Source organism: Pinus tabuliformis, chromosome 5_2 (assembly GCF_031772625.1).
Source record: "Pinus tabuliformis cultivar Carrire ecotype Pingquan chromosome 5_2, CPIR1, whole genome shotgun sequence".
Taxonomy (NCBI): Eukaryota; Viridiplantae; Streptophyta; class Pinopsida; order Pinales; family Pinaceae; genus Pinus; species Pinus tabuliformis.
The window spans coordinates 527,416,110-527,488,198 of record NC_142306.1 but is presented as its reverse complement, the minus strand read 5'-3'; the positions used below and the strand labels follow the sequence as shown (position 1 = coordinate 527,488,198).

General features: G+C 37.9%; 1 protein-coding gene and 1 long non-coding RNA gene across 2 annotated transcripts; one reads left to right on the top strand and one right to left on the bottom strand.

The window, feature by feature from the left end:
* Positions 1-15,828: 15,828 nt before the first annotated feature.
* On the top strand, positions 15,829-25,951 carry LOC149160040 (uncharacterized). Its single transcript, XM_089433625.1, has 2 exons — positions 15,829-16,577; positions 25,822-25,951. The coding sequence occupies exons 1-2, from the start codon at positions 15,933-15,935 to the stop codon at positions 25,897-25,899; spliced, it is 723 nt and encodes a 240-aa protein (XP_089289751.1). The 5' UTR covers positions 15,829-15,932; the 3' UTR covers positions 25,900-25,951.
* A 6,356-nt stretch (positions 25,952-32,307) lies between these two features.
* Positions 32,308-33,434, bottom strand: LOC149160039 (uncharacterized). The gene is made up of 3 exons (XR_016261189.1): positions 32,985-33,434; positions 32,802-32,887; positions 32,308-32,713 (listed from the first exon to the last, which is right to left on the bottom strand). It is a non-coding gene; the product is annotated as an uncharacterized LOC149160039 (long non-coding RNA).
* Between the last annotated feature and the right edge of the window lie 38,655 nt (positions 33,435-72,089).

Here is a 72,089-nt window from a genome sequence, read left to right as displayed (position 1 = left end):
GAACTTGTCAATTCATATGTGTGCGGTCCTATGCAAACAATATCACTTGAAGGACCATACTATTTCTTGATCTTTATTGATGACTGCACACAATAAAGATGGTTTTATTTTATGTGAAATAAAAAGTGATCCATTTCAATACTCTAAAGAATTTAAAATTATGGCCAACAAGCAAACATGTAAATGCATCAAGATCGTTCAATCAGATCAAGGGGGAGAATATACATAAGGTACAAGCACCAAGTATTGTAAAGACCATGGAATTGTGCAACATTATAAAATGCCACATGCTCCACAATAGAATGGATTAGCTAAGAGAAATAATGTCACCTTAGTTGAATGTGTATGAAGCATGATAAATGGTAAACGTATTACCAATGATTTTTGGACCAAAGTAGTTTTCTATTTATTTGAATAATCTATGTAACTAAAAATTTAGACCATAAAACTATTTTTGAATATATTTATGGCTATAAAATAGTAGTAATTTATTCAAGAATATTTAGAAAAAAATATTTTTCTCATGTTCCCAAATATTATACAAGAAAAAATGACGCAAAAGAAATAAAGTGCAACTTTTTTTGGTTAATTTCTAATCACAAAGCATATAAGATGTCTGATCCCTACACACATAATGTTTTGCAAGTAGAGATTTGTTTTTTCATGAGCATACAAATGCAGTTCATAAGATGGACAATTATGATGTGTGACATATTCCTTATGGTTATGATGATAATACAAAAGAAGTAGTACATGTTAAACATGAATGGAAATAGGAGAAATAATCTATCGAAATGGAAACATTAAGCAACCTAAGCACACAAGGAGGAGGTGGTAGCAATGATGTACTAAGGAGGTCATCACTTGGAACTCAAATACCTATAAAGTATAAATAATATGCTTTGATGAATGAGGTAATGAATTTCATAGAACCTTAGAATTATAAACAATCTAAAGAACATAAAAATGGAGATATACAATGAAGGAAGAATATGAGTCCATAATGAGAAATGATACATGGAAATTAACTAAATTTCCTAAAAATAAAGTTCTCATAGAATGCAAATGGTTGTTCAGACCCAAATTTCATGTTCATGGTAGTATAGATAAATACAAATTTATATTGGCTTCAAAAGGTTGTTCATAGAATAAGGTGATTAATTATGAAGAAACCTTCGCACCTGTAGCTAAGTTAGACACAATTATATTAATGATTTCATTAGCTACAAAATGTAATTGGAAAATACATCAATTACATGCTAAACCTTCTTTTTTGAATGGTTAATTGAATGAATAAGTGTATCTTGTTTATCTAGAAGGATTTGTAAAATATGGTCAAGAGAATCGTCTTCGTAAGAAATATTTATATGGACTAAAACATGCACCAAGATCATGGTACGTGAAAATTGACTCCTTCTTTCTTTAGAAATATTTAATGAAAACATTGATCCTAACATATATATCAGGTCAAACTAGTAGGGGCATGTTTCCTTTATTTCCTTTTATGTTGATGGTCACATTATAATACACAATGCATATGAGTAGACCAAAAAAATTGAAAGATAGATATAACAGGTTTATGATATGAAAGACATTGGTGAATTGCATTATTTCTTAGGCTTTAAAATATTGAGAAATGTTCATCAAACAATTATAACACAAAGGAAATGTACAAGGTATCTACTTAAAAGGTTCAGTATGAGTCAATACAAGGGAGTGTCAACTCCTTTAGAAAATAATGTTAAACTATATAGTGATGATGAGAGAAAAGAGATGAGAGAAAAGAGGTGAATGGTATACTATAAATAAAATAAAAAATAAAAAATTATGATAAGAAATATATCTATGAATTTCACATGACACCAATACCCCTTCTTTAGTATAGATAAATAATCTATTTAGAATTAGTATTGTGCATAACTTCAAAAGTTGAAGTTCAATTAAAAACAATAGTGTATTAATCGACAATAATACTAGATCGCAAAAGGACACAGAAATAATAAAAAACATTTTATATGGAAATGCATATTACTCGTCCAAGAAAATTGGATCCGATCATTTCATCAAAAGCCATGATCTGCTACTTTTACCTCCATATGATACACGATTTATACTTATCACATCAAGCATAAGCATGTGTGTTGTTTTTTTAATGTTTTGGCTATGAACATAAATAACACATAATTGAATGGGCCATTTTCAAGCATAAACATGTGTGTTGTTTTTTTAAATGTTTTGGCTATAAACATAAATAATACATAATTGAATGGGCCATTTTAAGTGTTTTACACATTGAAGTTGTCCATATATCGACATTCATATTTATAATACAATATGTTCGTTCCAAATTCAAAGAATTAATTACAATCTTATATTTTAAAATTATTAATATAACATCATTTTTGTTCTATTTTTTAAAAGTTTAAAATTTATAAAAAAATTATTTATTTGAGCCAATGCCATTGGCAAGAAAATTCGAGTTGTTATTTGATAAATAATGGTGACTATGTGCATGCCCTGAAAATCATTGTTTATCCCATTAGCTATACCATTCCATCACTTATCCTCTTAGCTATGTCGCCCTAGGCTGTGGTTAGCCATTTTGGATTGTCCCCTCTATGTCGTAGCATTCATTTTCATGCTTTCTGTTTAATGAATGTTATAGGTTTAGGTGCGCGTTACCCTATTGTTTATGTCCAACTTGGGTTATCACTCATACAAGGATTTATGCCGAGACTCACGTTAAGTGTGTTTTTATCTCCATAAGTTAGTTGTGCTATCAAAGTTAATTGTGATTCCTCGTGGAGGGCATGCAATTAGTGGTATAGAACATCACTACTCTGATAATTGTTCTCTCTCTATGTGAGGGCAATGGTGTTAGAGCCTTCTATCTGGGTTTTGTTGTAATTTTTTGAGTATGGAACATTTGAGAATGCATATTAGCAAAGGGGAAGGGATTCATGGTCCTTAGAGTTATAGTAGAGACCATAAATGAGCTCAGGGAGTTGTTCATAGCTACAATGAAATGGTCCCTCTAGATACCGAGAATGAAATCTAGAACTTGGATTTTTGTGTTGTTAAGGAAAGAGATGTCTTCTAATATTTTGAGATCATCAAAGATGTAGCCACTTGAATTCATGACCAGAGGTACTTCTGGGGATGAAGTAGGCACTATTTTGGAGCACTCAAACTTTATTGGAAAATGAAGACTCTGTTGGATGGGATTTTAATGGATAAGCGGGTTGAGTGATAAAATATGTTTGTTTGCGTGGAGGATGTTAATACATACCAGCATAACAAAAATTGCAGCCTAGACAAAATTGAAGATATGATGACCATATTGAACTCCATTTCTTGTGTAAACTAGATTCACCTGATCCTCAAGGATCAAGTGCTCGGGATACTATTATAGTTACCTCTCCAGATACCTAAGTTGACATGATTATATTTAGTTTTTTCTTTCATAGTTCATGCATAAATTGTTTGATCATGTTTTTTTTAATGTAAGCTTAGTATATCCCTTTTTCTATTAATATTTCATGAAAATAAGTTTTATTTCAACAAGACTGTAGGTGGCCAAAACCTACCCTCAAGAAACCAGGTCTATTGGCCACTTGTCTGCGTCAAACGCTGTCCAAAATTTGAAAAGAGTTTTTCTTACCATCCATGCTACATTGGAGACTTTATCATCTATATAATTATTTCTAAAAAAGTTAATGCCAACCATCATCATGACAAAAATAAACTTGCTCGGCTACTTCATTCATCTGATGAATCAACTCGGGCTGGGTCGTTCAGACATGAACCCGAAAATTCACTTTTCATCATATTCTAGAGGCTTTGTTTGATCCTATTTAGACTGAGGTTGTTGTAGTACAACTGCATTTGGACAGATTGTATCTCCCTCTGTGGGTCCTTCATACTTGGCTCTGCTAGTTTATCCCCCTTCGGGTCTTCTCTTTCCTTATAGGTTGTCATAGCATAGGATAGGATGCTTTTCATGACCCAATAATGTTGGTTGGTCTGGTGAAACAAAGTTTGGAGACCTCTAGTATTACTTGGATCTTTGACAATTGTTTCCCGTTCGTATGCCTGGATCTCTTGATTTTTGATGCTTGTGTTTACTTCTCTTCCCCATTCAGAGATAATGGCTTTCACCTCAACCGGGGTTCCTACATAGTATGACGATTGTTTCCCAATCCTCTGCCTGGATATATTGATTTTCAATGTTTGTGTTTAGTTCTCTTTCCCATTTGGAGATAATGACTTTTACCTCAGTCGAGGTTCTTGTGTAGAATGCATGGATAAGGCTCTGCATACTCTCCTTTCCTATTTTCCTGCCTCTTTTGCTCGGTCCTTTCCGTATAATTGGTTCTAGTCCTTTCATATTTTTTCTGTCTTTCCTAGTCTTCTGTTTCCTTTCCTTCTCGGTTGGTTGCATTCCTTCACCATCCAATTCTTCTTTCTTCTTTTTAGTTTCCTATCAAAAAGGCTCGTTGGGATCAGGGCTTGGTGCTCACTAGTGTGGTTCAAGTGCCAAGTCATCAGAGTCCTTTGCACTCTATTTTTTAAGCTACCTATAACAGAAACGAGAAATAAAGCATTATAAGTCGTCATCAAATTTACCATAGTGAATTACTAATATTTTATGCTTTGTAAGTTGATCTTGTAATTGACATCATTATTTATGTTCTTTTTTGGATACTGGGCCTGAGAAATTGCCTTGATCCTTTCAGGATTCCCCACATACTTCCCCCAATCTGGATGAGACTTCCTAGGAGCAAACTCTTTCATCCACTCTGTGCCCTAAAGATTGTGATGTCCCCCATCTACACCGAGGTTCCCCACTCTCCCCTCAAATATTTGAAGGATAGTAACAACAAAATCTTCGTATGTGCTTCCCATGAGAAATTGAATAGCCCCTCTATCTGGCTTTGACAAGATTTCCCTGCACCTCCAACCTACTATTATCCCGACCTTGCCACCCAGTTTCTGAGGTTTCTTTATTCCATGGGTTTTTCCACCCCAGAGGGCGAGATGATGCTTCTCATTTTCCCACTAGACTACAATCATAATCCCGGTCGACAAAAGTACTAGCCTTTTCCATTGGGTCCCCTAAATGGAGCTAAGAAATAGCCCAATTTGGGTGTTTTCCCTTCCCCGATTTCAGTCCCAATTACTGCACCTTCTTTTGCCTACCTTTTCCAGGTCAAGGATTGACTCTATATTTAGGAAATGAGTTCTTTCTCTATCCACATACCCATCGTTAATAGCTTAAAGAAAATTTTCCTACAAACGCAGTTGAAACCACTTAGGATGACCCTACTAGCATCAATTCAACTCAGGCTTCTTCTTATGCTCAAGAACCTATCTACCCTGAGAATAAAATTAGGAGTCCCAATGCCCCTTCCCTGGATGGCGAACCAGTCAATCCCACCCCAGATTGATAGGTCAATTACCCAAGAATACCAGGAGGCCTCAAAATTTAAATCCATTGGGGACACCATTAAAATTAACCAATGTTCTTCTTCTAGATTCATTTCAGTGCCTCTTTCTAAATGAATTCTTTGCAGGATCCAATTCATGTTTTCCAAACCAACATAAGTGAATGTTGAGAGCACATACCAGGTTTTACAATCAAAATTTGAAGGTTGCTTGATGTACTCCAACCCGAGGCTCTTACCACCTTTAGTTGCACATCACAACTTTTCTTTCTGCATGTGAATGCTTCTCATCCTTTCCTTCTTTCCATTTTGTTTTCTTATCGACCTGCCCTGCAAGCCTTCAGAGAAATCTGCCATGTGAGTTGTTCCGTTGTCCTCTGCCATTCCTCTCGCGTGAGGGTCTCGAGATGGGGTTCCACTAACCTTCCCATAAATGTCGATCATTAATCCTTGCCTACCCTCAGCTTCTCTTGCCGCGAGTTATCTTATTTTTCCTCGCCACTTGTCAATTTCCATGCCAACTGTCCTTGCCTTTGTCCCTCTACCTACCATTCCATCTAGCCATCTGCTCTTGCCTCTGCTCACCTTAATGATTGTCCCTTCCTTATATTTCCCATTGCTCCACTTTTATTTTCTAGCTCCTGTGGCCCCTTGCCAGCCTCCCCTCCCCCTGCTCATCGTGCCATCTAGCTAGCTTCTCTGTCCTCGACCCACCATGACTTCTGACGATCCCCTCTCCCCTCTAATATGTAAGGTCCGTTGCACCCTGATCAGGGGTTTTCTAGTTTTTTCTTATCTATTCTCATGATTTCCTCTAGATTTCTCATGATTCCCATTTGACTTAACTCGTCATCCCTTATATCAAGGTTGTTGCCTCCCTGTCCACACCCTTAGTTGGCTAAGTCATCTGATGCCATGTTCCCCGATCTACGAACATGCATAAGGACAATGTAGTCTATCCTTTGTATTGGATTTTCTATTTCCTGGACCAACCATGCCATCCTCCTACTTTGGCTTATTTTATCACATCTGGTTCCTTGTTGGAGTTTCTTTACCATTTCTATTGCCAATTTCGAGTCTCCTTCCACCTATATTCTCTGAAACCTTTCTCTCCTTGTGATTTCTAGCCCCTCCTTCAACACATAGAGCTCAACTTCATTGTTTCTCATTATACCACAATCCATGGCATACAGGCATATAGTATTGCCTTGGAAATCTTGGAACACACCTCTGAAGCTTGTCGCCCCCTGGTTCCCTTTTGCTGCTTTGTCAAAATTTAGTTTCATGAAATATTCCCGGGGGAACACGAAGATGTCTGGGGATTTTCCATGAGGAGGTTTCTGTTTCCATGCGTTATTATTCAGTATGCTGGGATTTATGCTTAATATTGCTAGTATACAACCTTCCTGAGGGTTGGTTTGATAATCATCTGGGTACCAGTTCTCTGCTAAGACATTTCTATGATATTATGGATTGTCATTCCCCATAATTCTACTGTTGTTCTCTTTTCCCCTTCGAAAATTATTCTATTTCTTTCCTTCCACACCACCCAGAGTAGGAATCCAAGGGATATCAGCGAGGATCGATTTAGAATGGGATTCTATTCAGGCTTCCTTCTACATTTTTCCATTGATAATTTCATGCTGCTTTGATCCCTGTCACTGAGGCAGAATAGCTGCTCATGATATTAGCATAGAAGCTTATTGTAGTTGCAGGCATTTAGTAGATGTTCCATTGATTCTAATTTTCCTTCACATGTACAACAGGTTGATGGTCCATGCATCCCCTTTATCTGTAGTTGGTCCCATGTGAGTACTCTACCATGCCGAACTATGCACATAAAGAAGGTTATTTTCGAGCAGATTTTGTCCTCCAGATCCGATCCCATATGGGTGGCCCTTATTTTTGACGGTATACTTCTTGCGGATGTATGCTTCTTTGATGGTGAACATCCCTTTTATTCTGTATCTCATTCTTATTATATCCAGTCCTTCTGATATTACTATTTTTCGAGACTCCATCTCCTTATTATAGGTTTCCCACTCAATAGATTCTGCAGCATCCAACGAGTCTTGTTTTTGCTTCCATCTTCTCCAATGTTCACCTATGTTCGATACCTAATAATTTTTCACCATCTGATTTGTAGAGTTATTGGTAAATTGGCATATTTCCGCCAGGTCTAGCCTACTATGTAATTTCTCTCTCTACTGCCACACCTCATTCCAGAATCTGGCTTTGTCTCCTCCCCTTATTTCCTAGAAACTATAAGTTCTTATTAGTTCTCTATTTTTTGATGCTAGATTCCATATGGTCGGCCCCTTTATGTTTTCCTAGACTCTTATCCTTCCTTCTGCCAATCATGGCATTCCATATTTTCTCCCCCATATTTATTTTTGTTGGTATGTTCCTCCTTGAATCCATCTCCACCATAGCATGGCCCCCATGATTTTAGGTACCTATACTACTACTGTAACCCCTTATTTTTATTAGTACAACCCCATTATTATATTGTTGTGCCCATGCAGTCCCTATATTGCTATTATTGCGTTCGATTGAAACCAACTATTTTTATTATCGTGCCCTTACATTATTATTGTTATGTAGGCTCTGATTATATTATGACCCCTTAGACTCCTCTATATAGAAAGGAGGTCTTATCATTTGTATCATCCAAGAATTATTCATTTGTGTAATGTAAAGGAAGTTGCCCCTAGAAGAGGCTAAATTATAAGGTGTTTATCTTTCTTTTTCTATGTTTTTGTGAGCTGGTTTGATAACATTTGGTATCAAAGCTTTGGATTCTAGGGTTTTGCTGCTCCAAAGAGGTCATCATGGAATTTTCGTTATAACTTTGCTTATACGATGTTTCAGAAGAGAAAAAAAATACATTTGACATGAAATCATGGTGAAACTTGGGTGTGAATTTTAGAGCCTATATCACTATTTTTTCGGAGCTATGATCTGAGGAAATTAGGGTTTTTGGAAGCTCCAGAATTTCATCTAAAACAAGTCATCGTGGAATTTGCGCTATAACGTTTTCCCTACAAAGTTTTAGAAGCTAAAAGAAAAACGTATTTGAGAAGAAATTGGTCTGAACCTTGGGTCTGAATTTCAGATCTTAGCTCGTTATATTTTTGGATATATGATCTGAGGAAGTTAGGGTGTTTGGAGACTCTCGAATAACATCCAAAATAGGTGACCTTGGGAAAATTGTCATAACTTTCTCTCTGAGCATCAGATTGAAATTTCGAAAGAGTTACAGAAATAGGATGGACTTTGTTTTATTTTCATATAATTTTTAGAACCTAAGCTTGAAATAGTGACATGTGGAACTTCGTACAAGTTCACTTTACTGAACTAGTTTATAATTAGGTCATCACGGGAGATTGGGAATAAATATTTCTTCGAGAATCCAATTGCGATCATACTTGCAGAGTTAGAAAGAGGACCCAGAGTGCTATTACAGGCCAAAACTTTAGAACCTAAAGAGCTAAAATTACAAAGTTATAGTTGTTTCAAGTTCGAGCTCCTAAAATCAAGAGAAAGCAAGATGAGGAAGTTTCATGGCAAGGATCCATTAAATTGGATAGTACAGATGGAAAAATATTTTGATCTACATGGTGTACCACTATTACAAAAGGTATGTATTACATCTAATTATTTAAAACCAAATCAATTTTTATGGTATAAAGGGCTTTCTTCTCATAAACCACTTGTCACATGGTTAATTTTCATGGAGGAAATGATAGCACATTATGATAATACCAAGAGAAACACCTTCTTTAGCCAATTTATAAATCTCAAACAAAAGGGTTCAATGGAAGAGCACATTGAGGACTTTCAAAAATTAAATATAAGGGTAAATCATATTCTAGAGAAGCAAAGGATTGATGTCTTCATAGGTTCTTTAAAGGATAACAATCAACATGGGGTTCGTCTTTGGGAACCTAATTCATTGGAGAAGGCATTCAGATTGGCAAGAAAAATTGAAAGCGAAATTATGGAAACAAGGAATCCCTCCACTCACCACTATAATTATGGAAGTGTTTTTTCTCCTAGCCTTCCACAACCTACAAGGTTTACACCACAACAATTGGAAGAAAAAAGAGAAAAAGGGCCTCGTTACAATTGTGATATCAAATACACTAAAGTTCATAAGTGTTCTGAGAAGAAATTATTTTACATAGATTATGAAGAGGAGGAAGAAAAGGATCATGAAACATCAAAAGAAGAGGGTATACATCGGGAACCAACCCTAGAGAAAGAACAAATGAATCCGACCATATCTTGTATTGCAATGGCAGGGATTACCACTCAAATTCTCAAGGTAGAACGACATATCAAGAAGAAGAAGGTTCAAGTAGTGAAATATCATGAAGAAAAGTATCAAGAAACATCAAAGGAAAATAATACTCACTAGGAACCAACCCCAGAGAAAGAAGAAATGAATCTGACCATATCTTGTAGTGCATTGGTTGGAATTACCACTCCTCAAACTATAAATATAGAAGGACATATCATGAAGAAAAATGTAATAGTGTTGATTGATTCAAGTAGTACCCATAATTTTATTCATTTTAAGGTAGCCAAGGAATTAAATTTCTTCCTATATCCAGCACCAGAGTGTCAAGTGACGTTTGTAAGTGGAGGAACCATAAATTTCTCTGGAAGGTGCCATAATATCAAGCTATCCATGGGAGAATATGTATTGAATAGCCCAGTGCTTTCTAATCCAATGGGTGGTACGGATGTTGTACTAGGAGTTCAATGGCTACAATCCTTGGGTACAATAGCTTTTAATTTTGAAGAACTTTTCATGAAATTTTCTTCGGAAGTAAGGGAAGTTGAATTAAGGGGTATCACAGGGAAACTAGGAAAGATAATCAACTCTGACGGAATGACAAAGCTTCTAAAGAAATAACAACGAGGCATAATTGCACAATTATGTTCACTAATGGTTCCCACATCAAAATCATCTATTTCTCCAGATATCCAAAAAGTCTTAGGCAATTATTCCAAGGTATTTGAGACTCGCAAAAGTCTCCCGCATATTCGTGATCATGACAATGCTATTCATTTGGTTCCAAGAAGTGTTCCTCCAAACATTAGGCTTTATAGATATCCTTATGCCCAAAGGAGTGAAATTGAACATATGGTTGCAGAAATGGTAGAGGTTGGTATAATTATCCAAGCATTCACAGAACCGAGAATTTCAGAGCATCTCATCAAGTGGAAGAACTTACCTGCTGAAGATTCCACATGGAAGGATGATAATTTTATACAGAAGCATCAAGAACTACCCAAAAGTTAAGGACAACACATTTTGAAGGAGAGGGGCATGTTAGGTCCCTATACTACTAGTGTAACCCGTTATTGTTATTATTACGACCCCCTTATTATATTGTTGTGCCCATGTAGTCTGCATATTGTTATTATTGTGCCTCATAGAAGCCTAGTATTGTTATTATTGTGCCCTTACATTATTATTGTTATGTAGGCTGTGATTATATTATGACCCCTTAGACTCCTATATATAGAAAGGAGGTCTTTTCATTTGTATCATCCAAGAATTGTTCATTTGTTTAATGTAAAGGAGGTTGCCCCTCGAAGAGGCTGAATTCTAAGGCGTTTATCTTTCTTTTCTATTTATTTCCATAGTTATGTTCCTCCCTGAATCCATCTCCACCATAGCTTGGCCCCCATGACCTGATTTAGAATATAGGGCTCTCTAAGGCCCAACCCTCCTTCTTTGATCAGTTTTCTAAGCTAATGCCAAGATAACAGTGCCCATTTTTTTCTATGTTTGGCCCCTGCCACAGGAATTTCTTAAAGATGTCAATTATCCCTTGGCACACTATTTTAGGGTCAACTTGACTAGGTAATTGGTATATCAAGATTGACTGGAGCACTTATTTCAACAATATTACTCAACTTGCCATGTTCAGAGCTCTGAAGGTCTAACTATGTAGTCTCCCTGGGATTTTTGCCAAAGAGTCTTCCAGTTTTCCACTCTGATTGGGTGAAGACTTAGCAGGATCCCTAAGTATTTCGATGGTATATTACCTATGCGGAATCCCATGATTCTTGCTAGAAAATGTTGGGATTGGGTTGTTGTATTGAAAAAGAAGATGTCTGAATTGAAGATTTCCATGAGGGCTCTGGCTTCCTTGAGGGTTGCTTGCACAAACATCATTATGTCATCGATGAACTGTTGATGTGTTAATGACAAATCATTACCCCACATTCCAAGACCTGTAAATTGATCGCCTTGCACTTTTTCTTTTACATATCTTCCTAGTCCTTTTGTAGCCAATATGAACAAGAACGGGGACATTGGATCACCTTGTATTAGGCCCCTTTTTGCGTTAAGAGCCTCCATCGCGGCTCCATTGAGAAGCATTGAGAACACCAGGTTTGAGATCATCGAATAGATCCAGTTTATCCATCTAGGATCAAAGGAAAATGCTTTTAGGATTCCTTGTAGGTAATTCCAGCTCAGTCGATCATAAGATTTCGGTAGATCTAGTTTTATCATCATTCCTTTAGCTTTTTGACATTTCAGGGAATGGATCGCCTCTTGAGCTGTAACTATTCCATCCACCTTTTGCCTCCCTTTGAGAAAGTCGGTCTGCTCTTGAGAGATTAATCCAGGTAGGATAGGTTTGAGGTGGTTTACCATTACTGTGGCCATAATTTTATATATTTCATTATAGAGAGCTATTGGTATGAATCCTTGAGGGTCTTCTGAGTGGTCTGTTTTGGGGATAAGAGCTAGGAAGATGGAGTTCAGGCCAGATGCATTCTTTTATTGCGTTGTGACTCCTCCACTACTGCCATGATGTCTTCACGTATAATCGACCAAGTTGCCTGAAAGAACTCTGTTGTAAACCCATCGAGGACCGAATATTTGTTCTTTGCTAGGCCTTTGATAACATCTTCCACATCAGACTTAGTGATTTCCCTTAGTAAGGCTAGGTTTTGATCCCTACTCACTAATTGGGGAATATTCCAAGTTATTCTATTTATATTCTCTACCCTGTCTATATTAGGTTTTGTCACAAATGTTGGAAGTGTTGGATCAACATGTTCTCCATATCTTCCATTTGAGTGAGGTGGTTTCCTTCTTGTTGCACTGGTGAGAAGATCCTATTATGGTGACAAAGTTTACTCATTGCTTTATGAAAAAATCTATTGTTTCTTTCCCCCTCCCTCATGCATTGAATTCTTGATTTATGTTTCCACAAGATCTCTTACTGTTGCCTCCTTTCCTTCAATCTATTTAGCAATTGTACTTCTTCATCCACTAGGTTTTTAATTCTTCCATCATTTATTATCTGTTGTTGCACCTTCCTCATCTTTGCCTGTAGTAGTTCCTATTCCCGTTGGATATTACCAAACTCTTCCTTGTTCCATTTTTTTTATTTTGTATTTGAGTTCTTTATGACGGATTTGGAATGTATGCATTAGGTTTCTTCCTTCTTTCTCATTTTCTTTCCACCATTTCTTAAGTTTTCCAAGGAAAGTTGGATCTGCTAACCAAAATACTTCAAACCTGAAGGGTCTCTACATTTGCCCTTGTTTCATATCCACTTGCAGTCTAATCGGTCAATGATCCAAGCCCATGCATGGCAAGGTGGATGCCTCGTAGTAGACATCTCTGCTAATTAAGTTTTGAGTTCCCAAGAATCTATCTAGGTGAGATGTTATTTGCCTATTTCCTCCTCTTCTATTGTTCCACATGTACATTCTATTGATTGTTGGGATATGAACCAGATGTAGCTCTTTTTGGATATCCCTAAATTGTTCCATTTCAGCTTCCTCCCTTCTAATCCCTCCTATTTTCTCCTCCAAAGACGTTATCAGAGTAAATTCCCCTGAAATCAACCAAAGCTTTTCATCATGCGTTTGGTTTAGGGTCCTTATGTTTTTTATGAAATTTTCCTTTTCTATTGGAATATGTGGTCCATAGACTACTGAGAGCATGAACCATTCTTTTGTCCCTATGTTTCGTAACCGAGCTGTGAGGATTCGCTGCATCCCTATCCAATAATTTGTTTTTACCTCAGTTGGGTTCAGATTATTACTATGGCTCCTACACTTCCTTTCACATCCATTGCTACTACCTCATACCTTGGTTTCATCTTCCTTAGTATCTCTTCTAGTTTTTCTCGGAGAAGCATTATTTGAGGCTTTTCTTTTTTCAATCGATGCATTAAATATCTATGTTTTCTCCAGCTGTTTAGTCCTCTTATGTTCCAAGATATTACTATCATTGGGTAACTTTGTTAAGATGTGTTTGGTCATATTAAAAATGTGGATACTTCTTAAATTTTGGACTAATTACTCCATTAGTAAATAGTCAAAAACATTTGATTTCCCAAATTAAAACCATCTACTTAATAATGTATGACTTAATTAAAATATATATATATATATATATATATATATATATATATAATTTGCATAAAAATAATACAACTTAAACTTTAAAAGAAAGGATAAAAACACACCCACAAATTTCTAATGATACCCATGACAATAACCTCACCCGTTTAGAATGAGTATCATGCATATCCAATTTTATACTTCAAAAGTTTAATTTCATGGCAAAATGAGTAATGTGTCAATCAAAAATGACTAATCTAATGCACAACAACCAACAAATAATAAACACATTTTAAATGAGATAGATATATATAATATATAATTTGCATAAAAATAATCCAGCGTAAACTTTCAAAAAAAAGGGGAAAACACACCCACGAATTTGTCGTGATACCCATGGCAATAACCTCACCTATTTAGAATGAGTATCATTCATATCCAATATTATACTTCAAAAGTTTAATTTCATGAAAAAATGAGTAATGTGTCAATAAAAAATGAATAATCTAACGCAAAACAACAAACAAATAATAAAACCCATTTCAAATGCGTACAGATAAGATTGGATTCGCTCTTTTTATCAAAAGACCTCACGTGTTTCCTTTATCTTCATATGGTACACGATTTATGCGTATTAACTTAAACATAATAATGTGTGTTGCTTTTGAAATATTTTGGTTATGCGCATAAATAATGTACCAATGAATGGGTCCCGGTAAGTGTTTTACACATTGACGATGTCCATATATTGACATTGATATTAACCATATAAGATGCTCATTCTACATTAAAAAAATTAATTAGAATATTGAGATAGATATTAACCATATAAGATGCTCATTCTATATTCAAAGAATTAATTAGAATGTTAGGTCTATAAAATATTAATATAATATAATTTTTTTCTCGATTAGAAAGAATTTTATATTTTAAAAATATTAATATAATATAATTTTTATCGCATTTTTTAATTTTAACAAGGTTGTATAGTTAAGGTTTTTTGACCTTTAGTTTAATAAAATTATAAATCAGTTATATGAATATTTATTTAATCTTTTTTTATTATTTTTTAATATAATTAATTTTTTTGGTAGATAAAGGTTAGTTTTAATATATATATATATAAATATAAAATTGACATTGAAAAGAATAACAAGAAGTCAATAACTATTTATTTAATATTGAATGATGACATTTTTTTTATATAATACATATTATTTTATAGTACACATGTCATATCATTAGAGTATAGTTGATATAATGAGAGTTGTACACATGTTATTTTTATATTTTTTTTCAAATTTATATTTTTTAAATTTAAAAATGAAATCCATAAAAATTGTCTATTCAATACTTTACACCAATGAGAAAATTGAATTTTTGAATTTAATTACAAATTATTTGTGCTTATAGTACATAGTAATTAATATATAATATTATTTTTCAAATTATTTATATTTATTATATATAGTAATTAGTGATATAATACATGGTAATTAATAATAAAATACACAAAAGTTAATTCTTGCCATCATTACACAATGAAAAAAAAATTAACTTTAAATAGATTTTATTTTTTTAATAAAAAAAACCTAATAACAAGTAAATAAAAAACTGAATACTTTATATATCGCCAACAACATATATCATAATTTTTAAAATTAAATATTGTAATCGTATTACTTATATAATCTACCTTACTAATGACGACACCTTTACATTATTCGTCTAAAATAATATGATCGCTAAAAGTTTAAATTATTAACTAGGGTTAGGGTTAATACATGTGCATGTGCATGAATGTTATTCATTATGCGGCGAAGCATTGAACACATTTGATCGTCTGTTCCTTTTGCGGGTTAGCATTGAACACGTTCGTTCGTCTGTTCCTTTTGCGGCTTACCACAGTTACAGAGAAACAGTACACTGCTTACCAACAGTGATTCCACTTTACCTTTCGTCAAATCTGGATGGAAAGAGCCCGCCTTTAGAAGCGAGACACCTACCTGGATTAGAGAGTTAAGATTCGAAATTTCAATTTGGTTTTTGGTCCTCAATTGGCCCTCACTCTTTATTTTTCAAGCACCGGGGCGGAGAGAGCAAATGGAGGATTTGCTGAGAACCCATCCATATAAATATTCATACGAGCTGTATCCGTCTTCGTCTTCTCCCACAGCAGCGTGTTTTCTATATTATGATGGTTATATTGATACAGCAGCGTGTTTTCCATATCATGATGGTTATATTGATACTAATGAAAGCAATCAAATCCAAACCCCGACCAAATCAATGAAGTTTGTGGAGACCAGACTTTGTAATGCTTATGATACCGTTGCAGCAGTAATATTTGATAACCTCTCCACCAACAGGCCACATGGTGACGGCCTGCTCGGAACAACTTCTTTAGGGCCTCTGGTGCAGCTTGATGAGACTGTTGCCGACGCTTCATCACAGGCGGGCATGCAATGTTGCCAGAAATTTGGAGCCAGGATCAGCGACCCATTTCAAACCCTAACCTGTAGCTCGCCGGTATGTTTTTTGCTGAGTTACACAAACCCTCTTTTCCCACTGACGCGGAGCCGTCGAGGAAAGAGGGCGGCTGCAAGAAGAGGAGGTCATGACAATGAGGCCAACAAGGACTGTATTGAGAATGCTCATCTTCACAAACTGGTGGAGAGGCAGAGGCGGAGTAGGATGAAAGCGCTTTCTTCAACACTATTATCAATACTCCGTGATGAATATCGCAAGGTTAGGTTTTGTAATGTCCCCAGAAAAACTTTGTATATTTTATTTACTGCTGTAAAAAAACAAGTTGAACAATATTTTTATTTTCTGTTTATTGAAATAATATTATTAATTTTCTAAAGATTAGGAAATGATTGAGGAGTAAGAAATTTTATAAATTCTCATGAAAGAAGTGGAAAAGACAGTGGCTTAAAAAACCCTAACTACCTCCTCTAACTGCAAAATGCTCCAGAGAAAAGGAATGTAGGGGGGAAAAACCGTGCTGAAAGGTGAGATAGTAAGGGAAGGGCATGCTAAGTCTGGTGAGGACTAGAGAGAGTGTGCACGAAGTGCGAAACTTGCAATAGACTGTGGTCTCGCAAACAAGCTTGGGGGGAGACTTGGTCACGAAGACGAGTCTCATGGTCGGCACGAAGACATGCAAAAAATAAAAGGTGACAGGGTTCTAAGAACCCTTTGCTTAGGAAATATAGGTATGCAGAAGCTATGGCAAATTCATTATGTAAAGAACTTATGTGTTTGCTAAAACTGAGAATGTTGTAGAGAAAGCAGACTTCCATTTTATAAATTAATTGGTATAAATGGTAGTAGAGTTATGTGAGTTGTTATTTTGTGTAAATGGAAAACCTTTGCACAGAAAGACTTTACCTTCTAAACCTGTTAAAAATTGTACAACGTAAATAATCCTCTTCGTCTGAACCATATCTCAGTAGAGAAGGATTAACCAAACCAACAAGCTAGCTGTGACCTGATGATCCAAATGAAATAATAGTGTTTGTGCATAGAAAAACCATAAGGAAGTTTCCTATGCTTATATGTTGCATAAACATACTTAACTTAAGAGTTTCATGGAAATGGATCAAGCATAAAAACAACTTAATAGTATTATGTGTGGAAGCAAACCTTCTAAAACAACCAGAGCATTCTAAGATAACCTGAGCATAAACTAAGTGACTGAGAACCACCTAATTAACTTAAGAAAAATCTGTAGAAAAGAGTGTTGTTAAACTAGGAGACCATGTAAAGTTGAGACCCTGTGTGGAATGCAGCCACATAAAAATCGGAAAATTATCTAAGATAATGCAGGAAAACGTTATCTCGGTGAACTGTAATAGTGCATGACTCTATAACCGCCAAGGTGGTATTATAGAGCTTCTTGGAGAAATAACCCCTTAAATAGAAAAGGAATAACCCTAGATAGAAACATAAAGATAACATTACTACACTTATGCCTAGAACTCGGAGGTTCCAAAATCATGGTCATTACATAATTGACTTGTTATTTTAATTCTTTACTGCTACATGATAATAAAACAATTCATTCAACCTAAAACCAAAAATAGGGTTGCCAAAACGAAGATTGTCATGCACATTGAAATAAAAATCAATGGAATCACAACAACTTTTCCCATGAGGTATAGTATAAACATATGAAAATAAAAGTCTCATTATGAGATAGAAATAGTTTGAGTGCTTTAAAACAATTTTCCATAAAGTGAGTTCAAACACAAGAAGTATAGCTGTACCATAAACATAATGTAACGGACAACTGGAGACATATCACAAGGTAGGTCGAACGTGCAGACATATTACAATTAAACTGAAAGCCGCAGTGTTGCCAACATAATAACAACCAAAGACTCCTCCTTTACAAAGGAACTGGGCATAATCTAAATGATTTGATACAGGGTCAAGGCCTTGCTCGCCTTGGACTGTCTGAGCTAACATCAGTTACAACTACGCTAATTGATAAAATAAACCCTCCACCAGGTGACAAGAAAGCCGGTAGGAAGCTCCAACAAATGAATTTGCATGCAGTCCCACGTTTGAGATAAGAAATTTATTCCTAGAATGATAAAAGAACAAAACTGCGACTCAAACTTGAGAACCCTTATCTTCACCTAATAAGATAGCCAAAGATACTAAGGACTTACTATGGAAAATGTCGAACACTGAGCCAGTGATGGTGCCATTCCAACTTCATAGCAGATAGCGTTTGGTGGGTTCATCACCACCCAACCTGCAAAGGGTTTCGAGAAATAGCATTAGGAAACCCAGAGAGGAACAAATATAGAAAATTAACAAAGCGAGAAAGCTATAGAGCAATCTTCTCACACCTGGTAATGGGAAGAAATTGATGAAAACCGTAGGCAAAAACCCCTTGTCCGCCATTGCAATATGTTGTGTGCACCATGCACAAAAACCATCTGACCAACTACCCACAAGTGGAACAGGGAAGCCGAGAAGAGCACCAAGGCGTAAGGTAGAAACTGAACACCAAAACCCTGCTTGGGAGCCTGAAAAGCCACCCAAATGGCCTTCAGTCGTGCGATCAGCAACCCATGACTACCACAATTGATTGAGATGGAGAATCTCGAGGTAAATTGACTTAGCTGCACTGTCATTTAATCGCACACTGCAGAGTGTTTAATTATCAAAGGACTGGTGGGTGGTAAGCTCGATGCATGAGCTGATTTGTCCCATTGTTGTGAGAGCAAAACTTATTAGGATTGTAGTGAATTGACAGAGTTCATAAATTTCAACCTTATCAGTACAATCGTAAAACTTGACTGATATGGAATAAACCTTGTTTATGTAAATCTGGAATATGGATAAGGTTAATGATATGTATTTATCATGGACGAATAATGGTACAATTAAATAATAAAAAAAAAAAATTGTTATCTTTTATTTTTATTGCAAATGGAGTTGTGGCATGTGGTATGAGAGCCCAGGTTTACAAAGCTAGGGCCTTTGGAAAATGTGGTCAAATCATTATTATGTCCTAATGTTTCTTTATTAATGTTAACTCACTGATGTGTAGAGAACAGGAAATAACAGGTTGTGAAACGAACGACGAGTGTTCCAAATAAAAAAATGGCTAGCCCAGAAGCTGTTGCATTCCCTAGAAATAATCCTGAACTATGGATACAATTAGGAGAAGAGGCACGCAATACTAATCATACCATAATAGAGACAGTTCAGGAACTAAAGAATGAGATAGCCTGCCTGTGGGAGGACAATTCAAGGCTAATGATGGAACTGGAGAGGATTTTGAAAAGCTTGTCTGATATATAGAATCGGCGCCAACTGATTCGTAGCCCTGAGCAGGGCTGAATGTCAAAGGAACAGGGCTCCAATACAGAACTTGAAGGAACAGGAGAAGGGGAAGAACATCAGGAAGAGAAGTCAGACAATGCTTCAGAGCACCCCACATCAAAAAGGCAGCAAGTGGAATTAAAAGGGGAATTTTAGAGAATTAAACTGCCACTCTTCGATGGAGAGCTGGAAGAAGCAGCCGAAGCCTGGTTAATTAACATGAATAAATACTTTCAATTATATGAGTATGATCACAATCTAAAGGCTCGACTGGCTATCTTTCAACTGCAAGGGAAGGCCACTTTATGGTGGGAAGAGGTCAAGATTGTACGCGGGGTAAGTGAACAAAATATAACTTGGGAGAAGTTCCAAATTTTTTTCAAGGAAAGATATATAACAGAATGATTTTACGATGAGAAAGCAAAGGAATTCCACGATCTGCGGCTTGGACAGCAAACCATGGATGAGTTCATCACTCGTTTTACCCCTTTTCTTCGATATGTACCTTACATACATGAGGAAAAGGCCAAGGTACGGTGTTTTGTTATTAGTTTACCTATGGTAATGAGGGAGAGAATTGAATTCGATAACCCAAAAACAATGGACGAGGTTATACAAAAAGCTAGGATATTCTATCAGCAAAGCAAGCAGAAGGGTGAAATACCAGGTAGAAAATGGACTGATAAGAAAAATAATAGAATTGCTATGGGAAATAAAGGAAATCAGAGCAGTGCTGGTAAAGGATTTTCCAAGGGACAAAACAACAGAAACCAGCCGAAAACCCACTCAGAATTAAGCCACCATCTGAAACAAAATTCAACGAGTAATCTGGTAGATTTGATAAGCAAGGAACAACAAGACCACTAGTACAATGCCAGGAATGTGGGGTGCCACACTATGTTAAAAATTGTCCTCATCGTAAAGGCATCGAACATGTTTTACAAATCCATGAGGCTTCAACAGTAGGCGATGTGGCCCAGAGCATTCCAAAAATTAATGCTGCTCTCGATGATCATCAGGCAGATTATCAACCAACTATGGTGGAGTTTGAAGGTAAGATTTTTAATCGTACCATATCTATTTTAATTGATCTTGGTGCTACCTTAAGTTATGTTACTCCTAAGGTTATGGAGCATTGTAAATTATAGTCTATTAAATTTGAAAACTCTTGGCTAGTACAATTGGCAACAGGGGCAAAGAGACGGGTGTTGGCCAAGGTCAATAAATGCCCTTTGGAAATAGCAGGTCAACCTTTAGTGGTAGACCTAAACATACTTCCCCTTGGATCCTATGATGTGTTGATAGGTATGGACTGGTTGGAGAAATGGTGGTCCATCATAAATTGTAAAACAAAAAGTATATGCTACAAGGATAATCGAGGAGAAATGCAAGAGATGCAAGGCATTCCGAGGCCCGTGCAAGTATGACTAATAACCACTTCCCAGCTGGCCAAATGTATCAGGAAAGGGTGTCAAATATATTATATTCAAGTTGGGTATGCCAACTCAAAGGACAAGAAATCCACCTAGGATAGTATTCCTGTAGTTCAAGAATATGAAGATGTGTTTTTGGAAGAGATACCCGAGCTGCACCTAAGAGAGATATAGATTTCGCTATCGATTTGATGCGAGGAGCAGATCCAGTGTCCCGAGCTCCATATCGTATGAGCATACCCGAACTTACAGAGTTAAAAATGCAATTGCAGGAATTGTTGGATAAAAATTACATCCACCCCAGTGTGTCGCCTTAGGGAGCCCCCATGCTATTTGTCAAAAATAAGGATGGTACCCTTCGTATGTGCATGGACTATCACTAGTTGAATAAGTTAACAGTTAAGAACAAGTACCCTTTATCCCGAATTGACGAATTATTTGATCAGGTAAAAGGGGCAACTGTTTTTTCAAAGATTGATCTACGATCGGGATATCACCAGATCAAAATCATAGAGGAGGATATAGCCAAAGCTGCTTTTATAACTCACTATGGTCACTGTGAGTTCATGGTATTACCCTTTGGGTTAACCAATTCCCCTGCGACCATTATGTGCTTGATGAATAACATATTTCATCGGTACTTGGATAAGTTCATATTAATATTTATTGATGATATACTGATATATTCTCGGAATTTGGAGGGGCACAAGGAACATCTTAGACTTGTATTGCAAACCCTCCAAGAACATCAACTGTATGCCAAGTATAGCAAGTGTGATTTCTTTAAGGAACAAATTCAGTACTTGGGACATATAATTACAAAGGATGCAATAGCGGTGGATCCCAAGACGATTAGGACCATAATGGAATGGCCAGTACCAAAGGATGTAGCGGATATTAGATCTTTTATGGGGTTAGCTGGTTACTACAGATGGTTTGTGGAAGGATTCTCTAGAGTGGCCTACCCTATCACCTCTTTACAGAAGAAGGGAAAGACTTTTAAATGGACCGTAGAATGCCAAAAAAGTTTCGAACAGCTCAAGCATCTGCTCACCACAACACCTATATTGAGCATAGCAAATCTAGCTAAGGACTACGTGGTGTGTACAGATGCAAGTAAGGAAGGGGTAGGAGGGGTATTGATGCAAGAAGGTAAGGTTATCACCTATGAGTCTAGGAAATTAAAGGAACATGAGCAAAAATATTCTGCATATGATTTGGAGCTGGCAGCTGTTATTCACACCTTAAAGATGTGGCATCACTACCTAATGGGAAGAAAAATTCTATTAATAATAGACCATCATAGCTTGACTAACTATTACAGTTAGCTTACATTAAATGCCAGACAGGCATGGTGGGTAGATTTCCTAAATAGATTTAATTTTGAAATTAAGCATCTGAAAGGGAAACAAAACTAGGTAGCGGATGCTTTAAGTCATAAGGTGCATTGTCTTTATGAAATTGCTTGTAGCGGGGTGCAAACTACCTTTGATGAAATGATTAAAAGGGCAGCAGAATAGGATTTAAAATATCAGCAAATAAAATAGCAAATGCAGAATCCAACCAGCAAAGAAAATTAGCAAGGATATACTATGAGTGTTGATGGCATGTTGAAATATAAAAATAGGCTGTATGTGCCCAACAAAAAGGAAATTAAAAACCTGATTTTAGATGAATTTCACAAGAGACCTTATGCTGGACACCCAGGATATCAAAAGTTGATTACCGCACTCCAGAAGGAGTACGATTAACTGGGTATGAAGAAATACGCAACAGAATATTTGACATGTTGTCAAGAATGTCAACTAATTAAAGTGGAACATCATCACCCTGCTAGATTACTGCATCCACTACCAATTCTGGACTGGAAATGGGAAACCATTTCTATGGCGTTTATAACAAGATTGCCCAAGTCAAAAAGAAACAACGACTACATCATGGTGGTAGTCAAAAAATTAAGCAAGTCAACTCATTTTATACCAGTCCAATCCACTTACAAGGTAGTTCATATTGCCCATATCTTTATGGAAAACATCTTCATGTTGCATGGGCTGCCAAAAACTATAATTTCTGACCGTGATGTGAAATTAACCTCAAGCTTTTAGAGAACTCTATTTGAAGGGTTAGGGACGCAATTAAGCTTCAATACGGCCTATCATCCTAAAAAAAATGGTCAAACTAAATGCGTGAATCAGGTAGTAGAGGACATGCTAAGGTCCTGTGTAATGCATCAACCTTCTAAATGGGAGGACTACCTGCACTTGGTCGAATTTGCGTACAACAATGGATATCATACTTCTTTGTAGATGAGCCCTTTTGAAGTTTTGTAAGGCAGAAAATTCCACACACCCTCTAGCTGGGGGGGACCGGCTAACAAGTTAATGCTGGGGCCCGAAATGTTAAAAGAGATGGAAGAAATGGTCAAGAAGGTACGATCCAACTTGAAGGCAGCCCAAGATAGGAAAAAGAATTTCACCGACAAGAAGAAAAGTTTTAAGGAGTATCAAGTGGGAGATCATGTGTCTATGAGAATTCGAGCAAAAAGAAGTACGTTGCAATGGAGTGGGGGTACCAAGTTGGCAGCTCGGTTTTGTGGACCTTTTCAAATTTTAGCACGGGTTGGGCCAGTGGCATACCAGCTCACCCTACCGAGCCACATTCGGGTCCACAATGTCTTCCATGTGTCAGTACTAAAGAGATACGTTTATGATCCTAAGCACATAGTCAGTTGGAAAGATATGCACGTAAAGAAAAATCCTGAGTAGATCAATTAAATTGTGATGATAAAGGCAAAACTGACTTTAAATTCTGTTGTTTCAGGTCGAATCGGAAGGAGAATTCTTGGTCGAGCCGTTGAGTATACTCGACCGGAGAGAAGTAACGCTGCGGAACTGAGCCATCAACCAGGTTAAAGTGCAATGGCAGCACATTGGACCGGATGAGGCCACCTGGGAGGATGAATAACTTTTGAAAGTAGCATATCCATAGCTATTTGAGGTTGAAAAATATGGGGCCAATGTTTGCTTTCAGGGAGGAAGATGTAATGTCCCTAGAAAAACTATAAATATTTTATTTACTGTCGTAAAAAAAAACAAGTTGAACAATATTGTTATTTTCTGTTTATTGAAATAATATTATTAATTTTCTAAAGATTAGGAAATGATTGAAGAGTAATAGATTTTGTAACTTCTCATGAAAGAAGTGGAAAAGAAAGTTGCGTAAAAAACCCTAACTACCTCCCCTAACTGGAAAATGCTCCAGAGAAAAGCAGTGTAGGGGAGGAAAAACTATGCTAAAAGGTCAGACGGTAAGGTAGGGGCATGCTAAGTCTAGTGAGGACCAGACAGCGTGGGAATGAAGTACGAAACTTGCAGTAGATTGTGGTCTCACAAACAAACTTGGGGGGAGACTTGGTCGCAAAGATGAGTCTCATGGTCAGGAGGAAGACAAGAAAAAAATAGAAGGTGATAGAGTTCTGAAAACCCTTTGCTCAGGAAATACAGGTATGGAGAACCTATGAGAAATTCATTATGTAAAGAACTTTTGTGTTTTCGAACACTGAAAATGTTGTAGAGGAAGCGGACTTCCATTTTATAAATTAATTAGTATGACCGGTAGTATAGTTATGTGTGTTATTTTATGTAAATGGAAAACCTTTGTATAGAAGGACTTTGCCATTGGAACCTGTTAAAAATTGTACAACATAAATAATCTTGTTCAAGTGAGCCATATCTCGGTAGTGAAGGATTAGCCAGACCAACAGGCTAGCTATGATCTGATGACCCAAATGAAAAAATAATGTTTGTGCATATAGAAAAACCATAAGGAAATTTCATGTGCTTATATGTTGCATACACATACTTAACTTAAGAGTTCCATGGAAATGGATCAAGTATAAAAACAACTTAAGAGTGTTCTGTGTGGAAGCAAACCTACTAAAACAACGAGAGTGTTAAGATTAGGTATGTTCTACGCTAGAGCAATTTATTTAAATTTTCACAGTTAGCAATCACATCACCAATACAATAAACTGCAGATAGAACATAAACATAAAATCGCAGAAGACAAGCCAAGGCAAGAGGACACAAGATATGGTGTGAGCCAGGGACAAACCCCACAATGTGTGGGGAAACCCTTTGATCAAATCTTCTTTTATCTTCAAAGTTCAGGATAGAAAGAGAGAGAGAGTACATTTATAATAGAAGTCAATACGTTGACTTTTGATATCGCATGAGATTAGTTGAAGACATATTGCTTAAACTGATTCTCTTAAGTGTCTCCTTCACCTATCTTAGTGCAGCATCTCGTCCATTTGTTGCACCTAGCCATGTGACACCATGCTGTATCATGCTACATCACGCTGCCCATATCATTGTGCTGCCCATCATGCTGCTGCCCATGCTCCATGTATCATTGTGCTGCCCATCCACAATATCTCATAAATCATGTTGCTACCCAAGACTGCGTTATATATATGTGTCCAGATCACACAACGCTCTTATCTCTATGCCACAGAAGTTTATATATCTAGGCAATCACTTTATGAACACTATATATAATCCCTAATGATCCATTATCTGTCTATATACAGCTGTTGTCCAATAGCATATATATATGCATTCCAATATCTGTCTGCATACAACTGCGTTCATATATGATTGCGTTCCAATAGCATCATGACTGCATTTCTGAACATCGTATATATATACCTGTAGGTTGCTATGTTGCTACGTGCCATGCTGCGTTCCATTGACAGTGAATATATTTCTTATGAACAACGTATATATATATAGCATGTATAACATGAACAACGTTGAATGACGTTCCAGTCATCACGTTGACTGTCCATGAACAACGAGTAATCCATGTGACAACGGATACAGGGTTATGGCATGATTAGCGTTCCACATATAATACAAACTGAGGGTTCCGTATATGAGATCTGCATACATGGAGAGTGTCAACAGTTCTGTGTGCGATGTCTGCACCATACCCTGCGTATGGGTCTTTTATATATTTCCACCTGCTTGTATATATATCCACAAGTAGCGTATTAATACCTTCAGTGTATCATGACTGCATTGATGTGTCTAAATGTTATTATGACTGCGTTGATGTGAGTATAAGCCTCCACGAGCAGTGTATATATAAATGCCTGTGTCTTGATTATGAACAGCGAATGTGTGTATAGTTGCAGCAAATATTGCCTGTGTATTATATCACTGCCTGCGTCTTGATTATGAACAGTGTCCATGCCATGTTTAGATATCTTCATAACTGCGTATAACTGTCTTCATGTATCCGAGTCTAGATTTCCTCATAAGCCTGCGGCTTACTGCAGCTAGGGTTTGACAGCGTTTGGGCCTCCATCTTGAGCGTATAATGTCTTCCATTCTAGCGTATGAGATATCTCCATTTGAAAATGTGTAGGTGTCTCTGTTTGCTACATAGATCGACCTGCGGCTAGGGCATCACCATAAGGCCAGCGTATCTTTTGGTTCTCTCCTTCCAAAAACCTAGACGTGGAGAGGAGATCACCTCAAAGATACATATTCAAAATGACATCAAATACTCATCTATTTATACTAAAATGAGGATGATGAATAGACACGTTGGTTAGGCTTCTAGATCCTACATAAGAGCTGGTCGGCTTGATAATAATTACATAAACAAAATAAATTCATATCTCCATAACTACTTATCGGAATCGGATGATCTTTGGATCAATCCTACACCTCTAGATGAGAGGGATCCAATAAAAATATCAGCTACCATAAATAAGCCGACCCACATGGAGTTTGGCCCTAGTTTCCAATTTAACACTCCCTCTCAACTAGGGAGAACTCCATCTGCTGATCCATATGTACGACTGTACTATCTCTACCATTAGTGCCTTGCACTACTCTGCCTATCTCTGCTGGCTCTACTCAGCTTTGCTGGCTTTGCTCTGCTCTGCTCAGCTCTGCTGGCTCGGCTCTGCTGTGCTCCGCACTGCTGGCTCTGCTGGCTCTACTTTGCTCAACTCAGCTCTGCTCTGCTCATCTCCGCTGAATTATGAAGAAGAAGAATTGATCGTGAATGAGTCATATCATTCTCCACTGACCTGAAGTCAGTCTTAGAGTGCATACCACTAGTCCCAGACCAGTCTCAACTGACCCGAAGTCAGCTTCATAGTAAGTACCACTCCTACCACTGGTCATAGACTAGTATCGCAGTCTCAGAGAGTGTACCACTGGTCCTAGACCAGTCTCAACCGACCCGAAGTCAGCGTCATAGTATGTACCACTCTCACTAGTCCCAGACCAGTACTGCACTGACACGAAGTCGGTCTTGGAGTATGTACCACTGGTCCCAGACTAGTCTCAGCCGACCTAAAGTCAGCGTCATAGCATGTAAAACTCCTACCACTGGTCCCAGACCAGTATCATTGATCCCATATCAATGGAGGACATCCTAGCGTAGGGAGTATGGTAGATACAACGATGCGTCCATCGGTACTACTATGGTCCCTAACTTCATTTCCATGCTCATTGATCAGATGAGAGGTACTTCCCATGAGTCCCAGACTGCATGGGTAGGATGCCTCGACAGGAGAACTTAATCAATCCTGTCCTCACAGGAGAACACATCAATCCTGCTACAATCACCATGGAAAACACATCAATCTAGGCTGCTATGGAGAATACATCAATCCAAGCCTCACAGGAGAACACATCAATCCTGCTACAATCGCCATGGAGAACACATCAATCCAGGCCTCACAGGAGAACTAATCATCCTGCTACACAAGAGAGCGAATCATCTTGTCCCACAAGAGAGCGAATCATCTTGTTTCAGTGCACACCACCAGGGGAGGGTGAGTCACCCTATGGTCGTATGTTGCTCCAATAGAACTGCAAGCCCCCCAAAGCTCCTAGAGCTCAATGTATGCAGCATGCAGGACCCTTTTACAAAGGTCTCTCGACGACTCCAAGTCGTTCGGGAAAATCACAAATTTGATCTTTCCTCAGGGCTCTATCCTGTACATCATCTCAGTGTGATGGAGCCTCCTTGATCATCGACTTACCATATGCCAGATAAGGCAGTAATTGATGTCTATCTTCTGGAGCAATTGTCAAATACGAGATTCCTCAATAATCGAATCCCATCTCTGGTTGTCACAGAGATTCACAGTGGTATTCATCATGTGTACAAACAGCTCACTGAACAGCTTCAGCAACCAGACTGACTGACAGAAAGCCATACTATCAGCAATGTATTCTGCCTTGGTGGTGCTCAGAGTCACTGACTTCTGCTTCCTGCTCATCCAGGATATCAAGGCATATTCCAAACAGCACTGAGAAGTGCTCTAGTGATCCTCCATACTTCCCGCCCACTCATCATTCGAATAATCATGTGGTTTCATATTTCCGGCAGTGTATCTCAATTCATGAGAGATTGTGCCCTGAAGATATCTTAGAAGATTCTTGGCACTAGTCTAGTGAGGCTCAACCAAATATGAGCTCACCATGCTAACTGAAACACAGATGTCCAGATGGAGGCAGATGTCCAAGAACATCAACGCGAATGAGTTTATGAAACTCAGAGGCATTTCCCAAATCTAGTCCGACATCATTACCATATAACTTCTGAAAGTTAAGATCCTCGAGGCAGTCACAAGCTTGCATCTTATCTTCCCACATTCAAAATCCAACGCCCTCTGTCTCCTATAAATGAGAGGGTTTGCACTTGTCAGACATAGGTGCCGGTACGAGAGGTTTATCATCCACAACCTTCGAGTAATGGTTTGGATCGGTTTCACTCCTAGTGAATCTTAGCTGCATTAGACAGCTATCAATCCTCTCATATTATGCCTGAGTGTTTTTCTTCAAGCAATAGAGGGATTTCTTCCACTTGAATACATGAGATTCCTTGATCATGATTCTCAAACCCCTCGGGTTGTTCCAAACCTATGAACCTACTGCATGAGGGGAATGGTACCCTTATAATATTTTCCTTTGGTACATTTCAGACATGTACCTTCATGCTTCCTTTCGAATTCAGGCATTCTAGTCACCATTTGACTCATAGACCTCTAGAGCTGAGTCAATGGACATGGTCCCCAGCGGACTTCCTGCAACTTGATACAACCCTGAACTCAAAAACATCTTTAAAAGATCTATTTTCAAACACGTACCTTTCCATCGATAAGTGCCACCCTGCAACCTTTGATTTCCATTTTCGAGATGGACATCAGGTTCGATCAGGTACATAAAAGAGATTTTGGGGTTCCTTGCTTTCATGGAAGAGTCGACCATTTCCTTGATGACCTGCATTACCAGTCATTCGTTTGATCATTGAAGATGTCCCAAGAATGATTGTTATCTTCATCAAGAGATGTGTCTCTGCCATTCGAACACTCCTTCACATAACGGTTGAACTTATTTCAACAAGGCATCCACCTTTCCTTCCACCCTTAGATACGAACTTCCCAATGAAGTGATCTTAAGATGGACCATCAAAATCTTCCGCTGCGCCATTCTGATAAAACTCTTTGTTTGAATTCACCCTCGGTGAATTATGAGGAACCCATTGACCCTTCTGTCTTGTCCCAACTGTCTTCGGTGATTGCTATTTCACTCTTGCTTGGGCATTGTCTTCACCTCAGCTCTGATACCATGTTAAGATTAGGTATGTTCTATGCTAGAGCAATTTATTTAAATTTTCACAGTTAGCAATCGGATCACCATTACAATAAACTGCAGATAGAACATAAATATAAAATCACAGAAGACAAGTCAAGGCAAGAGGACACAAGATATGGCACGAGCCAGGGACAAACCCCACAATGTGTGGGGAAACCCTTTGATCAAATCTTCTTTTATCTTCAAAGTTCAGCAGAGAAAGAGAGAGAGAGTACATTTACAATAGAAGTCAATACGTTGACTTTTGATATCGCATGAGATCAGTTGAAGACATATTGCTTCAACTGATTCTCTTAAGTGACTCCTTCACCTATCTTAGTGCAGCATCTCGTCCATTTGTTGCACCTAGCCATGTGACACCATGCTGTATCATGCTACATCATGTTGCCCATATCATTGTGCTGCCCATCATGCTGCTGCCCATGCTCCATGTATCATTGTGCTGCCCATCCACAATATCTCATAAATCATGTTTCTACCTAAGACTGCGTTATATATATGTGTCCAGATCACACAACGCTCTTATCTTTATGCCACAGAAGTTTATATATCTAGGCAATCACTTTATGAACACTGTATATAATCCCTAATGATCCATTATCTGTCTATATACAGCTGCTGTCCAATAGCATATATATATGCATTCCAATATCTGTCTGCATACAACTGCGTTCATATATGATTGCGTTCCAATAGCATCATGACTGCGTTTCTGAACATCGTATATATATACCTGCAGGTTGCTATGTTGCTACGTGCCATGCTGCGTTCCATTGACAGTGAATATATTTCTTATGAACAACGTATATATATATATATATATATATAGCATGTATAACATGAACAACGTTGAATGACGTTCCAGTCATCACGTTGACTGTCCATGAACAACGAGTAATCCATGTGACAACGGATCCAGGGTTATGGCATGATCAGCGTTCCACATATAATACAAACTGAGGGCTTCATACCTTGGCTGTAGCGTTCCATATATAACTGCGATTCAAACTGTGGGTTCCGTATATGAGATCCGCATACATCGAGAGTGTCAACAGTTCTGCGTGCGATGTCTGCACCATACCCTGCGTATGAGTCTTTTATATATTTCCACCTGCTTGTATATATATCCACGAGTAGCGTATTAATACCTCCAGCGTATCATGACTGCATTGATGCGTCTAAATGTTATTATGACTGCGTTGATGTGAGTATAAGCCTCCACGAGCAGCGTATATATAAATGCCTGTGTCTTGATTATGAACAGCGAATGTGTGTATAGTTGCAGCGAATATTGCCTGTGTATTATATCACTGCCTGCGTCTTGATTATGAACAGTGTCCATGCCATGTTTAGATATCTTCATAACTGCGTATAACTGTCTTCATGTATCCGGGTCTAGATTTCCTCATAAGCGTGTGGCTTACTGCAGCTAGGGTTTGACAGCGTTTGGGCCTCCATCTTGAGCGTATAATGTCTTCCATTCTAGCGTATGAGATATCTCCATTTGACAACGTGTAGGTGTCTCTGTTTGCTACATAGATCGACCTGCGGCTAGGGCATCACCATAAGGCCAGCGTATCTTTTGGTTCTCTCCTTCCAAAAACCCAGACGTGGAGAGGAGATCACCTCAAAGATACATATTCAAAATGACATCAAATACTCATCTATTTATACTAAAATGAGGATGATGAATAGACACGTCGGTTGGGCTTCTAGATCCTACATAAGAGCTGGTCGGCTTGATAATAATTACATAAACAAAATAAATTCATATCTCCATAACTACTTATCGGAATCGGATGATCTTTGGATCAATCCTACACCTCTCGACGAGAGGGATCCAATAAAAATATCAGCTGCCATAAATAAGCCGACCCACATGGAGTTTGGCCCTAGTTGCCAATTTAACAGAGAGCATTCTAAGATAACATGAGCATAAACTGAGTGACTGAGAACCACCTAATTAGCTTAAGAATAATATGTGGAAAAGAGTCTTTTGAATTCATGACCGGAGAATCCACAGTTTTAAGATTTTTGTATCAACGTTTCGAATCCCAAATGGGATCCATCATCAGGATATGAGAATGATGAGACCATGTAAAGTTGAGACCCTGTGTGGAACACATCCACATAAAAACCAAAAAATTATCTAAGAAAATGCAAGAAAACGTTATCTTAGTGAACTGTAATAGTGCATGTCTCTATCACCGCCAAGGTGGTATTATAGAGCTTCTTGGAGAAATAACCCCTTAAAAAGAAAAGGCATAACCCTAGATAGAACTGTAAAGATAACATTCTACACTTATGCCTAGAACCTTGAGGTTCCAGAATCATGGTCATCGCATAATTGACCTTTTATGTTAATTCTTTAGTGCTACGCGATCATAAAACAATTCATTCAACCCAAAACCAAAAACAAGGTTGCCACAACAAAGATTGTCATGCACATTAAAATAAACATCAACGCAATCAGACCAACTTTTCCCATGAAGTATAGTATAAACATTTGAAAATAAAAGTCTCATTATGAGATAGAAATAGTTTTAGTGCTTTAAAACAATTTTCCATAAAGTCGGTTCAGACACAAGAAGAATAGCTAAACCATAAACATAACGTAACGGACAACTAGAAACATATCACGAGGTAGGTCAAACATGCGGACATGTCACAATTAAACTAAAAGGAACAGTGTTGTCGGCAAAATAACAACGAGAGACTCCTGCTTTACAAAGGAAGAGGACATAATCTAAATGATTCGATACAAGGCCGAAGCCTTGCTCGCTCTAGACTATCTGAGCTAACATCAATTATAGTGATGACAATTGAGAAAAGAAAACCGTCCACCAGGCGACAAGAAAGCTGGAAGCAAGCTCCAACAAAGTAATTTGCATGCAGTCCGAGGTCTGAGATAAAAAATTTATTCCTGGAATGATAAAAGAACAAAACCACGACTCAAAATTGAGAACCCTTCTCTTCACCGAATAAGATAGCCAGAGATACTAAGGACTTACCCGGGAAAATTTCAAATGCCAAGCCAGGCATGGTGCCATTCCACCTTCATAGCAGGCAGCGTTTGGCGAGCTCATCACCACCCAACCTGCAAAGGGTTTTGAGAAATAGCATTAGGAAACCAAGACAAAAACAAATATAGAAAATTAACAAAGTGAGAAAGCTACAGAACAATCTTCTCACACCTGGTAATGGGAAGAAATTCATGAAAATCGTCGGCAAAAACACCTTGTCCGCCATTGCGATATGTTGTGTGCACCATGCACACAAACCATTAGAACCAGCTACCCACAGGTGGAACAGGGAAGCCAAGCATAGCGCCAAGGCGTAAGGTAGAAAATGAACACCAAAACCCTACTTGAGAGCCTGAAAAGTAACCCAAAGCTCTTTCAGCTGTGCGATCAGAAACCCATGACTACCACCGTTGATTGAGATCGAGAATCCTGAGGTAAACTGACTCAGCTACACTGTCATTTAATCCGACACAGCAGAGGGTTTAATTATCAAAGGATGGGTGGGTGGTAAGCTGAGTTGTCCCATTGCGGTGAGAGCAAAACTTATTAGGACTGTAGTGAACTGACAGAGTTCATAAATGTCAACCTTATCAGTACAACCGTAAAACTTGACTCATATGGTATAAACTTTGTTTATGTAAATCTGGAATACAGATAAGGTTAATGATATGTATTTATCATGGATGGATAATGCTACAATTAAATAAAAAAAAATTATTGTTATCTTTTATTTTTATTGCAAATGGAATTGTGAGAGGTTCTCTTTATCTCACTCATATCAATACAAGTAATAGAAAAGAAAGAAAAGGGGCAACAATTTTACTTGTGTTTGCCATTTTTTTAGATAAAACGTATAAATAAATGCATTAAAAACAAAAGAAAATAGGGAATGGTTCTGCTTGTGTTTGTAAACGAAATAAAGGGGTAATGGTTCTACTTCTGTCTGTAATTTTTGTAGCGAAAATGCACATTATCGGACAAACTGCTGGAATTCATTAAACACATTCGTCAGTTACAAAATAAGCTAATAGAGCTCGAAAAGCAAAGAGATCTGCTAAATTATTGGTCACTGTTAATCCATTTCGTAATAGCTCCTGTATTTATAAAAACCTGCAAGCCTCCCAGGCTCGACCCTCCAATGTACGGGACAAATTTCAGACAGTAAGGGTTAGCAAATTTGTTCAAGGTATTCAAGTTGCTGTAAATATTTTCAAGGATCAGATCGCCTTCTCTTGCCTTCTAAACTTGTTAGAAGGAGCCGGAGTTGAAGTTGTGAGTGCAAGTGTTACTGCTATAAATGATAGAGTATTTTATAGCATTCACTGGAAGGTAATCTCTTATTCGATGACATTTCTGAATCTGCAATGCTTGTCAGGTATTTTTTTTCTCGGAAAGTACGTTAACGTTTCTATTTTAACGCTATAGCCCTTAGATTTACGCCATTTTGATACCGCTGTCCTACAAGGAAGAATTGATCAATTGATGAATGAAAACCTTCCAAAAGTTTCGGTGACAAAGTAATATAAAGTTTACATTTCTTGTGGCTGAGTATTTCTGGTAAAATGGCTAATGTCTTCGCGAACAAGGCTGTGTGAGACTAGGTGTAAATAAAAACAGGCACGAAGTTAAAATTATTAAACTTGAAACAGACGTAGTCTAAATAATGTTTAATCACACTTTTTCCTCTATATAGGAACACATTCGTTTAATTCTATAGTTAATATAGGTTTCTTAAAGTTTTTCTCTCTTATCACTCTTTATATGTCCATATTATCTGCCTCATGAAGTGTGTACACATTGAAGTTATGGAATGTCAGAACGGTAGAGCAATTTTTGCAAACCTTTTTATGTTTGATGTTTATTTTGTTGAGAAAACTCTATACGCTAGATTTAGGTGTACGAGAAACTTTATTGGCCCACCCATTGAAGGTAAAAGGAAGTTTTCATGTCCGCAAAGACAACTGTGTAAATTGCCAAATGAGTAAATTGTCAGAATAAATGAAGGCTTATTTTCTTCTGTTCGAAGGTGTTTTTCTGTTATTCTTCATTTAAGTTGTACAATATTTTATATTTTTATAGCATTTTGTGCTCTCTATTATTGAATGTAATTCCTAGAAATGGCAGCAGTCAAATGGTCATGGAATGATCTCAAAAATTGTTTCTTTGTTGTGAAAATTGTGACATGATTTTCTTTTCTTTATTTTGATGGGGGACGAAAATATAAACATAAATATTTTTATTTTTATTTTTAGTAGGTAATATTTGATTATATAAAATTGTCTTTATTAAATATATAATTTAATATTAAACTAAAAATCTTGGTCATGGATTTCTCTTAAATTTGGAGATAAACATTTAAATTTATTTTTTTGATATGAAGTAAAAGGTCTACTCATTGTAAATGTGTTAGAAAACTTGCACAGATGAATCTAGCTAGTAAAGGTTGAACACACAGCTTTGCAGAGCAAAAACACTAAAAAAAAATCGAAAAAACAAAATAATGATTCATTAGAAAATAGGTTAGAATGCTCATAATATAGCATTACTGGGTTAAGATCCCAAGGTAATGCACCATAGTGGTGATCAATGAGAAGACTCAACACCTACAACAAGTTCGGAGAGAACTAGCCAGTTGCGGAGTGAAAGAAGTAGCAAATCAGGGAGTAAATCATGCAGAAGAACTAACCCGTTGCGGAGTTAAAGAAGGAGTAAATCAGGGAGTAAATCATGCAAAAGAACTAACCAGTTGCAGAGTTAAAGAAGGATCAAATCAAGGAGTAAATCATGCAGAAGGAATCTTGCATGTAGTCCCATGCTCTAACTAAGAGTTTGCATGTAGGTGTGTAGTAGTTCCAACACCCCCCCTGAACACCACTATGGGGAAAAATAGAAAATGGGCCTTGGCATCTAAGGCCAAAGGTCACCCAAAATATAGTGAAACTTGTACTAAAATTTAGGAAAGAGGGAAAACCTCATGGGAAAACCCCCCCTCAAAATACAATGCAATCAAAAGAAAAGAGGAAGGAAAGACAGTTCCTAAGCAACAGTGTCCTTCACTCCAAGACGATCGCACAGAGAGCGAAACTTTCTTGGTGAAGATGTCTACAGTCTGCTCTGCTGAAGGACAGAACTGAAAATCAATGACCCGATCATGTACTAAGTCTCTAATGTAGTGCATATGGATCTCTATGTGCTTCGTCCACTGCCGATGTACTGGATCCCTGCAAAATTTGAGAGTGCTTTGGTTGTCACACTAGATGACAATGGGTTGGTGGAACTGGACGCCCAACTCAGTGAGGAAGTGCTATAGCCACAGAGCCTGAATGGTGATGTACTACTCCTCTGTACTCGGCCTCAGCTAAAGAGAGAGCAATAGCAGTCTGCTTCTTGCTCGACCAATAGATAGGGTCAGATCCTAGACTGAGTGAATATCTGGAAGTGGACTTGCGATCAATTTTGTCTCCCACGCAATCATAATCTATGAAGCCAATCATAATCTATGAAGCCAAGGAGATTCAATGCAGTGCCTGCTGCATAGTGAATCCCGAAGGTGATGGTGCCCTGCACATATCAGAGGATGCGCTTGGCAACATTCCAGTGTAGCTCATGTGGCTCCTGCATGTATCTAGAAACTGCCCCTACTGCATATGAGAGATCTGGTCTGGAGTGGGTGAGGTGCAACAAGGTCCCCACTAGCTGTTGGTAGAGAGTGCTATCAACTAATGGAGTGTCACCTCCATCCTCAAGGTGGACCCCAGACAGAAAAGGAGTCGGTGCTGGCTTGCAGTCAGTCATGCGAAATCTCTCAAGGAGATCCTATGCATACTTAGCCTAAGAGAGTTTGATGCCTGTGGCATCTTGGCTGATCTCAAGACCAAGAAAGAAGTGTAATGGACCCATTTCCGTCATCAAGAACCTATCATGCAAGGCCCTCTTGACTGTAGTAATGGCTGAAGCCGAGCTGCCAGTGATTAGGAGATCATCCACATACAAAACTAAGATAAGAAGAGAATCATGTGTCCTGAGCATGTAAACATTTGGATCATAATTACATCTTTTAAAGTTTTGTGAGAAGAGAAAAGAATCCATCTTCACATACCAAGCTCTCGGGGCCTGCTTAAGGCCGTAGAGAGATTTCTTCAGTCTGTAGACCAAAGATGAATCTTGAATGAAACCATGTGGTTGCTCCGTGTAGATCTCCTCAAATAGGTCTCCGTGAAGAAAGGCATTCTTCACATCCATCTGATGTACTTCCCACCCCTGGGGAGCTGCAATGGCAAGTGTAAGGCGTATGGAATCCATCTTTGCTACTAGAGCAAAGGTTTCATCATAATCAATGCCATGCACTCGTTGGAAGCCTTTGGCTACTAGCCTTGCTTTCAATCTGGTGATTTGCCCATCTGCAGCACTCTTGGTCCTATAGACCCATTTGCATTGGACAAGTTTCCTTCTTGAAGGAAGGGGGACCAGATCCCAAGTCTGGTTCTCGAGGAGGGAGTTATACTCCTCCTCCATGGCGGACTCCCAAGATGGATGCCCAGCAGCCTCAGCATAAGACTGTGGATCAGAAGAATGAACCAAATGATAATGCTAGGATGGTGATGGTTCAGTGGTAGTGATGGCAAGAGGAGGCTCAATAAACTCTGAGCTAGTCCTCTACAGATCAGAATTATCCCCCACAACACCATTTCTAGTAGCTGGGTGGTCTTGTATATATATCTCACGTAAGATCCTTGTTCTCTGATTTATGACGGGGGAATATGATTCACTGCTAGAAGCCCGATCTGGGCTTGGATGTGGATCATCATATGCATGCACTAGATTTGTATCTGAAGACTTTGTCTCTACATCTGCATGCTCTACCTCGGCATTTGGATGCTCTGTATCTGCATCTGAATGTACTGAGTCATCATCTCAGACATGAGGTAGATAAAAGGTGTATGTATGCGGAAATTGAGATGCATGCGAGAGACTTTCCTCAAATTTGACACTTCGCTCAATGATGAGCTTGTCCGTAGAGGAAATTAGGAGCCGGTATCCCTTCACACCATCAAGGTATCCAACAAAGATGCACTCAATGCTCTGTGGATCAAGAGCTTTCCTCTTTTCAGAGGGGATCTTGGCCCATGCTCGGGAGCCAATAACACGGAAGTGGGTGACCTCTGGTTTAGTACCACTCCAAGCCTCAAAGGGGGTCTGATCATTGACAGACCTATGAGGAGATCTGTTCTGGATGTAGTTATCACAATTAAGTGCTTCAACCCATAGCTTATGAGGCAGTGACTTAGCATGCAACATGCAAGAAGCCATATCTTTCTCTCAGTAACTTCGTTCTACTGCGGAGTGTATGGAACTGTGTACTGCAAATGTATGCCAGACTGAAGGAAAAGTTTCTGAAGTGTTGTGTTAACATATTCCCCCCCATTTTTTGTATGGAGGGATTTGATCTTTCTCTCTGACTGTGTCTCAACTAGTGCTTTGAAATCTTCAAAGTGTGCAAAAATTTCAAATTTGGCCCTGAGAAGATACACCCAAGTATACAGTGAGAAATCGTCAATAAATGTAAGCACATACCTTGCTTTGTTGATGGAAGGATGAGGAATAGTCCCCATGAGATCACTATGGATCAGATCTAGAGGAGAGGATGCTCTGTGAGTCTTGCCGGTGTCAAACTTTTCTCTTGGATGTTTGCCAAGGACACACCCTTCACAAACTCCTTTGGAGAAACTAATATTTGGCAAGCCTTCCACCATCTCATTCTTGCTTAGCTGCTACATATACCTGTAATTTAAGTGACCAAACCTCTCGTGCCAAAACCTACTACTATCATCAGCATGTGTAAGCAATAAGGAGGATTCATATTCAATAAATTCATAAAATGTATATAGTATGGCTCCATTGTTTACCTCACCAGTTGCAATTTTGGAGCTACTATGTAGATCATATATGTTCACTGCATCTGGAGTGAATTCCACTCTCTTTCCGGTGCCAGAATGAGTGATCTGATAAACTGAAAGCAAGTTTACCGAAAGTTTTGGAACATGAAGCAGATCTTCAAAGCTGCCGTGTAAAAGTTCCACTCTACCTTTTCCGGTGACCTCAACAGGTGAGTCATCTCCCATGAGGATGGGAGGTCCTTTGCATGCATCCAAAGAGGAATAGAATTCCTTTGTAGTAGCCATATGATGTGATGCACCAGAACCTATAATCCATGCATCAGGGGAAGAATTAATTGCAACTAAAGCATGAAAATGGTTACCTTTCCCGTGTGGCGGATCCTCAGTTTTCTTCTTGATGCCCTGAGGAATGTGGTCCCCAAGTTTGTGCTTCTAAAGGATTTCTTCCATTTGGTCAATTTGTTTCTTCATGCAAGAGGATTCTGAATGGAATCCTCTTTGACAGTAGGTGCATCTGTTTCCTTTCTTCCCTTTCTCATTTCCCAAGCCAGAGGAGTCATTGAAGGGCTTGGTGTACCCTTCCTTCTTTGGATGGGAATGCACTTTTCCCTTGTCTTTTTGCTGCTGATTTTTCTGATTTGAATCAGATCTGTGATTTTTATTATGGCTTCCGTCATGCATAGCAAGTGCATGCGCTTTTGGAGGTTTGATTTTCCACATGCCAATGAGTTTATCTTGCTCAAAAATAAGGGACTCCATAAATTCTTTGAAGGAAGGCATAGTGTAGGATTTATCTGTTGCGAGCCTTATTGAATGAAATTTAGACACAAAGACAGAGTATTCTGGTCCTAGCTTTGACATAATAGAGAGAACTTGGTGACTCTCCTCCTTAGATTTGTCAATTCCACAACCCTTGAGTTGCAGCAATAGATCATTATATTTGGTGAAGAAGTCTTGAATTCTGTCATAGTTACGTGGATCCAATGACAACAGCTCCACTTCGAGCAGATATCCTTTCATCTCATCTTGTTTCCATAGAGTTCTTCAACCTTTTCCCAAATCTCATTGGGAGTATTGCAGGCAGATAGATGAAACTGCAACTCCAGAATGATGCACATGCATATGGATCCGTGGGCCTCATCCATACGGTTGAGGTGCTTGGATTTATCTATGGCTGAAGTGGGTTCCACTTCTGTAGCCATGGTAATCCTATACAACCCTTTATGATTAAGGTATCGAGCCATTTGGTCCTTCCATTCGTGATAGTTGTATGGTGTTAGGATCGATGCTTTGGGAAACTCCATTTTTCTATCGATCTTCGATCTCCAAGCTATAATACCTGCAAAATAAAGTAATGGTGCGCCTTTTATATAGCAACCTGTGGCTCTGATACCATGTAAATGTGTTAGAAAACCTACACAGATGAATCTAGCTAGTAAAGGTTGAACACACAGCTTTGCAAAGCAAAAACACTAAAAGAAAATCGAAAGAACAAAATAATGATTCATTAGAAAATAGGTTACAATGCGCATAATATAGCATTACTGGGTGAAGATCCCATGGTAATGCACCATAGTGGTGATCAATGGGAAGAGTCAATACCTACAACAAGTTTTGGAGAGAACTAGCCAGTTGTGGAGTGAAAGAAGGAGCAAATCAAGGAGTAAATCATGCAGAAGAAATAACCAGTTGCGGAGTTAAAGGAGTAAATCAGGGAGTAAACCATGCAGAAGAACTAACCAGTTACGGAGTTAAAGATGGAGCAAATCAAGGAGTAAATCATGAAGAAGGAATCTTGCATGTAGTCCCATGCTCTAACTAAGAGTCCGCATGTAGGTGTGTAGTAGTTCCAACACTCATTAAACCGAATATTATTTATATTTAATTGGATTTTTCCAATTCAATTTTGTTATATATGTTTATAAAAGATTATAATGGCATGTAAATCTCATTTTACATATTATTTATCAACCTATGTGTTTATTGAAGTGTTGTGTATTTTAACATTGAATTAGTTAAACTGAGAAAAATTGAGCGGACAAGGATGGGAACGAGCGGTGCCAAAGAATGAGTGGTCAATGGGAACATAAGGGCCTGTAATCAGCAGTTCAGAGAAGAGATTCAAGATCGAAGAACCAGTCCGTAGGCAGCATAGAAGACTCTGCGAGAAATGTGCGCCATCCACCATCTCAATGCAGCACAGAACTTGGTAGCATCTCCTCGTTGTCGTGCGCGAGCTCGACTCTGCTGCAACAGGGAGGCATTTACAGCTCAGAGGAGGCGGAGCAGGGGCAAGATGGTCTGAAGAGGCCATCTTAAAAACCAAGTTGATGAAGCCTCGACCCTCACAGTTCATAAATGTGCCATAAATATCGGCGGTGGCTTTTTGTATCTGCTTATCAGTGGAAGCGTGGGTGGCCAGGTGGCCTTGCCACTTGCCAGCCCAAGGTCGCTGCATAGTACCTGCGTGCCTAAACACCCGCATCCGGGAATCTATATATTTCAAATTAATAAGTTCTAAAAATATTATTTTATTCACTTATATTTTTGAATATCTTTCCTCCAATTAACTTAATTAAGAAGAACATATATATTAACAGGCTAAGCCACTTCACATACATAACAAGGATAAAAAAAAAATTACATATCCTCCTAACACACCCAAATGGATAAGTTACACCTAAATAGCTCATTGATTTAATTTTATAATTCCATAATCGATATGAATGAAAGTTGGGAGATTAGTTATATTGGGCATCTGATAAATGTATATGTAATTTTATGCATTCCTGTTTTATAAATTGACAAGGTTACTACATAGACCCCAGGCGTATATATGTACACATTGTTTGACCCGCTACTACTCCAAATTTAATACTATCATGCAACAGTGATCCACTGGGAAGTTTCTTGAAGTTCCAATGGTTTCCAACTATCATTAAGGAGAATGGGATTAGGTGATACTTTCTCCACTATTGGTCTGAGATGAGACAATATGACGGTTGTAATTGTTTGGGAGCCGGTTAGGGTGCCAATCACTGTGACTTATTAATGGGTTGCGTCATTTGGCACTGCTACTTTTCATGAGGAGGTTCTGCAACATGTCGAAACCCTAATTAGTACAACCCTGAATAGATAGGTATTCTTATAGTTTCTCACTTTTGTTAAGTCTTCTGATTACCTTGTTAGTGTTCCATTCTAATCATTGGATTTTGATTGCGTCTGTAGGGTTCCTAATAGTAGGAAACCCTCATAACATGGCAAGTGATAGAGAACTTGTATTCAATAGAAGCGAGGTATATTATCATTGATAACATTATTTTTTCGGCATGAGTGTTACTACTTGTCTTATCCTTTGTTGGAATGCTAATATAGTTGAAATTTATTCCTACAAGAGGAACTCTATCATGTATCAGGAAATGATATCTTTAGGTATTAATTTAATTTGTAACACCCTCTTCCCACATTTACCTAAGTTAACTGGTCACATGTGACGAGAGGCTACTATGATGTGATTCAAAACCCCATGTACAGTTAGGGAAGTGGAACTCACAAAACCAAACCATTTTGAGCTTCCACAAATGCTAGAGACCCTTAAGGAGCCAACCAATCTTTCCAGGTCACCAACCCCTCAGAAAACTTGACATTTCACTGATCTGGACCCTCATCCTCTCCCATTACTAGCCATACATGTCACTGAGCCTTTACATTCACTTCCACAACAAGACATGCGAGTGACTTTGGACTTTCATAATGAGTTGTGAGTCAGCAACGCCGGATTCTGTGCCACATTTTCAAGGCCAGAAGTGAGGCCCCTTCTTGGAACTTCATGAAACTTTTGGAAATGATAAATAATAATGGAATGATGCTACTAATCTAATCATTAGTAAAAGTACTTGAGTTGATCCCTATTATCCATGACATGAACTAATCAAACATGTCAGAAGTATGTAATCTACAGGTCATAAAAATAGATCTGAGCATAAGGGTATCACACTTATCTGATATTCGTAAAGAAGCATTGTTGCTCTATCAGAATAGTTGCATTATCATATTTAGGTCATATATCCATTGTACATTCATTTTCAAACCAAAACAAGATGAGAGCCATACATAAATTTGGTCATGAGTCATACTCAAAACCATCATATAACCATTAGAAATAACAAGGATATATCAACTATAAGAATCACATATGAACTCATATATTTACACATGAAATACTAAATAGAAATAGCTCTTATTAACGAATACTTAAGCCAACCAGGTCCGAGACTTCCATGAACCACCCAACCATAGATTGGTTGAACCAAATCTTTCTTTTAACCAATCACCCCAATGCCATATTCCAAGCATGAATGTGGGACTCACAACAAAACCAACAAGGGATTCCTAAGGCCAAACCACCTCAACCCTCATTAATAGAACCAAGATTTACCACAATCCCCACCCATGTCCCCACCAGATCAGTGGGCCCTAAATGAGCATGGATGCTTTTCGATCTCTCCACCTAAATAGTGAGGAATTGTCCATCTCAACCTCTCAGATTTACTGTGTATCCCACCATTACTAGTCAAGGGATTCCTATGCCAAATAATGGGTATTCACTAGTGATATCTACTATGTATCACACCATTCACTAGTCAAAGGATTCCTAGGTCCAATCGAGGTGCTCACAACTAGTCTTTATCGTTTATTCCATCCCGATATTCATAGGCCTTGTGAATAATCCTAAGACCACTCCACTTAGCTTGAAAGCCATTTGATAATCTAGCTCAACCAAATACAAGAGAGCCCACCACATCATGGCTATCTAGAAATGGAAAGGCAAAGCTGAAGAACAGTGTCACACATGCAAAAATCCCTACCACTGACAGCAAGCGAATAAAAAATACACATGCATGGCACATCTAGCAATGAAATCATACATGAAAATTGATTCCTCCAAGTAATCCCACTGTAGCTTCTTGATCCTACTCTTCCTTTCTTGATATTCTCTTCCCCTTGCCTTCTTTTTCATTTATTTTCTTTTCTTGATTGAATGCTAGAGTGATCCAAGAATGCTCTAAGAGTCCAAGAGTGAGAGAGAGAGAGAGCTCCAAAACTAGACTAAAAAAAATGTACCAATTGATCCTCATAAGCCTTTTTAGTAGTGATTTCTCTCTTTTCTTCAATTTCCCATTATTTCGTTCAATTTCCTTCTCACATGAAACATGTGACATTTCACGTTCCTTTTCTCCTAATTTCCTTTATTTCCATAAAGAAAATGCCAATTAATTCCTCATGCCTTTCCAAATCTTTTTTCTTTGCCTTTGCCAATTTCGTTAGCCATAATAAACCAATGAACACCCAAGCTATGATATTTTGCCTAAAATTTAGCTTGGAATATGTGTCACATGACCTTGGTTATTATTTTTCCTTTATTAACTTTATTACATTGATTTTATACTAGGGTTGTTACAGAAGCTTCCCCCTTCGGAAACACTGTCCTCAGTGTTCAATAACACCTACTACCAACATGACCATTGAAAGCAAAACATACCACCCATGGAGATTTATAACTTAGTTGGATGCAATATTTACAATAATCAACCTGCTGAGAAGCAAACCAACATGATAACATAACAACATCAAAACCATAATGCATGAGATTTGTACCACTTATTAGAGCTTTATAGCACAACTCATGGCAGTATTTACAACCATATAAATATGTTCATTTACCAAAAAATCACACCAAAACATATGACAAAAACATTCTCTCAACCAGCCAATAGAGAAGGATACAAAGCCCGCATATGATCTATCATCTTCCATGTAGCTTCATCGGTCCCAAAGTGCTTCCACTGCACTTTAACATGACTAATTTCTCAGTTTAGGAGTGTGATAATCTCTCTCTGCAATATGCACTAAGGTTCTAGTTGGAATTCTCCATCTGGCTAGACCTGCAATACAGACTAGTCAATCACATGATCAACAACTTCACACAACTAAAACATTATGGACTTTCACTGTTAGAGGTAGTGCAAATCGAAGGTAGTTATTTGACTAATCCTTTCAAGAATATTGAAAGGTCCACCAAATTGAGGTGCTAACTTGGCACATGACCTGATCCGCAAGGAGGTCTTCTTTGGCTTTATGTGCAAGTACACCTCTTCCCCAACCTCAAACTCCTTAAACATCATGTTTCGATCTGAATAAATTTTCTTGATTTCCTATGTTTCCTTCATATTCTTCTTCATAACCTACATTTGTCACTCCTTCTCTGTTAACATATCTCATCCCATAAACACCATGTTCACTAGATCACTCCAACTGATGGGAGTATTACAACTCTGCCCATAGAGTGCCTCAGACAAACTCATCTTCAGTGACACCTGATATTAACCATTATTATAAGCAAACTGAACCAATGGTGGGTACTCCTCCGATATCCTCTGGCGATGCATCACATACATCCTCAACATGTCTGTAACACCCTCCTCCCACATCTACCCAAGCAAGCGACCAGCGAGGGTAAACATGTGACAAAAGGCCACTATGATAACACTCAAACTCCTAGGTAACCTTAAGGAAATGGAGTCAACAAAACAAGACCTTTAGACCTGCATCAGGTGCTTCCTGATCCTCGGGAGCTAATCCAACACTCCAGGTGCCAAAAACTTGAGTTAACCTAGCATTTCAATGGATTAAACCCAAATTAGGTCCCATGAAAAGGAATGCATGTGATTTGAACCCTATAGTTGCTCCCACCATGCCTGCAATGCAGAGACTGTGATCTATTTCAGCTAGTTCTGTGCCAGAGACTCCCCGATTCAAGCCACATTTTTAGGTCTATTCTCCAAAGCAATGCTTAGAAATTAATGAGAGTTTCCAAGACAATAAATGGCACCAACATAAATATTCTAACACAAAACTTGATCAAGGGCTTGACCTAACCAAGCCTAACCATGACAGTTTTTTGTCAAACACTTAGTAAATATGAAACCTATAGATCTAAATAAAATATCTGAGCATAGGGGTCTCATAATTATATGAGATTCACCACGGAAGATTGTTTCCTTATCGCTTTAACTTCCACTCCATCCATTAGTTCATAGATACATTCTTCATTCATTTATAGGTAAAGACTTGATGAGAGCCATACATAACTGTTGTCATAAAACATCTACTTAACAAGCATAACAGGGACAAAAATATCAATGAAATCATAGCCATATACACCACATATGATCCATCATAATACTCATAGAAACACCAAGAGAAATAACCTTTAACACATATTTCATGAAACTTGGAATTAAATGGTTGATCTAGAATGTCAAGATAACAGCAAAACTCATTTCTAGTCACGTCCTTGAAATGATTTTTTTCCAATTTTAATGAAATATATGCTTTTCATTAATGATGCAAAACCCAAACCCAGGATGGGACTTCCAAGTTCGACCCGACTGTAGAATGGTTGAGCCAAATGTCTCTTCAACCATTCAACCCCATGTCATAGAACACATAGAACACATTAATCAAAAGCCATCCAGAGCTTCCAGACGTTATCCACCTCAATGCATCAAACATTGATTCCACCTCATGATCGGACATCACCAAAACTATCATCTGATCAGTCTCTATCCTAACCTTACAAGGGTTTAGAGAATTTGTTCCAACCTGGTTCCTAGGACTAGTAACTCAACCCATGGGTAGTGTTGGGCTCTAGAGCACCTTTCCAACCAAGGCTCTAAGACTAGTAACTGAACCGAAAACTATTTTCAGGCTTCCAGAGTGTTTGTTGAACTAAGGCTTCGAAAACTAATAACTCACCCCATGAAAGGCTTCTAGAGTGTTTTTACAACCAAGGCTTGTAGGACTAATAACTCAACACAAGTTGTTACAGGGCTTCAAGATAATTTCTCCAACCAAGGTTGCGAGACTAGTAACTCAACCCAAGCCATTGAAGGGCTTCTAGATCATTTGTCCAACGAAGGCTTCCAGGAACTAATAACTCAACCCAAGCCAACGAAACGCAAGAACTAACCAAAATAAAACAAGGAAATAAACCCACAATCTCCATGGCTATCGAGGAAATGAAAAGGATCGGAAAATCCACTATCAATCTAGGCATTCCTCCATGCTAGTGGAAAATCATAACCAAGAAACCACATGCATATTCGGTTCATGCCAAAACTAGTGAAGGAACAATATATGCAGCTGAGTACATGCAAAAAAATATGATGTAGTTATTAATCTCGATGCCCTCTTGTGCTTTCCTAGTCTTCCTTTGCCTACTTACTCCAAAAATCCAAGTACGCCACACCCTCAAAGAGTGCTCCAAGAAAACTCTAAGTATCCAAGAGTTTGAGAGAGAGAATAAAGGAGAGCTCCAACAAAACCTTTCAAAATCTTACACCAATATCTTTAAACTGATCCTCAGAAGCCCTTTTATTAACGAGGCCTCTATTTTCTTCATTCTCCATTATTTTCCTTCATTTTCCTCCTCTCGAGCAACATCTGAGCTTTCACCTTCCTTTTCTCCTAATTTCCATTATTTTCATAAATAAATGTGCCAAAAATTCCTTTTTTCCTTTCTAAAGCCTTAGCCATTTCCTTTCCCAATTTCCTTAGCCATAATAAAGCGAATCAACATCCCCTAGGATGTTTCCCCCACCATTAATCTTGGAATCCATGTCCCATCATTTGTGGATTTATATATTTTTCATGGATTTTTTACCAAGGCTGTTACATAACCCTCCCCCTTGGGGGAACATCGTCCTCAGTGTTCAATGGCACATATAACCAGGAAGACTTCTGAAACTAAACAGATTGCCCATGGAGCCTTCTAACATAGTTCATTAGAGTATTTATAATTACCATTGTTGAAACATGAAAATCATACTATTTACTGAAGGTTTATTATATAGCTCATTATAGTATTTACAATAAGAACATATACACATACACATTTCCTTCAACCAGCAAATAACGATATTGTTTATTGAGCTTTATAAACCCATCTTGATATAATATTTACAATAATACACAGATATACATATATGCACATTTTCTCAACTAACAAATAAAAGGATAAGATGCCCACATATGAAACAAGGGAATCCAAAGGCTCACACCTTCACCTTCAAAGTAATACCAGGATTCACCTCCTTTCAAGGAAGTCCAAAATCCACTACAAAACCAAATCTTCATCAAGTTTCCAGTGCTATAATCTCGCACTACATGTCCTCTGAGTGAAGAGTTACCGACTCATTTTTCCAGGGTGCACTCCCAATGTGCATTTGATTCCATCTAGAAATGTTAATGGCCAAAAAAAATCCATCCCCTATCTTCCATTCTCTGTTACATAGTCCCTCAAGCAATCATTTCATCCCCTTTTGTTCAGTCACACACCTTCCAGGTTCTACCTGAACCCCCATCTCGGGTAATCCATCCCTTGGCAAGGCTTCCTCACATCAAAACATACAAAAACCAAGGCATATCCCTACCTTAAAATCATCATACTGGTGATAACATGCTCATGGAAATCAATAGACACTATTGGGTACCAATTTCCCATAATGGCACTGCTCCTGAAGTGCTCTACTAGCATATTACTACATGTTCCAATTTCTTTTGTTGTTGTAAATTATTATAGTTCATTTTAGCCACTCAACCGGGCATGTTCATGCATTCCGGTTTCAAGCACATAATTTCCATTAGATTCAAATAAATTGAATTAAATTCACATCATACCTCATTGGTAGCTTGTCAATAAGGTATGCTTGTAATCGTGTTTACTTCCTGTCGCAACAAATAAAACTAGAATCTTTGATCAAATCATCGTGTATAAACATATCACATCAAGTTAGCTTAAAACACAAGCATCATAGATCAACATCATAAATCACATGTAACCATCATAAACTAGAATCATAAATAACATGCATAATTAAACTAAAATAAAATACTAATACTTATCCTTTAATCAATCCTTGGCTTACACCATTGTCCTTATTTCGTACACACTCTAGATTGGTTGCCACACCCGACAAACGCCTAGTGCCTTCTCCTCAACCATGTGCACACACATATAGTGTACATCCCACACATATAACCACACGCAACATATGGCACCATGCAATACATGCATCTACACCCAATGTGCAACACAACATAATACATATCCTATGTCTGGTGTACGAAACATCACAACATGTATACGTACACAATGTACATCACCATACATGCGTCTATATACAACATGCGACATCAAAAATTCATACACATACACCTGATATATAACACAACTCATACATCTGTACTCGATGTACAATGCCACACAACACATGTACCCACATAGAGTACAACATGTGGAATACACATGTCATGATACAATGACTACACAATGCACATACATAGTACCACATGTACACAACCCAACATGTATGAGATGCACATAATACCACACGTACACCAGTAGCATATGTACAACATGCACAGAGTAACACCTATACTAAGCACCACCTGCACATGTGATCAGCATCACATTGACATGGCACCACCCGCACAATGTGTACACAATGCCACATGTTCATCATACCACTTGTAAAACATGTACACAATACCACATGTACAGATTATCACATGCATGACACGTACACGAAAACACGTGTACATAGCGCCACATGCACGGCATGTACACAACAAAACCCGCACATAATGCCACTTGTACCACATGTACATGACACCACATGCTCGCAACACCACTTTTACAATCATGCACACAACACCACATGTACATAGCATGATATGTACAACATGCCCGCAATGCCATATGTACATAGCACCATACAAAGCATTACATATCCAACATGTGCACAACACCATATGCACACAAGACCACATATACATCATGTACATAGCACCATATATACCCAACATTGCATATACAACATTCACACAACACTATTTGTACCCCCTTGTACATAACATTGCATAAACAACATGTACACACACCATATATGCACAACCCCACATGCACACAACAACACACATGCAACATATACAACACACACAACATATGCACAACAATAGCACGACACATCCAAAACCACACTATCTTTACCAATGAACTTTGCTTTCACTGTCTTATCCATGCTTGTCACAGCATGTGATATACGACACTGCTTTCATTTCGCTGATGTATCACTATAGTTACCTGTCCATATTATATATATAATATACTCACATAATATCAACTCATAGCACTTGATACTAACCTCGTATATGGGTCGGGCTATTCTTCCCACTCGATTACTCATAAGACCAAAAACCTCTTCATGCCATTTGCCTGCATAAGCAATCATTCCTCCACAAGGACGATTCTTGATGATGCTATGAGATAGTGACATAGATACATGAACACATACATACATATATAGATTAGTATGAAATAATCATGGTCTTGTCAGACAACGACATACGTACACACACATATATACATATAGATGTTAGCACTAATAACCATGATCCATGATGACGCTGTCATACATGACATACATACAGACCTACATGTATAAACATCAACATAATCATGATCATAACACACTTACTAGATATGAAGGTTAAGTTAAATAACTTCCTTTATTCATGCACAACATTGAGAACAATCATTCCCAACATAACCAAGGCGTCTAATACCTCAGATCCGTTTACTTTACCTTCTCTAATTACCTTTCTCATGATTGTACTGCCACCATCCATTTACTTCAATGGACCCAACCAGTCCAACTGATTGTCATAGTCTTACCTTCCACTATGCTTACTCATGCACCAAGCTTCATCTATGTATTACATTACCTATTGAGTACCACACAACTCTCCCATAGCTCCATTAACTTTTCTCTTTCTCAACCAATTTCCAAGACAGTGAAAACATAAAAGACAAGAACAAACAAAAACAAGAAGAAAACCATGAAAATCAATAGCAATATGACTCAAAAAATAAAGTGGCAAGGCCTTGCACCAGACATAACCAAAACTGCAAATCAATCACAACAATCATAAAAGACCGAAATCACTAGACTAACCAGAGACACCATGAATCAATCCCCATGGTTCTGAGTGCTTCCAAGGAAATCTCAACCCGTGCCTTCTTCAAGATTACATGATAGTCTCTTCTCGATGCAATCTATTGCATCATACTTCCATAAACATGTAACTATCAATGCATAAATAAATCTAATAATACTCCAGAGAACTTATCTTTTTGTGCCAAGCACGTTTCCTTGTAGCTGAACACGTCCATGCCATCCCTCAAGGGACTCCAATTCTGTTGACAAATCCACTTGTAACTAGAGACTACCTAAAATACCTGTCAAGTACACGTTCATGAATATAGCAAATATCCACATAATTTCAGACAATATTAAGGTTAAGAAGACTTACTACATGCAAAGCACTCATTCGATTGGAATTGGGGTTTCCATACATAGCTAAAGGATTTCTTGCCCAATTCCTTTCCTTTACCTTTTTACCTTGGTGCAATCGAGGCTTACTATGTAGTGTCACATCACGCAAATATTAGTTATATAAACACACCAACTATTACCTTGTTATGGAAATACTTAGCACATTCCCTCCAACAACTCACACATGTCAACCACATGTTCCAAGTATCAAGACAATCATATCTATCAATTTAAATAAAATTTTACAAACAATCATGTCATAACCCATAGTCAACTCATTGTCATTAGACCTAATTCTATGAATGTCACCTACAACACTCAAGTACATATCACATGTCTTTAACACATATGTGTTGTTACAATCATCTTGAAACAATATCATTTAAACACATACTCATATTACGCAATTCATCAAACATTCAACCAACATGCAAACATACCATGTTAAATAAATCAACTAGATGACGTAACAGACACTAAACACTCGAACACCAAATAGATGACATAATCAAACAATCAAGCACCAAATATATGACATAAGGGAACTCATACCTTAATGTATCTCAGGGGAAAGCAATCTTGTCTACACAACCAATCTAGTTAGCAAGATATAACTCTACAGCATGTCAACTCAAACATAAATAAGATTACGATATCCATAACACTAACTAGCTAACGTGTTCACATCATAAAATCATAAGCATTTGTTGTTCATGCATAACAACCACGTGTGAAAATACATCACAAATATGTCAAATTATACCTAAATATCGTAACCATAACCATCTTCATAGTCCAATCCAATTTAGAATGATACATATAACATCAAGATATTAATGTTATAACATAATCGTCAAGTTAACTAACATATAACAACAATCAGTTAACATATAACGTGCTCATCAATAACATATGACCTAATCATCAAGCTAACTATCATATAACAACAACAAGATAACATATATCATACTCATAAACAACATATAACATGATCGGCAAGTTATCTAACATTAAACAAAAGTAACAATGCATACAACCATAGGTTACTATCATTCATGACACATGTGCATGTGACTATACTAATCAACTATCATATATCATATATGTAACCATAACATCAAAAACATGCACATAAACCTAATGTATATAAACCCAATTCATATGACAATCCTTAAGTTACATACCTGCATGACAAACATACAATACTTGTATGATGATTTTCTCTTTCCTCAAGGTCCAATGTTGCAGCTTCACTTTAATGATCTGCATCTCCTATTCTATCTCATCCAACACATTAAAATCATAACAACCAATAGCACCATGATGACTTAAATTTCCATAAAATGACTTCACAAGGCATTTTTGACCTACATTTCATGCATAACTATAACCAAGACCATGCATGCATAAGAACTACATATATAGATATAACACATGAGGAAAAAACCGTATACACATCATTCTAGCTAGACTCCAGTCATCAATGCATGACTATAGAAACTACACAAACCATGACCTCATGCATGACAACAACAACCACATCACGTGCACTTAATAACATGTGAACCCTGACATGCATAACAAATGCATATACAACCATACATCCATGACGTCAAATCCTAACAAAAATAACATCAACCTTCACATGGCGACATCACTACAACCATGATTAACACCATGCAGATGCAACAAGAACATGGAATACAAACATAAGGGACACACATGCAATCAACATGAATCCATCAACAAGAAACAACCCATCTAGTCCATGAGGTGAACCACGCTCTGATACCACTCAGTAACACCCTCCTCCCACATCTACCCATGGAACTTGCTAGTAAGGGTAAACATCCGATGAGAGGCCACTATGATAAAACTCAACCTCCTAGGTAACCTTAAGAAAATGGAGGCGACAAAGCAAGACCTTATAGACCTCCCATAGGTGCTTTAGGACCCCCATGATATAATCCACCACTCCAGGTTCCCAACCCCTAAGTTAACCTATAATTTAAATGACTTAAACCCAGAGTCACTCCCATGACGAGGCATGCATGAAACTGGAACCCTATAGTTGCTCCCACAATGCCTACAAGGGAGAGACTCTAGTCTTTTTCAGCCCATTTTGTGCTAGAGACTATGATATTTAAGCCACTTTTTCAGGGCTAGTCTCCAAACCAATGCGTAGAACTTGATGAGACTTTCGAAGACAATAAATGACACCTAGGAAAAGATTCTAATAAAAAACTTGATTAAGGGATGGATCTAACCAAGCCTAAACATGACACACATTTTGTCAAACACTTAGTAAATATGTAACCTACAGGTGTAAATAATAGATTTGAGCATAGGGGTCTCATAATTATTTGAGATTCACCATGAAACATCGTTTCCTTATTACTTTAACCTACATTACATCCATTAGGTCATAGATACATTCTTCCTTCATTTATGAGTAAAAACATCATGAGAGCCATACATAGTTATTGTCATAAAACATCTTATACAGAATCATCATAAGAGGGACACAAATATCAATGAAATCATAGCCATATACACAACATATAATCCAACATAATACTCATATAAATACTAGGATAAATAACATTTCATTAATGATGAAAAATCCAAAACCGGAATGGGACTTCCACATTCAGTCCAATCTTAGAATGGACGAGCCAAATATCTCTTAAGCCATTCACTTCCATGCCATATTCCAAGTACGAATGTGGGATCTCATAGAAAACATCAGTCAAAAACCAGTGAGGGCTTCCAGAGAAAATCCACCTCAACCCATCAAATAGTGATTCCTCATTGTTGGACATCACCAAACCCATCATGTGATTGGTCTCTATCCAAGCCTTCTAAGGCTCCAAAGTGTTTGTTCCAACTGGGCTTCGAGGACTAGTAACTCAAGCAACGACTATTGTCAGGCTCTAAAGCATTCGTTCAACCAAGGCTCCAGGACTAGTAACTCAACCCACAACTGTTGTTGAGCTTCCAGACAATTTGTCCAACAAAGGCTTCCGGGACTACTAACTCAACCCACCAAGGGCTTCAAGAGTGTTTTTCCAACCAAGGGTTCCTTGACTAATAACTCAAGCCAAGTTTTTACAGGGCTTCCAAAGCGTTTGTCCAACCAAGGCTATGGGATTAGTTACTCAACACATGTTCTGAACTTAAATAGGAATGAAACAACTTATAGATATAATCATAAACATAGAGATGCAACAAAAAATCACTTCATTTCATTAATAGAAAAAAATACGTAACTATGCTTACAAACATAACGGAAATAAGATAGCTCGGGTGATGGTAGCTTACCTATGAGAAGAGATTTGGAGGCTACATGCCTCTAAACTATGGTACATTGAGGTTGAAGGGCCTATTTATTATTGTAAAACATGAGAAAACCCTAAAAAACGAAAACGGTAACAGCAGGAGGAGTAACACCAAGAGTTTTGGGGCCCCTTTGGAGTTTGTTGGGCACCCAACTTCCCAGGGTTGTAAATTGGTCATATTATCTCCATTTGGTGCGTATGATACCTTGTTGGAAAATTACCAGCAAGTGCTACAAGTTTCCCCATAGGCCCTTTCCTATGGCTATGGGCCTACTACAAACCACAAAAAACCACCGTTTAGGGGGTCAAAACTACTCTGGAAGTTCAGGACCCAAAAAAATGCTGAAAATAGTAAACATTGAAATGAGAAAGGAAACAAATGAAACTGACTAGGGGGTCTAGGTGGAACAGGCGGGTGGCCACCAATATCTAGCTGGATCATTCCTCCCCCCTTATGAAGCAATGGTCCCCATTGCATGCAGAGCCTCCATGAGGTGAGGAAATTTATGTTGATCCTTGTCCCCGGTAAACCACTTCCCCTAGTGAAGGAGTTGGCATGCTTTGACAACTTGATATAATTGTACTCTCTATTGGCAAGTGTTCTTGATTTGTGTGTCCATGATTTGATCAGTTGTGGCATGCTCCATGCAGTCTAGGTTGAGGTCTGTTGGTGTGAGTTGTTCTATGATGTTAGACATGCCCAACAATGGTGGAAAGTATGGCCAAAGGTGATCTGCATTGAACACTGGTTGTAGGCAAAGGAATGGTGGGATACTGAGCTTGAACGCATTATCACCGATAGCCTTGGTGATGGTGTATGGTACATATTGGAGCAGGCGAAGCTTGCAATGGCGTCTAGGAAGGTGCTCTTTCTGCAAATGTAGCCAAACTTTGTCGCCCACTTGGAACTTGTGCAACACTTGATGTTGATCATGGCACTTCTTTTACTTAGCATTGGCTATGTCCAATATATCATGGACTTGTTGGCAAATGAGTTGAATGTGTTCAATGAAGTTGTTAGCGCTTTCAGCTTTGGACTGAATGTGAGCCAAATATACCTGAGTGAATACAAATGGTATGGCCACAACAATGGGGCATAATGGATGAAATACTAGCCCTACCTGAAAGGGGTTGTGGCCTACTGAGATGTGGATATCTCTATTGTATCTCTATTGGACATAGGGGAGACTTTCATCCCACCTACGTGGGTGCTTCAAGTTGTACATGCATAGAATGTGTACAATCATCCTGTTGACAGCCTCTATTTGGCCATCAGTTTGGGGATAGAAAGTCATGCACTTAGTAAGTTTTGTATCCAAAATTGACCAGAGCCTTGACCAAAATTCACTTAGGAATATTTTGTCCTAAACTGAGACAATGGACTGTGGGATCCAAAAGTGTACCGACACTCACTCAAAGAAGAGCTTAGTAGTGGCCTCTCTTGTGATACTCTTCTTGCAGGTCGCCATGATGGCCATCTGTTATGAACTAGCTCAAGAAAAGATAGAAAAGATAGATCAATGCCTTAGAATTCAGCCTCTTCGAGGGGGCAACCTCCTTTACATTACATAAATGAACAATTCTTCGATGATTCAAATGAACAAACCTCCTTTCTATATATAGGAGTCTAAGGAGTCACAATATAATCCAGCCGACCTAACAATAATCATATAAAAACACAAAAATAACAATAGAGGGATTCTATGGGGCACAGTAATAAGAATATGGGGGCAATAGGGGCACAAAAATATTAATAAGGGGTATAACTACAATAGTAATGGGGTAATCACTAGTATTATAGGGACCCAACATGCCCCTCTCCTTCAAAAAAGTGTTTTCCTCAACGCTTGAGTAGTTCTGGATACTTCTGCATAAAATTCTCATCCTCCCATGTGGAATCTTCAGCGGATAAGTTCTTCCACTTGATAAGATACTCTGAAATTTATCAATTTCGTAGCTGTTGAGTTCTTGTTTCTGTGACTGCTTCCGATTCCAATATAATTTTTCCTTCCTCGTCAAGTTCTGGCAATATTGTTTGAATTGGGAGCTTGTCGCCTATAACCTTCTTTAAACATGAAACATGGAAAGCTCGGTGCAATTGAGAAGCTGCAGGAAGTTCCAATTTGTATGCCATAATACCAATCTTTTGCAACACCTTGTATGAACCATAATACTTTGGTGGTAATTTATTATCCTTCTTAGCTTTCTTGAGGGACATTTTCTTATAGGGTTGTAGCCGTAGGAATACCCAATCATCTACATCAAAACTTCTTTCACTGCGATGCTGATATGCCTGTTGTTTCATTCTATTCTGTGCCAACACGAGGTTATCCTTTAAGAGTTGGAGGACTTATTGTTGATGTTCGATGTGATGTTCCACTGCCTGAACCTTAGAATTTTCTCTTAAATATGATGTGATGGATGCTGGTTGATACCCATAAAGTGCCATAAATGGGGTCATTTTTGTTTCTGTATGGAAGGAAGTGTTATACCACCATTCAGCTAGAGGCAACCATTTGACCCATTCTGTCTATTTATCAGATACAAAGCAACAAACATATCCTTCCAAACGTTTGTTTACTATCTCAGTTTGCCCATCAGATTGAGGATGACAAGATGAGCTATGAGCTAACTGAGTACCAAGACAAGAAAATAATTCTGTCCAAAAATTTCCCGTGAAAATGGGATCTCTGTCACTTACAATAATCTTTGGGTTTCCATGTAGCTTTTGAATTGTCTCAATAAATGCTGTAGAAACTGTACTGGCTTTAATGGATGAGATAATGCACAAAAGTGTGCATACTTGGTAAGTCTGTCAACTACCACCATGATGACACTCTTTCCCTCAGACTTGGGTAAACCTATGATAAAATCCATTGAAACCTCCTCCCAACGTTGGCTTGGAATGGATAAAGGTTGTAATAGACCCGATGTCTTAATTGTTTGAACTTTATTTTGTTGGCAAACCAAACATTCTGCCACAAACTTTTGAATATCTGATTTAAGGCCATCCCAAAAAAATTCCTTCTTAACCCTGTGGTAAGTTTTTAAAAATCCCGAGTGCCCTCCTAAGGGAGAAGTGTGAAATTCCATAAGAATATTTTTTTTAGCTGGGAATTTTTACAGAGGTATAAGCGATCTTTGTACCATAACGAATCATTTTGCCAGCTAAATTTACCAAACGTACTGGAATCTTGTTGTAACTTTCGAATAAGTGCCCACACTTCTTCGTCATTCTTCCATTCCTCCCTTGCTTTGTTTATCCAATCTGGTTGGATAATAGAAATGGCGCACAACAATGCTTCCACATCCTCATCCTTTCTTGAGAGTGCATCTGCCACCACATTTTTCTTCCCTTTTTTGTAGATGATTTCAAAGTCATAACCCAACATCTTTGTGACCCACTTTTGTTGCTCTTCAGAGGATAATCTTTGTTCTAAAAAGTATTTAAGGCTATCATGATCTGTTTTTACCTTGAAGTGTCTTCCCATTAGGTAGGGTCGCCATTTCTTATGTGCATGGAGTATTTCCAACATTTCCTTCTCATAAATAGCTTTGCTTAAAATCTTTCCCTTGATTGGATGACTTTCAAAAGCAATGGGTCTTTCATCTTGCATTAAAACAGCACCAATTCCATTTCCTGAAGCATCACATTCCACAATAAAGGTTTTTGTGAAGTCCGATGTAGCTAAGACCGGTGCTTGGCACATTGCCTCTTTAAGATGTTCAAAGGCCTTTGTTGCTTCCGGAGTCCATGAAAATGCATCTTTCTTCAATAATGTTGTTAGAGGTTCTGCTATTCTCCCATAATTCTTAACAAAATTGCGATAATACCCTGTCAACCCGAGAAATCCTCACAGATGCTTTATGGATGTGGGGATTTTCCATTCCTTAATGGCTTTAATTTTGCTAGGGTCTACCTTAACTCCTTCATGAGATACAATATGACCCAGATATTCCACCTCCTGGACTCCAAAGAAACATTTGGATCTTTTTGCATATAATTGTTTCTCCTCCAATAGTTGTAGCACCCTGTCAACATGTTCAACATGATCCTTCCAAGACTTGTTGTAGATTAGTATATCATCAAAAAATACTAACACAAATTTTCTAAGGAATGGTTTGAAAATTGAATTCATCAAACCTTGAAATGTTGAAGGTGCATTGGTAAGGCCAAAAGGCATGAACAAAAATTCATAATGACCCTCATGAGTTCTAAATGCTGTTTTCGGAATGTCTTCAGTCTTCATTCTGATTTGATGATATCCTGAACGAAGATCCAACTTGGTGAAGTAAATTGATCCATGCAATTCATCCAGTAATTCATCAATGACAGGAATGGGGAACTTATCTTTAATAGTGAGCTTGTTGAGCTCCCTATAATCCGGACACATGCACCATGATCCATCCTTCTTGTGCACCAATACTACTGGAGCAGAGAAAGAACTTTGACTCGGTTGAATTATACAGCCTCTAGCATTTCTGCAACCATACGTTCAATTTCACTCTTTTGGACATATCGATATCTGTACGGCTTGATGTTTGGAGGAACACTTCCTGGAATTAGATGAATAGCATGATCATGATCACACATAGGTGGGAGACCTTTGGGAGTCTCAAATACCTTGGAATGATTGTCCAGGACCTTTTGGAGATCTGGAGAAAATAGATGATTCTGATGTGGAAACATCTAGCGAACAAAATTGTGAAATTACACCTCTTTGCTCCTTTTTTAGAAGGTTTGTCATACCATTAGAGCTGATTACCTTTCCTGGTTTCCCTGCAATACCCCTTAATTCAACTTCCTTTCCTTCCGTAGAAAATTTGATGAAAATTTCTTGAAAATTAAAAGCTATTGTACCCAAGGATTGTAGCCATTGGACTCCTAATACAACATCAGCACCTCCCATTGAAATGGAAAGCATTGGGCTAGTCAATACATATTATCCCATGGATAGCTTGATATTATGGCACTTTCCACAGCAATTTATTGTTCCTCCATTTGCAATCATCACTTGACACTCTGGTGCTGGATATAGGAAGCAATTCAATTCTTTTGCTACCTTACAATGAATAAAATTGTGGGTTCTTCCTAAATCAATCAACACTATTACCTTTTTCTTCTTGATTTGTCCTTCTATCTTGATGGTTTGAGGAGTGGTAATTCCCGCCAATGCATTACAAGATATGGTTGGATTTATTTTTTCTTCATCTAGGCTTTGTTCCTGGAGTATATCCTCTTCTTTTGACCTTTCTTGCTCCTTTTCTTCTTCCTCTTCACAATCTATGTAGAATAATTTCTTCTCAGCACACTTATGACCTTTAGTGTATTTGCTATCACAACTGTAATAAAGCCCTTTTTCTCTTTTTTCTTCCAATTGTTGTGGTGTCAACCTTATAGGTTGTGGAAGACTAGGGGCAACAACACTTTCGTCTTTATATTGTGAATGGTATGCTTCCTGGTTGCCATAATTTTTCTTTCCATTTTCTTTCTAACCTGAATGCCTTCTCTAATGAATCAGGTCCCAAAGGCGATCATCATGTTGGATTTATCCTTTAAAGACCCTATGAACACATCAATCCTATGCTCCTCTAGAATATCTTTTACCCTTATGTTCAATTTTTGGAATTCCTAAATGTGCTCCATTATTGAACCCTTTTGTTTGAGACTTATCAATTGGCTAAAAAAAGTGTTGCTTTTTGTATCCTCATAATGTGCTATCAATTCTTCCGTAAAAATTGCCCAAGTGATAAATTGTTTACGAGAGCAAAGCCATTGATACCATACAAACTGATTTGGTTCCAAATATAAAGTTGCCATACATACCTTTTGTGTGTTTTGCACATTATTGAGATCGAAGAATTGCTCCATCAGTAATATCCATGTGGCGGGATCCTTGCCATCAAACTTCCTCATATCGATTTTTGGAATATGGTGGGTCTTCGATCCAACATTAGAGTCTATGGAATCATGATTAACATTTATTTTGTTCGCATCATGAGTTTCCCTTACAACCTTTTCACCATTAGTAAGTATTTCTTGTAGAAAATTTGTCAAATCTGTCTTCAAATCTGCCCTGTCTGTCTTCAAATATGTCTTAAAATCTGCCATGTCTCTCTTCAAATCTGTCTTCGAATCATCCATCTTAGCTTCCATGCCTTTTATCTTAGATTCCACGCCATTTATCTTAGCTTCTGTCAGCTTTTGTGAGCGTGACATTTGTTGCACTTGTTCTTGTAATTTTGATAGATCATGTAGCATTTCTTCCTCTTCTTCATGAGTCATGCTAGAGCTTTCAGGTTCCTTACTAGGTGTTTTCATTTTCTTTCCTCGGGGCATAAGTTACTGATAATAATGCTTTACTATGCCCTTTGAATTCCTTCAAACCAAGCTTACACAAAACTTAAAAAAAAACTACACACCTTTTTTCACTTTGTAGAAGCCTGATATTGAATCTGATGTATATCTGTAAATTCAGATACTCCAGTTCTGAAATTGCGATTTGTAGTAGCCTTCTACGTCCTTTTTCCAATGCCACAATTCTGACCCAAATTGGCTTCTCTAAGGAAGAGTTATGCGAAATCTCCCACAGTGACTTGATTATAGACTAGTTCAGTAGAGAGAACTTGTACGACGTGCCATGAGTCACTGTTTCGACCTTTGGATCTAAAAATGCATACAGTCCATCCTCTTTCTGTACCTTCTTACGCAATTTCAATCTGATCTCCAGAGAGAAAGTTATGACGATTTTCCCCAGGTCACCTGTTTGGAATGTAATTTGGGAATCTGCAAAAAGACCAACTTCCTCAGATCATATAATATAGTGCGAAAAGATCTAAAATTCAGACCCGAGGTTCAGTGTGATTTCTTCTCAAATGGGTTTTTTCTACAACTTCTGAAACATCGCAGAAAAAATGTTATAGTGAAAATTCCACGATGACCTGTTTGGAGCAGCGAAACCCTAGAATCCAAGGCTCTGATACCAAATGTTATGAAACCAACTCAAGAAAAGATAGAAAAGATAGATCAACGCCTTAGAATTCAGCCTCTTCGAGGGGGCAACCTTCTTTACATTACATAAATGAACCATTCTTCGATGATTCAAATGACAAAACCTCCTTTCTATATATAGGAGTCTAAGGAGTCACAATATAATCGAGCCGACCTAACAATAATCATATAAAGCCACAAAAATAACAATAGAGGGATTCTATGGGGCACAGTAATAACAATATGGGGGCAATAGGGGCACAACAATATTAATAAGGGGTATAACTACAATGGTAATGGGGTAATCACTAGTATTATAGGGGCCCAACGCCATCTTAGAGAATTTGTCGACGACCACGAAAACATAATCGTTGTTGTGCTTAATAGAAGGAAGGCCCGACATGTAATCCATGGAGATAGATTTTGAAGTTTGGCTAGGAGTAGGTAGAGGAGTATATAGGCCTTGCTTCTTGATTTTTGGTTTGGAAATGGCATAGGTGATGCAAGATCTAATGTACCTCCCAACATCCTGACAAATTTTTGGCCAATAAAAATACTTCTGCAACATTGCCACCATTTTTTCTACTCTGAAATGTCTAGTGACCTGCCTGTAGTGCACCTCCCAAATCATCTTGGCACACTCACTTGAAGGGACATAGAAGTGTCCCAGGTGGCATAACAGTGCATCCTAAAGGTTAAAATTTTGAACTTTCTTCCCTTCCAAGAGTGTCTAGTATATGTTGCCGAATTCTGGATCACTCTTGTAAAGATGCGGCCACCCCAATGTCTTGTTCCCACAAGAGGCGAGCACAGTGATAAGTGCCATGACTAGCGTTCAGCTGAAGTAATCAATGGCATTATTGGTGATTCCCTTCTTCTTCTTAGTGTTCAAATGTAACTGCTGCAGATATGTGGACCATTTCTGATGGAAATCGTTCTACAACTTCCTTTGTTCCTGTATGAACTATAGAGGTTAGTGGTATGTGTGGATGATCATTTCCTTCCCTAGAATGTAATGCTTTCATTGATGGTAGGCATGCACAATGGAATACATTCTTTTTCCTAAGTGGGTTACTTTCATATTGTTTCTGAAAGTGTCTCACTATGGTAAGCCACTAGATGCCCATTCTAAGTAAGAACTACACCAATAGCATAGTCAGAGGCATCTATCTCAAGCTTAAATGGTTGTTTTAGGTCTAGTAATGTGACAACTGGTGTAGAACAAAGGCAATTCTTCAACTCAGAGAACCCTTTTTGTTGGTTTTCTGACCAAAAAAATAATTTTTTCGCTCTACCCTTGGTGACTTGACTTAAAGGCCAAGTGATATGAGAGAACCCCAACATGAACCTACGGTAGAAATTAGCAAGAGCCAACAAAATATAGAGCTCTGTTAGAGTGGTTGGGGCTCGCCAATCCTAAATCACTTGTATCTTGGATGGGTCCACATGTACACCCTGCTCATCAATGATGTGTCCCAGATATTGAACCTGGGTTAGGTCAAAGGTTCATTTCTCTAAGTTAGCACACAGCTTGTGTTGTCACAGGGTCTGAAGGACGTGTCAAATATGGCGGAGGTGCTACTCCCAACTCTTGCTGAAGATCAATGTGTGATATGAATACACGACCACGAATGCATTGGTGAAGGGTTGCACGATGTTGTCCATCAGTCTCATGAAGGTTCCAGGGGCATTCGTCAATCTAAACAGCATGGCTAACCATCTGAAAAGGTCATCCTTGGATTTGAAGGTTCTTCCACACATCAGAGGGTTCGATAGGCACCTGGTGATAACATGACTTCAAGTCAATCTTGATGAAATATATGGTCTCATTGAGCTGGTCCAAGAGGTCATATATCTACGAAATTGGGTACCTATTCCAAACAATGATCTTGTTCAACACATGATAGTCAATACAAAGCCTCAAGGTCCCATCCTTCTTTCGTACCAATATAATCAGGATCCCAAAATGCAATGAGCATGGCCTAATGTGTCCTTTCTACAATAGTTCCTTAATTTACCTCTTGACCTCATCGTTTTGCAGAATAGAGGATCGATAAATTAGTCCATTGGGTAGAGGTGCGCCAGGGGTCAGATCGATGGAGTGCTTGACCTGACAGTGCAGAGGCACTCTTGTAGGTGAGGCAAAAAATATCAATGTACTCCTCCATGACCTTATACATCTGTTGTTGTTATGCAGAGGAGCCCTGCCTGGAAGCTTGGCCATAATCTTGTTCTTTCCCTGGTCGTGAATCATATGGAAAAAAAATTCCTGGTATGGGAATGATCTTACTACATTGCTTTGAAGTGATCAAAGAGATGGCGGTAGGCGGGGATACCTCCAGTATCTTGTATAACTTATTAGCCAAAGTAATAATCACAGAGCGATGCCTAGACTCATATACAACATGTTGCTTGCACAAGTATGGTTGTCGTAACAATACATCACAAACTTTAAGAGGAGAAATGTCACACAGTACCTCATCCACGAAGGGCTTGATGCTGTAGGGAAGGTGACACTGTTGGCTGACACGAATATCTCGTTCTTGGTTAAGACACCCGATGATGTATGACTATGGATTTGTTGTAGTCTTTACGACCATCTGCTTCATGAACTCTACTGGAATAAGGTTCTTTTGGCTCTCGCTTTCGAAAATGAACTCTAACAAAGAACCTTTCACCCACATATGTGAGTGGAAGAGGTGTTACCCCTCCTCTGGATCTTCAAGATTAAAGTTCTGGATCTTGGTGGTGGCCATGCTTGCACTGGGCTCCGCATCAATGATCTTCTTCCCTTTGTCAATTCCCTTATCACGTTCTAATCAGAGTCGGAACCTGCGTATGATTAAGAAGCCTTCAGCTTGACCACCAGTGACTACTTAGCCCGACACACACTTGTATTTTGAGTGGAGGTCTTATGGAACTCACACCGTTCTCCCGTTTCCTTCTTCATCTTCGTGGTGTTGTTCTTTTCTTGCGGCTTCGACAGACTATCTTGGGTAGCACCACCTTGGCTTGGTCCTCTGTTATGTGGTTTGGGGATGCATTTTCCTTTCTTTGGATTTCTATATCCAAAGTCTTGCTTCTTTTATTTAAACGTTTGCTCAAATTTACATTGTATCGATATGTCGTGTCGAGTGAGGAAATGTCCAGGAACTTGATCTCTTCCTAGATGTACTTGTGTAGACAGCCACAGTACTTGAGCATCAAATGCTGCTTAGTATCCTTAATACCTAGCTTTGTGCGAAGGGTATGGAAAATATTTGTGAACTCTAGCATATCTTGGTCCCTTCCCTAATGTACCATGGTCCACTTTATGTATTTGTCTTCATCGCTCCCACAGGGTAATATTGTTCCTTGATGGTGTTTTAGAAAGAATTCCAAGTTGATGCTGCTAAAAACAATGAGGGTTCACTCTCGTCCTTCTGTTCAGAGAAGGTTTCCCACCAGTCCTTGACATATGGGGTAGATTTAAGAAGTGAAAAAGTGATCTTTTCTCGATTGGAAAAGTCATGAACTGAAAAATATCCTTCCAACAGATTTAACCATTTATCTGTGACATCTCTATCAATCAGGCCTTTCAATATGGGAATATCAAAGTTAACCTGTACCTTAAAAGGAGTGGTGCCTCCAAAGTGGTTGTTGGATGAAGATGCATCACCTGTGGGTAGTCGTCGAAGGATCTGGGCAAAGTTATCCATTATTGCATCCCTCTATCACTCAAAGGCTTCCCCAAGAAACATTTTAAAAGGATCTCCTGCTCCCTCATCTTTCTTTTCTTCTATCATGGGAGGTCGTCTGCTTTTGCGAGGTTGATATTGCAATGGTATAACTAGATCAAGCCCTAACTCCTTATACCCTGACCTCGTTGGGGACATGTAAAGAAAAACAGATAAAGAGGATACCGCTATGATACCACTAATCTGAACTTAAACAAGAATGCAACAACATACATATATAATCATAAACACATAGATGCAATAGAAAAACAGTTCATTTCATTAATAGAAAAAAAATAATGAACTATGGTTACAAACAGAATGGAAATACGGTAGCTCGGGCGATGGTAACTTACCTCTGAGAAGAGATGTGGTGGCGACATGCCTCTGAACTGTGTTACAATGAGGCTCAAGGGCCTATTTATTATTGGAAAACATGAGAAAACCCCAAGCAACAAAAACTCTAACCCCAAGAGATATAACACCAAGAGTTTGTGGGTCCTATTGGGGTTAGTTGGGAAGGAAACTTCCCAGGGTCATAACTTGGTCATATTATCTCCATTTAGCGTGTACAATACCTTGTTGGAAATGTCTCTCTAAGTACTATAGGTTTCACCATTGGCCCCTCCCTATGGTGATGGGCCTACTGCAAACCCCAAAAAGACATTGTTTAGGAGGTGAAAACTGCTCTTGACATTCATGACCCGAAAAACTAGTAAAAATTATAAATGATGAAATGAACAAGGAAATAGATGAAAGTGACTGGGTTAGTTGGAATAATATGGTGGCCACTAATATCCACTTGGATCAAAATAGGTCATTACAAGGCTTCTAGAGCATTTGGACAAGAAAGGATTCTAAGAACTAATAACTCAACCCAAGCTAAGGAAACACAAGAACCAACCAAAACAAAAGAAGGAAATAAACCCACAATCTCCATGGCTGTCTAGGAAATGGAAGGACTAGGAAAATCCACTATCAATCCCGGAAATATTTCATGCCAGTGACATATCATAGCCAAGAAACCACATGCATATGCTATGCATGCCAAAAATAGTGAAGGAGTCATACATCCAACTCAGTACCTGAAAAAAATATGATGTAGTTGTTGATCTCGATGCCCTCTTACACTTTCCTGCTCTTCCTTTACCTTGTTTCTCCAAAAATAAAAGTATGCTACACCCTCCATGAGTGCTCCAAGGAAAATTTGAGTATCAAAGAGTATGAGAGAGAGGGAATAGAAGAGAGCTCCACCGAAACCTATCAGTAGCTTGAGCCAAGAGCTTCCAACTGATACTCATAACACTTTTTATTAATGAGGCCTCTATTTTATTCATTTTCTATTACTTTCCTTCATTTTCATCCTCACATGCAACCTATGACCTTTCACCTACCTTTTCTACTAATTTCCATTATTTTCATAAATAAATGTACCAAAAATTCCTTTTTTTCCTTTCCAAAGCCTTAGCCGTTTCCTTTGCCAAACTCCTTAGGCATAATAAATCGAATCAACATCCACTAGGATGTTTCCTCCACCATTGTACTTGGAAAACATGTCCCATCATCCATGGTTTTATATATTTTTACATGGATTTTTAACGAGGGTTGTTACAATTTAATTTAATATCCTATTGACCCTATCTCTCTGTCCATCTGTCTGCAGTTAATAAGTTTTGTTGAAGTCCAACTCTATTCCCAAACCTACAAACAACTCCTTCCAAAACTTGGAAGTGAACTTAGCGATGGGCCTCTAAATTAGACATAAATTAAGGCCCATGCCTCTAAATTAAACATAAATTAAGGCATATGACCATCCTTCATCACATTAAACCTCTCTTCTTTCAATTAGATAATGTATTTTTAACTTTAATATATTCATTAGGAACGTTTATGGATAATTGGATATTGTGCCTAATATTAATTATTTTTGTGGAATATTATGAGAATATTGGGCAAATTATGAAGATTTGGAGGAGATAATTTAGGGACTTGTTCCCTACTACAGGAGGATCATTATTAAATAATAAATCAACAAGATATTATGGAATTATGGCACAAATTGTGGAACTCCAATGTTTGAGAAAATCTAGGAATTTGTTCCCTACCATTTAATGCAGATTCCTAGTATTGGGGTCCAGATCCAATAATCAAGGGATTTTGGTGGGAAAAGCTTTCTTTGTTCATGGGAAATGATTAATAATCATTTTTTATAAGTACCAAGTCGAATTTTCCTCTAGGGGGATATTTTCATTAGTGTTCTTGTGGAGAGAACTCGTATTTTTGCAGCTCCATTGTATTTTCTTAGAGCGATGTAATTCTATTGATGAAAATAATGAAGATTGGTGTCATGTTCAAATTCTAAATCTTATTCTCCTCCATAGGTCTTTGATTTTTCTTGGGCTTAGCCATCCCAGGAGCCTCAGATCCCTTTTGTACCATTTTCTTTCCTTCTTTTCACTTCTTATTCACATGAATCTCTTGTTTTTATTTCTTTTTATTTTTTCATTTAGTATTAATGATTTCTTGGTGTATGATTGAGTTAAATGGTTAATGTAAGTTCTTTTGTAATCATTGAGCTATTTGGATTAGCTTTCTTATTCCCAAATCTAGATTTCTGGAACTCCTTTGTGGCAAAGAAAAATAAATTCTTGCTATTTTATAGGGCATGTGAATGAGATTCAATCATGTTGGTTCCACTTGCATTAGATTACAAAGACATTCTAGTTCATAAAAAAATCACCCCAATGCATTTTCACTTGATTAGGTTAGGCATTTTATAGATTTACTAGCTCACTAATTCTTGAATTTCCACACTTTCGATTAGTAATTTTGTGCTATTTTTTAGCATGGGTTAACAAAAGTCTTTTTGAGTGATTCGACCTGGAATGAGGACCTAAGACATCCTAGTTAATAACAAAATTTTTCCCATCAAATTTGGATTTGATTTTCTTGGTAATTCGATGAATTATAATTTTGTATAGTAAATCTATAACATCGTCTAGTAAATCAGGGGATCTTGTAGGAAATGGTTGTAGCATCCTGTAGAAAAGACTGTTTTGAGCCCGAATTGAGAAAAATCATCATTGAAGCTGGTATTAGGCCTCTACTTGACCTCCATGCCATCAAGACAATTTTAGCCCTCTTTCTCCACACTTGTCTCCCCTGGCAAAGATCAAGGAAAGATTAGCATGTCCATTCATAAAGAAAAAAGATTTTAAAAATGACTTCTTTTATATTTACACATGCACACAATTGTTAGTACTCTCTAGATCAGATTTCATGCTCAGTTAGCTTAAATCATCACATGTGATCAATAGGGTTAATCTAGTTTCTTTTACATTTAGTTCATGATATTTATGCAATTAGAATATGTTTCTTTCCTGTACTTTGTTTCTTGCAATAGGTTAAGATTCCATTTCGAACATTTCATTTTCTAGAATTAGTGTAGGATTTGGCTTTAGTACATGCACTGCATTACATCATGACAACAAAGAATGGACACATTGTATGCCACACATATAGTTTCGATACCTTTTAATTTTGTACGAACCCTGGGTTGATAATTAAAGTCGGTATCCTTGGGAGTTGCAACATTCTTATTGCAACACCGAGACTCATCACTTCTTGGCGCCATTGTTGGGGAGGTGTCAAAGTATGCATTGTTTTCTTCCCTAGTTGATTCATTTATTTTTTCTTTTTGCAAAAGCAAAACATGATTTCATTAGGCAAATTTAATTTCAAAAATAGAAATGTACATTGCATTAGTGTTTTCATTCAATCATAAAAACAAAAAAATCTCCAACACCAACCCACCCCCAATTTGATCACATGGTGCAGTAAGAGCCACATTACCATTCAATTATGTAGGTAGAAGAATAATATGGCAAAAAATGTAGAAGAAATGGGTGGAGATGTTGAGGAAGATCCATTTAGATTTCCCATTCAAGATACTGATGGTAGTGTGCACATGAAGAAAATCCCTCCATCTTTTCTTCCAAAATTTCATGGTCTAAGGTCAGATGATCTAGAAACCTTTTTCTTTGATTTTGAGATTGTTTTAGATCTTATGGTTACTTATTAAAAACTCAAAAAATGAGATTTTTTCTGGCAACTTTGAAGGATATTTCTCTTAAATGGTTCATGATTTTAGGGACTAATTCAACAAGATCATGGAATGATATGAAAAATATATTTATAGAAAAATATAAAGATCATGATCTTAAGGAATAAATATTTAGAATGAATCAAAGAGAAGATGAGAGCCTTGAGGATATAATATAGGGGTTCATGTACAATGTTAAGAGGTGAAATCTACATCATTTAGGATCTAACACACTAAAAACCATCTTACATAGAACAATTAGGGATGAGTGGATTGATCTCCTTGATCTCATGAGTAGAGGTGATGTATACCATTTATGATTTGAAGAAATTTGTGGAACATGCAAACACATATGAAGAGGAAAGGCAAAAGTAGGTAAATCGGCATCAAGGTCACCAAGTCAAGCTAAAATTGGAAATTTGTTTGATGATTTTAAAACAAAAATTCTTAGCAATTTGGCCAAACAAGTAGAAATGTTGAGAATGCAAGATGAAGAAAAAGAATATGTTGATATTTGTGTTGTCCATGCAGAATCACATGATGTTAAACATTGTCCATCATTACCTAGGTTGAAGGAATTTTACCAAGAGGACGATGGAGCAAGTCAATTGCCAATGCAACTATGTTATGTAGCTCGAAGAGGACCATGGTAGCCTATTCAACCTGACATGATGCAAGATCCTAATTCACAATTTCAAGGTTATGCATATACACCTCAAAGTAATTGGAACACATGCTTTCCTTGGCAACATTGGCCATCTCAACCCCAAAACCAATCTTGGCAGTAAGGTTGGAAAGGAACTCATGGGAGCCATCCACAATATCCTTAGTATTTTCCTCAATATCCTCCATACCCAACTCCATGTTATCCCTACCATTCATCTCCACCACAACCACAACTGAAATCAAATCCATCTCCAAAGTCCACTCCCACTCAACTACTTGTACCACCATTTCCAAACCAACACATTGAAGTAGCTCCGCCCACTTACAATGCTGAGGTACAACACTTCCAAACATCTCTTCTTGAGATCAATGTTATTCACCATAGCTCAGGAAGAGTATTGCAAGAAAGAGATTATATTGATATCCTTGAAGGATCACATCCAAAAGAAGAAGATTCAAATGAGAAAACCACAGAACCATGGGCTGCAATTGATGAAGAACAAACATAAAAAACAAAGATTGAGAAAGCTCCCTCATGGTTACCATCAAATCCTCCATTTATTCAAGAGAACAATCAACAAAAAAGAGGAAGATTTGAAGGTCATGGTAGAAGAAGACATGAAGAATGATCCAGATAAGTAAGAAAATCAAGGACATCAAACTTATATTGAGGTTTGGTTCCACAAAATCAACAACATGGAGCATCACTCTCTTCTTCAGCTATGCTTGATCCTTTCAAGGTCAAAGCATTTGGTCTTTGAAATCCAGGTATATGTCAAAGCATACATTTCAAGCCTACACATCATTTTGTGTGTCTTCTTAATGTGAACATGGCTCCATTGGAACTATTCTTATACTTGAAAATGATTTTTTTTTTCAGGTAGAGTAGGGTAGAGAAAAAAGAAAAAAAAAATCAAGTGAAAACCTCCTTTGAGGCACCTCAGATTGGCTCATTGATTGAAAACCTCCATGAGGTGGTCAATGGGTTGGGAAAAAAGAAAAAAGAGGAAAAAATAAAAGATCCTAGGTGAAAACATCCTTTGAGGCACCTAGGAAGACCTACTAGTTGAAAACCTCCTTGAGGCAGCTAGTAGTCCTAGAAGAAAAAAAAGGAAAAAATAAAAAAATCTTTGCTTCATGTATCTCTCTGATGATTGCATGTACTCTCCACCATATACAAGGAATAAAAGAAAGTTGGCACCAAGGAAAAGAAAAAAAATAGGTCAGACCTAGTCAAAAGAAGCCAAATTTTGACTTTCTCCTCCTTTGCTTAAATGCTACAACAAAGTGAAGGCCATGCCAATCCATCACCCTCATATATTTCCACCATCCACCGATCATTCTCAAGCTTCTACCATTTAGTTTGCTTGATGTCCTAAAAAACTATAGGATGCTCTATTTTACTACACGATACAAAAATACATACAAAATAATTATTTTTTTCCATAACTTGAAAACCATGCATCCATTTGCAAATATGTTTTAGGTGGAGATGCATATGGATGATGGTAACATGATCAAGCAATTTTATCAAATTCCAGTGTATAGTTTTCGAGAAATTAGGCTCCATCACCTACAACCATTTTTGCATTTTCTCTGTATCTGTGCATTCATTTAAAATGATGTTTCATGGGGAGATGTATATGGATGGTTATAACATGCCTAAGCAATTTCAGAAAATACCAGTGCATGGTTTCCAAGAAATCGACCTCCATCAACTTCAACCATTTTTATTTTTTCTTGAGATCCGTGCATCCATTGACCATTTTTTTTATGGGAAGGCACATAATGATGATGGAAAGATGCTCAAAATGTTTCAGGTCAATCAATTCTACAGTTTGGGAGATATGGACAAAACAAGTTGGCTACAAAAGGTTGTCCTAGAAACCTACATGAAGTCCTACAAGATACAGAACAACACCTACAGGATTGGCAGTGAGCAGTTTTAAAAGGGACAATGATCCAGATTCAGACAGGAATGCAATAAAACATAGAGATAACCATAAAGACAGATATGCAGCAGAAATAATACTTCATTTCATTACTGTAAAATACTGAAATATGCTTACAAAAAGAAATGGGAATAAACCAGCTAGGGCGATGGTAGC

Excerpts from the sequence above, each read along its gene's own strand:
- LOC149160040 (XM_089433625.1), top strand. The coding sequence starts at position 15,933 with ATGGAGGATTTGCTGAGAACCCATCCATATAAATATTCATACGAGCTG. Across the intron at positions 16,578-25,821 it reads TCCGTGATGAATATCGCAAG|GTTGCTATGTTGCTACGTGC; the intron begins GTTAGGTTTTGT and ends ATATACCTGTAG.